Source organism: Panthera leo, chromosome D3 (genome assembly GCF_018350215.1).
Source record: "Panthera leo isolate Ple1 chromosome D3, P.leo_Ple1_pat1.1, whole genome shotgun sequence".
Lineage (NCBI taxonomy): Eukaryota > Metazoa > Chordata > Mammalia > Carnivora > Felidae > Panthera > Panthera leo.
The window spans coordinates 49,350,689-49,422,777 of NC_056690.1; the positions used below are offsets into that span (position 1 = coordinate 49,350,689).

General features: G+C 40.6%; 1 protein-coding gene across 1 annotated transcript; it reads right to left on the reverse strand.

The window, feature by feature from the left end:
* Nucleotides 1–23,503: 23,503 nt before the first annotated feature.
* On the reverse strand, nt 23,504–56,645 carry CHST9 (carbohydrate sulfotransferase 9). Its single transcript, XM_042909682.1, has 3 exons — nt 56,465–56,645; nt 52,536–52,573; nt 23,504–26,220 (listed from the first exon to the last, which is right to left on the reverse strand). The coding sequence occupies exons 1-3, from the start codon at nt 56,643–56,645 to the stop codon at nt 25,129–25,131; spliced, it is 1,311 nt and encodes a 436-aa protein (XP_042765616.1). The 3' UTR covers nt 23,504–25,128.
* Between the last annotated feature and the right edge of the window lie 15,444 nt (nt 56,646–72,089).

Sequence of the window (72,089 nt, forward strand, 5' to 3'; positions counted from 1 at the left end):
AGAATCCAGCTGCCTTTCATTAAGCCAAACATTAAATAGATTTGAAAAAATATAAACAATGCCATTCCTCTTGCTCATTCTTTTGGGATTCAAAAATAGATTTTTCATAAAAATATGTAATCTATGGTAATGTGGTAGATTTATTACTATCTTAGGGGCATTAATAAATAAATAAATTTCTTAGCTTTAATTTCTAATTAGTCTTAGTTTGGGCTGCAATAACAGTTATCATAGGCTGAATGGCTTAAACAACAGACATTTATTTCTCACAGTTCTGGAGCAGATCCAAGATCAAAGTGGCTGTAGATTCTGGTGATTCTGGGGAGGACTCTCTTCCTGGCTCGTAGACGGCCATCTTCCTGTGGTATCCTTACATGGCAGGGAGAAAGTTCTCATGTCTTGTTTCATTTTTACAAGAGCATTAAGCCCATCATGAAAGCCCCACCCTCACGACCTAATCTAACCCTCATTACCTCCCCAAAGCCCCACTTTCTAATACCGTCACGTTGGGGATTAGGACTTTAGCATATGGATTTTGCAGGGCCACAAACAGTTCTACAGCATATGGTAACTATCAATGTATACAATCCACATAAACAAATGTCTATCAGTAGTTAAAACAGTAGAAATCATAAGGGTCCAAAATATTTGTAAAGAGTTGTGAAGGGGTTCTGAGATCAAAAGTTAGAGAACCACCACTCTCTCTTATATCCTGAGTTTTTGTTCACATTGAAGCAACTCTATGATCTGGTTACCAGTCTGGTTTCTCCTTTGTTAAGGGCTTGGATGGGAGCTAAAAGAACTTGGGAAAGTTAGTTCTTCTTGGTAAAGAGCGGCTTTCAACACTGTTTCAAAAATTCATTTCAGTAATCAAAAGCTGAATATTATCTTTGTATTCCTCTTTGTCTTTGTATTTCTTCTTTCTGCTAGATTTGTCTAATTCTACATGCCCAACCCCAGCCCCAACCAGGTAGCTGAAGTCTCAAACTGACCGCAGGCAGGTCACTGCACGGAAATGCAAAAAAAAAAAAAAAAAAAAAAAAAAAAAAAAAAAAAAAAAAAAAAAATCCTACTGTGTTTCAAAGCCATTATTCCAGTAATAAACATATTACAAAGTGTATAGTATTTAAAAATTGAAATCCTACTGAATATACTCATTTATAATTTGATTTGTCCCACTCAGTTGTCATGAGCATAATCTCATGTCAGGAAATATTCCTCTAAAGTGTGATTTGTGGAGGTTGTATTTATTGTGTCTCCTGCTATCAGTCAAGGGGATGATGTTTATGTTCTCTAAGAAGGTAACTCAAAGGACAATACTGATGGACCCAAGGGGAGTTGTTAGAAATCTATTGCAGGAGTCCCCGGGAAGTAGATGCAGTGGCTCCAGATAAAGCAGTGACTTTGGGATTGTGTTAGGGAGAGAGTGGTTGTACAAGAGGGTGAACCACTGAATGAGAGGGAAAAGAGAGAGAGAGAGACAGAGAGACAGAGAGAGGACTTCTCATGGGCTTTTCTAGCATAGAGATAGAAAAGCCTTTATTAAACCTATGTGGCAATGTGCAGTAGGTAATGGTGAATTTTCATTCTTTTTTATTTTGAAATGGTCAGCATTTTAATAGCTGTTTACCATAAAATAGGCCTACATTTAAATGCTTTCATTTGTATTTACAAAGGATTTGAGGGTAACTATAGTCACAAGCATTATAAAAATACTCCTACGACTGTTACCACTACCACTAATACAGTAGGTAACCAGATTTGGCAACTCAGTTTATCCTGAACTTTAAAATCTTGTAGCCATCATCCAGGAAAATTAAAAGCCACCTCACAAAACATTAAATTTTCTTTTGTCATTTTCTGTAAAGATGATTACAGTTATTTCAGGTTCATGGTGCCAAAAATTTACAGTCTTAATGTATTTTTATAAAAATTGTATAAAATTTGTACCCCCTTTGTACCGGTTAAAAATGCCAGGAATAGATAGCTCAGGACAAGCATTTCTTCTTCAGGTTATTTATAATAAAACATTTTCAGGGGCTCTTGGGTAGCTCAGGCAGTTAAGCATCTGACTTGGGCTCAAGTCAGATCCCACAGTTCGTGAGCACAACCCCCGCATCGGGTGAGCCCTGCCTCTCTCTCTCTCTCTCTCTTCCTCTCTCTGCCCCTCATGAAATTCTCTCTCCTTCTCTCTCTCCACCCTCACTCATTTGTGCCCCCCTCAAAAAAGCCCCCCAAAAAACCAAAAAGAAATTTTCAAAATTTTTCTCAATGATAGTATTTCAGTGATCTAAAACTAAGTTCAACTTAAAAATTTATTGCCAGAAAAATGACCTCGGATTTTAAAATATTTAAAAATGTGTTTGTAGCTTTTAGGAGTATAATTATTTTATATGTAAGATGATCTAAAGATCATTGATAGCAATCTTTAGTTTTACTATAAAAAGTCATAGTCAAAAAAATCAACTTAGGCTGCTTATGATTTCATTCATTTGTTCATTCATTCATTCACTCTTCAAATGTTCAATGATTCCTATGTTGTTATATTTCAAACTCTGGGATAAATATTTATTATACAAAAATTATAATATTTTTCTTTAAGGACCTTGAAAGGAACATGGATATCAAACAAAATGAAACAACTAGTAAGGAATACTATAAATACGAAAACACAAGTGTTTTGTTTTTCTTGGTATTTAGGATTGTCCCAATCAAACTGGGATTTGAAAGATGTAGAAATTATAGCTCTCACTTTAAAGGGGATTATTTTGGAGGTAGACTGAATTGCTGTATACTAGTATCTGGTACCCTCTTTGTGGAAGGCTTATGCCTCCCCACCTTGCTGAACTCAGACTTGTAGTGATTTCTTATTGTGGTTTTCTTATTCTCTGATAAGTAGTGATATTGAGCACCTTTTGGCCATTTTTAATTGGTTAGCTTGTCTTTGTATTATTAATAAAGATAGTGAGAGTTCTTTATCTTTCCTGAATACCAATCATTTGTCAGATAGATGTTCTGTAAATATTTTCTTCCAATTCCTGGTTTAAAGTTTTTTCTTACCAGTGTCTTTGGATGAGAAGAATTTTAAAAATCATGAAATCTACTTTATTTATTTATTTTTTTTGTGGCTATTTGCTTTCTATGAAATCTGAGAAACTTTTGCCTCAAGTCAAAAGGATATTCTCCTATACGTGTATTAAGTGTTTTATGGTTTTAGCTTTTATGTCTAAGTTTATGATCCATCTCAAATTAATTTCTGTACATACTTTGAGGTAGAGGCCAAGGTTAATTTCTTTCCATGTGGATATCTAGTTGCTTTAGCAGCATTTGTTGAAAAGAATTTTCCCACTGGATTGTTTTGCTGAATTGTTTGTAATCAAAAGTTCATATAGGAGTGCGTCTATTTCCTTGTGTTTTATTGATATATTTATCAAATCTTACGCCACAACTTCATTGTCTTGATTACTGTAGCTTTGTTGTAAGTCTTCAAATCAGAGAGTATATTTCCTTTAACTTCATTCTTTTGGATAGTTTAGGTCCTTTGCATTTTCACGTAAATTTAAGAAACAGCTTTTTTATTTTTACAGAAAACCCATTGGGATTTTGAGTGGAATTGGGTTGAATCTATAGATCAACCCAGGAAGAATTAACCTATTAATGATATTGAACCCTCCAATTTATAAGCCTATATTTAAGTCTTTATTTCTTTTTTCAGCTAAATATTATAGTTCTCAGTATAAAAATTTTGCACATTTTTGTTAAATTTATTCTTTAGAGTTTCAGGGTTTGATACAGTTGTAAATGGAATTTTAAAAATTTCATTTTTCTAGTTGTTTGCTGCTAATATTAAAACATGCAATTGATTTTTATATATTAACTTTGTAACTTGCAATATTAAATTTACATACTAATTCTAGTAGTTGTTTTGCAAATACCTTGGGATTTTCTACATATATTATCATGTCATCTGCAAAGAGAGACAATTTTTATTTTCTTTGTAATAGTTAAGCCTTTTATTTCTTTTTCTTGTTTTATCACAATAGCTAGGAACTCCAATGCAATGTTAAATAGAAGTGATGAGAATGAGCATCTGTACCTGTTCTCCATCTTTGGAGAAAAGCATTTGATATCAGTCTGTGATAGTTAGCTTCAATTTCTAGTTTTCTGAGAATTTAAAAAAAAATCATACAAGTGTTGAATTTTATCAAATATTTTTTCTGCATTGATTAAAATGATCATAAGGTTTACCTCTTTTATTTTATTAATATTTTGAATTACATTAATTGAGTTTTGAATGTTAAACCAACATTACATTCCTTGGTTAAACCTTACTTGTTCACATGTAGTATCCATTTTATATAATATTAGATTCAGAATTGCTAGTCTCATTAAACAAGATGAAATGTGTTCCTCCTCCTCTATTTTCTGAAAGATTTTATGTAAGAGTAGAAATTATTTTTTCCTAAAATGCTAATTGAATCTACCAGTAAAACCACTTACGCCTTGAATTTCCTTGGTGGAGAATTTTTTTTTAAATTATAAATTCTATTTCCTTCAATAAATATATGATTAGATTTTCTGTTTCATCTTATATCTGTTTTGGTAAGTTGTACTTAAAAAATTTTTTTTAATGTTTATTTATTTTTGAGAGAGACTGAGACAGAGTGTAAGCAGAGGTTGGGCAGAAAGGGAGACACATAATCCAAAACAGGTTCCGGGCTTTGAGCTGTCACCACAGAGCCTGATGTGAAGCTTGAATCCATGAATTGCAAGATCATGACCTGAGCCAAAGTCAGCCACTTAACCTACTGAGCCGCCCAGGTGCCCCTACTTTTAAAGTAATATATCTGTTTTATCTAAGCTGTCACATTTTTTGGCATAAAGTTGTTCATAATATTCTCCTATCATCCCTTACGTATACTGATAGGATCTTTTATTCTTAATGGTGGTAATTTGTGCTTTCTCTGTTTTTATTGTTCAGTCTAACAAAAGATTTATCAATTTGTTGTTGATCTTTTCAAAGGACAAAGTTTTGATTGTTTTCTCTATTGTTTGTCTTTCACTTTATTGATTTCTGCTCTTGTCTTTCTGATTTCTTTCCTTCAACTTCTTTTGGATTAACTTTGCTCTTTTTCTAGCTCTTTAAGTGGAATTTTGTGTCATCAACTTTGGACATTTTATATATTCTGATAAAATCATTTAAGGAGGAATCTAAGCATTACCTCTTAATTTCTAAACATATGGACTTCCTTAGATATCTTATTGTTACTGATTTCCAATTTGTTTTCTTTGTGGTCAGGGAACATGCTCTTGTTTTAATCTCTTAAAATTTATTGAAACTCATTTTATAGTTTTGAATATCATCAATTTTTGTGAGGACTCTTATTACATCTATGTTTACGAGAAATATTCGCCTGCAGTTTTTCTTTCTTTTGATGTTTTTAGCTGCTTTTGGTAATACCACCTCATAGAATGAGTTTGGAAGCTTTCCTTCTGCTTTCTGGAAGAGATCATCGAGAATTGTGTCATTTCTTCCTTAAATCTTTGATAGAATTCATCAGCAAAATCATCTGGGCCTGATGCTTTCTTCTTGAAAGACTATTGATTACTGATTCAATTGCTTTAATAGATATGGGGCTATTCAGGATATCTATTTCTCCGTGTGTAAGTTTTGGTAGTTTGTGTCCTTTTAAAAAACTGGTCTATTTCATCTAAGTTATCAAGTTTTGAGGCACCAAGGTGTTTGTTGTATTTTTTGTTATCCTTTAAGCATCTGTGGGATCAGTAGTGTTGATCTTTCCTTCATTTGCGATAGTAATAATTTAAAGTTAGCAATCTAAATATAGGTCATCTCTTCTTCACTACCAATTCTCTGGATTCAACATTTCTCCTTTTTTTTTTTTTGATCTATAAAAGATTTATATGCCAATCAAAGCTCACTTTCCCAATTTGTCCTTTGGATCTTAATCTTCTGCCTCTTCATAAACCTTCCTCCATTAATCCTTCATTTTTCTCCTATGTCTTCAACCTCATCATTTTTGCTGGCTTAACTTCTTACATATATATATACATATATATATATATATATATACACACACACACACACTTGTCTCTCTCATCCTAAAATAATACAAAACCCTATAGGCCTACCATCCTACACTTTCCCTTCTGTAACCAAAATTCTTAAAAGAGTGGTCTATATTATCTAAGTTCTTCATCCTTCATTTCACCCTTTAGTGACCTTGGTCAGATTCTTACAGGCCACACACCCAGGTGTGTACAAGTCACACTTTATTTGGTTTTCTGTAACATAACTTAATGACTTATTCATGGATTGTGAGGAAACTCAGTCATTCTGGGTTTTCTCAGTTTCTCATAGGAAGTCTTTGTCAGTTTTAGGGTTCATGCTTTCCTACCTTTCTTTCCAAGTTGACCTTTAAGTTCTGGGCAGCAGAAACAGCATCACCGCCTCTAGAAGGAAGTGCCTGCTCCAGAGACTTCCTCTGGCTGGTGTGGCCGCCTCTGAGTTCTCTATAGCTCTACCATTTCTGGTTGCTGATACCTGTCATTCTGGCATCTTCTGAGATAAATGTTATTACATCATAGTGTCTCTCTTTGGGTCCACATGCCGGGATTTGTCCTCACCCCTGTGGATCCCTTTAGGTCAGCTGCCTGCTCACTGCTTTTCCTTGTTGCTCTGGCGGGCAGAGGGCACAGGGCACTGTGACAGCTTTTGCGCTGTTCCCTAGAGATTAGAGACCTGTCTCAGGTTCTCTTTCCCAGATGGGCTTGCTCACCTACCATTCTGGATCTTTTTATTTTTTAACTCCAGCAAGTTCTTAATAATTGTTTAAGAAAGTATATAGATAAAGGGGACATTCTTGCTATTAAAACTGCTTGCAAACTTTTTTATGGAGCTAGCATGAGATCAAATCATTTGGATTGTTCTTTGATAAAAGACATTCCCTATGATTATAGAATATCAGAAAGGAATGTTTTCTTTTAATCACATCTTTAATTTCTCTATAATAAAGTAAACCACCGGTGTAAAAGTCACTTATTTGAAGGTTTCATTTTTGCAAAGCCTCTTAACTTTTGGCCTTTTTTTTTTTTTTAAAAAACATTTTGGAGCTGCAAGGAAATTTAGAGATAACTAAATTCCCCTTCTGATTTTCCATAGAAGAAAACTGAGGCTCACTGGAGGAAATGACTTGCCTTAAATTAGACAGAGGTTAGGTTTGGCCAGGTCCCCCAATTCCCAGTCTGGGGTTCTTTCTAATTCATTGCGGTCCTCCCTCTCTACATACAACTGCCAAAATAATCTTCCTGGAACATTGCTTTGAACTTGTCATTCTCTTATTCAGAAACTCCCAGTGCCTATGGACCGCTAAATAAAGCACCAACTCCTAAACCCAGCAATAGTTCTCTCAACCTACCTTCCCTCTCCCTTGGATCCCACTCACACAGCAGCTCAACTGGACTACTGTCTGTGATCAGAGACCACCCTGTACTTTCTTTCTTTTTTTTTTTTTTAATGTTTTTATTTATTTTTGAGAGAGAGAGAGAGACAGAACACAAGCAGGGGAGAGGCAGAGAGAGAGAGGGAGACACAGAATCTGAAGCAGGCTCGAGGCTCTGAGCTGTCAGCACAGAGCCCGATGAGGGGCTCGACCTCATGAGCTGTGAGATCATGACCTGAGCCAAAGTCGGACGCTTAACCCGCTGAGCCACCCAGGTGCCCCTTCCCTGTGCTTTCTTTTAAACACATCATGCCCATATCGTTTGCTCTTTTCCTTGAAAGATTTTCTTTTCCTATTCCCCCACTCTAGTAGGAACCCAGTTCAAGCTTTAATATTCAGCTTGAATGCCACTCCTTTAATATTTTATTCCTGAGTTTCTCCACTTGTGGATGTGATTTCTCATTCCTTCAAATTATCATAAAAAGTTCTTTAATGTTATTGTGTTAAATTTATCATATTCTGAGTTTTAAAAATTTGCATTTTCTCTTCTAAATTATATGATCTTTGGTACAGAATCTTATTCATATGCCTATCTTCTACAGAGTTTGCATGTACAAAGGGGGGAGATAAATAAATATTTTAAAATCAAACATAATGGGAAAATATAAAAAATAAATTGGCACAAACAGAGCTAGAATAATATAAATTACACTTAAGAAAATTTAGCTTTATTTTCTCTGAGTTTGTGCCATTAATTATTCAGAAAAAAATGGATGGTTCACTTATTGAAAGAGCATCTTAAATTAAATTTTAGCTTGCAATTTTAGGGAATATGAAAAGGCTTTCAAATATTCCTATGAAAAACGAAAGATAGACTGTTGTTACCTTTCATAGAATTATTTTAGTTTGGTTTGAATCATAGGTAAGAAAACAGACTAGACATCTACGATTGCCTCTTTCAGCTTCTCTAATTCCTGAGCCAACTTGCATCAGCAAAATTGAAGGCTTGAATCCCTACAATAAATCTCTTATTGTGTTGTATATCACTCCTTATGGTCTTCTTGTTGATCATACTCTGACAGATACTAAATTTGGTACTGAGAAACGAAAACAGAACCTTAAAGATGGGTTTTCTAAATTGATTCTGGCTGACCTGAAATTGGTCTTCTTAATCAATTAGATTTAAAAGCATTAATGACACTGTTTACCGTGATAAGAAGAACATTGGTAGTTCATCACATTAAGTGGTAAGCATTTAATTCAGTTTTCATCTGCAATAAAATGGTCATAGAAGGTATGGCTTTAGGTGATCAAGTATTTGCTACCATATTAGTGGGATTTTTTCCCCACCAATATGGAATATAATAGTATTGGTTTGTTGCTTCTAAGCATGCCAGAGAGCTTGAGAAAAGAAAGTTATGAATGCAGCACTTTAAATTTTCAATACAAGATCTATATAAGGGACCTGAAAGTCTCTATGAATGCCCACCATCCTCCAAATCCTTATATTCTGTACATGCAGGGCTGAGATTTCTGAAATCAAACCCAAATTCTAATCTTGTAGGTAGCTGTGTTATAAAATAAAATGAATTTTCAATTTCACTGGATCTCTTAGGTTACATAAAGTATTGATAGGAAAACAGAGGCATTCTAAAATTTGGAATGAAAAAATATGGGCATATTCTCATAAAGTTGGGATCTTGAATCCTTAAGTTCTGCTGACACTGCTCTGTCAGTACATGCAGCCCTTATCTGAGAAAATATTTTTCAATTTGTAACTCTAGACATTTTGGGGAACATGGGTGGGAATGGATCATAGGGTGTTGGATCAGGGTGAGAGGAATATAAAGTTAGCCACAGCTGAGAAAGTTAAATGGCAGATGACTGACTGGAAGTAGTAATGAGATCACTGCTCCTTCTATAATGGGAGTGATCCTATGTAATCGATCTGTCATTAGGTGGCTGGCTGATGCTGCTGGGGACTGATATGGTGTCATATTAGCATCAAGAGTCAGTTGGGAGTGGAGTAGGATAGTGTTTTCTACTGTTCACAGTGTTTTCTACTGTTTGGTACCTGGTGGGTATAGCTAGATCTGTGATGAAGGGATGTACATGTTTCTGAGACGATATATGACATATAACCTCCGTTTCTGCCACCATGGCCACTTTTTTCATAAGCCCATTAAGCCCTTTGTTTATAAGTCAGGCTAGCATCTCCTGCTGCCTCCATCAGATTTTCACCTTCCACGTATCTGATTTGTGACTCCTATAGACCATCTGCATCAAGGAAGTTGGAGACTTCCAGGTGGCAAGAGACTGCCACAGGTACACGTTGTCCTGGGTTACAGCTCACCCCAGTATGTTCCAGATGGTCCTATTTTCACCCACTTCATGTGCAGCTATCTTTCCCAAATGTTTGCCCTATCTAGCACCATACACATAAATAACAGACATCCATAAACTCTAACAGTTTCACACAGTTGTATAAAGTGAAATCCCTATTTTAAAAATCCCTCTTTCTATTCCACTCTCAGTGGTTCTTTTTTTGTGATCAAACTCTGACTGATAAAGTCCAGGGGATCTGTCCTAGGGAGCAAGAGTGAAAGATAAGAATAGTGAGGCAGAGAAGGAGAGAGAGCGAGCAGATTTAAGAATTCATCACCTAACTTACTCCCATTAAGGGTGATTAATAGCCTGGTACTGAGAGACTATCACAGCGTCTGAAAAAAACCCCAGCATCTCAAGAAAGAGAAGAATTTATCTGTCAGTTTCTGTTTTTCATTGGTCAGAAGTTCACCCAATGGGATGTTAAAGCTCCCATAAAGTGTTAACAGGGAAATCTTGGGGAAAGACACAAGAGACCGTAAGTGCATTCATAAAGTAAGGTCCTGTCTGCTTGAGCCTATGTGAAGTTAGTTGGAGCCCATGCAAGGCTGGTTGTTTCCATGGCAGCTGAAATAGAAGGCCGGTAAGGCTGAGAAAATCTAAAGTTGTGTCTGTAAGGTTTCTGATACGTCCACCCCTTGAGCCACACAGACCCACTTCTGCCAGCATTATATCCTCCCACACTGTAATATGAGCCTCCACTTTTGTGAAAATAAAGTTACCCTCACTTTCTTCCCAAGTGGAAAGTTATAAATCCAGTGGAGAACAGAGTTTCCTTCAAAACCAAAATTTCTAACAGACTAAAATAAGAATTTTCCCCTTTGCTGCAGCTTCTCTCAAGATTATAATAGATATTCACCACCTGCTACCTCCATCACCCATTCAAAATTTCCTTGCCCTCAGCTGGCACTTTTGCTCATTTGGATTGCTTGTCTGGTGTTACGACCTAGATCATCATTCTTCAGGGATCTGAAACATTTAGCTGCTTTATGCTCATTGGACTGTGGTTGCTGCAACTGTTAATTTGCTATTCTCACTTACAATGAAATCACCAAGAGACATTCAAGGACTCCATTGAGTTCTAGACTTCCTCCTCTCTGCCCTTATAGGATCTCTCTGCCCTTGTAGCACGTCTTGTTTCTTACGGAGATCAGAGTCAAAACCCCTTGCCAGTATAGTGACTTTTTCTTTGCCTTTTCCCCCAATGGCATGACGAGTTCAAAGTGTTCAGAAAGCTAATGGGAATTTATTGTTTTTCCTAGCTGAAAATTCCCACCCCCCCCGCCCCAGGAACCTGGAAATTGAAGCCAGCGGAGTCTAAATTTCCAGGGTTGAGAAGCACAAATTCTGCAGGTCATTCTCTGTGAGTAATGAAGACAGGGAAGGGTCCTTCTTCCACTATTGTATTCAAGAGCCTCGTGTTCCTGTTATTGGGACACAGTACTGTCATTCAGTGTAGATGGTATATCCTGAAGGTCAGTGCCTCAACCCTCAAGCTGGTGCTTTAGCTGAGTCTCTAACAGGCCTTTCCATCTTTTGTTGATGATTTCTGGGCAAAACGATACACAGTCAATCTAGTGGATTCCATGGTTGTGTACACATTGCCATATCTCACTTGCCATAAAATGAGTCCCTTGATTGGAAGCAATGTTTAGTGAGACACATGTTGCTAGATCAGTCTTTTTGAGTGTCCTGGATGGTGGTGTTGATGACGGTGCTAAAGGCAAACCAACATTTGGAACAGATGTAGATTACAGTAGGACAAACTGCTGTTCCCTCCGTAGTGGAAGAGGCCTGGCACAATTATCTGATGCCAAGTAGCTGTCTAGTCTCTGCTGCAAGCATACGAGGCATTCAGTAGTAGAAGTAGCTAGATCTGTTTTGGAAACGGGGAGTCATGCTGTCAGACTCATGCATTGCCTTCCTCCCTGCTATCATCAACCCTCTGCTAGTGGGCCCACTGTATCAGCACCGAGGAAGGAGGGCCAAGAGGCAAACTGACAGCCATCCTGCTCATGTGACTGTTGAGAACCTCCCCTGGGGTGGATAATCCTGAGACACAAAGATCTGCTTGCACTGTTTGTGCCTGTTCCCATAAGTCCCTCCATCCACATACCTCCTCCACAGATCTCATTTTCCTCAGTCTTTCAATCTCATTTGTTTATAGGCTTTTCCTTGAACAAAGCCAAGCCATTGGGTTCTACCCAGGGACCCTTGCATATCTACCTCTCAGGCTACTCCTTCATGTAAAGTGAATGGACAAGTGTATTTTCTTGCAGCTTTGTCATCTGTGAGAAATTCCCTTTACCACTGTCCTTTAGAACCACCCCTGAGGGGCTGGAATGGAGCCGTAGTATATTTTTGTCTAAAACCACATATCACACCAACCCATCTGTGATTCAGGCCTAGGTTATTTTCTCCTTCCTCAGTTGATCAGAGAGAACACACTTTCAGACCATAGGCGTGTGAGCTGATGAAGAGACATCCATGCAATAGAGGCAGGTGACATGGGAATATGGGTCACTTATTCATCACCTATTTCTGTGATTTACTCATAACTTCAAGAACTGCCAGCCCTGATTCTAAATATAACACTTCTCTTGTATAATGGATTGCTACTGTTCACATCTGCCCTTATAAGTGTGTGGATCTGATAATACTCCATTCTTAACAGGAAGCTCCAGTTACAGAGACACTTGGTGTCCCACGGACAAGTTGAGTTTCTGCTAGGTGCCAATAACTATTTTGCAAGTAGAGACTACTCATACTGCTGAAGGCATGTCTTTGCTTCAGAACCCAAAAGGTATGTGTTGTAGCTCTCCTGTTGGGACTTGTCAGTAATTCCACACAGCATCTTTATCTACCATAAAGACATTTGGTATCATCAGACATGCTCGGTCATATGGCCAAGGGGCAGATAAGCTGGTACCCCAGCCTGGGCTTGCTTCAGAGTCCTCTCTTGATCTGAGCCCCAGCTGAACTGCCAATCTTCTGGGTGGCTCCCAACATGAGTGAGACAAGTATTCCCAACCACAGTATTGGCTACCTCCAAAATCCTAAGAGGGCCCCCAAGAATGAAGACTCTGTCATCTTCCATAATGTAGGGAATGCCCCACCTCTTCCAGACTTCCATACCCTTAAAATCTTCACTGATACAGCAGAATCCTAAATTTTCATGGGGTTTAACTCCCACTCTGTTGCACACCTGTATCTTCCTAGAACATCAGGGAACTTGTCATTCCCAGTTTTATAGGGCAAATTAACCTGATGTTATCACTTTAGTGAGTGAATGTAATAATTTGAGGGATGTCAAGATGGTCAAGGTCCCTATGGACCATATTGTAACAAAAGGCAACAGAATTAACATAGCCGTGGAGCAAGACAGTGAATATTCTATCTCTTCTGTATAAAGGTGATCTCTGTTTGTTCTTTTCTTTTGACTAAGAAGAATGCTTTCACTAGATCAAAATCCACAAGCTAGATGTCCGAAACTGTGTTATTTTGTTGCAACGAAGATACCAAGTATGGCCAGCCATCGCTTGGTTCAGATTACAGTAGCCCTTGAATAGAGATGTGATGAACAGTATCACCCCTGCATCCTTTAAGTCTTTGAAGACTAATCGAAAACTACCATCAGGATGTGGTATTGCTTCTGATTTAGCCTCTTGGCCAGGGCTAGAAGCAGTTTTAGGGGATTCTGCTTGTCTTTTTCTGTCATCATGGCTCTTATTCCACAGCTAAGTGGACCAATGTGAGAATTATGCCATTTCTAAATATATCTATCCTGATTACAAACTCAGAGACAGAGGAAATAAACACAGCATCGGTTTGTGAATCCACTGGACTCACTAAAAAACAGACATATATTGGAATTTTATTTACCATCAGGACCACATATGCTTCCACTCTAACTGGAGGATCACAATGGTGCTTTGCATCCAAAGGTGTCAATGTCAGTTCAGGCTCTGTATCTTACAGACCTAGAAAAGGTTGGGTATTGCCTCAATGCACAGTTACTCTAATGTATGATGGCAAGTCCTTTTCGAAAGATTGATGAATATCTACCATATATTCTTGCAGTAGTTTTGCAAGGTCCTTCCTCAAGGAAATATGATCTTCTTTTCAACCAAAGGGCTCTGTCTATAAACCAACATAGGTCTAGAAAATATGTGAGCGTCTATGATTTTCCATGGAGGCTATATTCACCATGTGTTCTTTTGCTCTCAAGTTTTTTGATTATGGGGCATCTAGGTGGCTCAGCCAGTTAAATGTGTCTGACTCTTCATTTTGGCTCAGGTTATGATGTCTCAGTTCATGAGATTGAGCCCCACATGGGACTCTGTGCTGATAGCAGATAGTCTGCTTGGCATTCTCTCTCTCCCTCTCTCTTTCCCTCCCTCTGACCCTCCTCCACTCATTCTCTCTCTCTCTCGCTCTCTCTCTCTGTCAAAATAAGTAAATAGACTAAAAAAATAAAGTACACTTAAAACATTTGGGGGGAGGGCACTTGGGTGGTTCAATCAGTTGAGCGTCCAAATTCGGCTCAGGTCATGATCTCATGGTTCGTGGGTTCTGAGCCAACAGCTCAGAGCCTAGAACCTGCTTTAGATTCTGCGTCTGCCTCTCTCTCTCTGCCTCTCCCCCACTTGCTCTCTGTCTCTCTCTATCAAAAATTAATAAACATTAAAAAAATAATTTTTTTTGATTACACAAATTGAGCAACTTCAGGGTCAGCTGATCAGATATTTCATCTCTTGATACAAATGATCTATTAATCATTGCCACAGACACTGCAGATCAAGCCTCCTGACAACTACTGCAGCCTTCTTCCCCATCATGTAATCATATCTACCTAGTCTCAGAAAGCCAAGTACATACCTGGCTTCTATCATTCTGAAACCCCACTTTTGGTCAACACAGTGGTCACCTTTTAATTCTCCCCAGTCTTTTCTGTTATAGAACAGACTTCTGCCTTCTGGATGCAGTCTTTAAGAATTTAGTCATAAAGTAACTTCTGTGTAATCCTTTTCAGTCTAGCATTTGCCAATGTCTTATGATGGAGAAAGACCAAAACCCAGAGCTTTGTCCATTCAGTTGGTCAGCATGAGTTTGCTGAGTGTTGACTATATACTTGGTGATGAATAAAAAGTTAGAAATGTGACAGAGACTTACCTGGACACAAAGAATCTTCTCATTTTCCAGTGGGAACATGTACTTTGGAAAAGTAACTGCAAATCGCTGAACCTGGCTTGGGGGTCAGGAAAGTCTTTTCTGAAGACTGATGAGATATTAGATTGGTCCCTAGTGTGCAGGAACAGGGAGCTGCCTTCAGAGAGGCTTCAAGGCAGGGAAAAGAGTGCCCTATCTGAGAAGATCAAAGTTCAGCCTGGTCAGGGAGTAGAGCTAATGGAAAAAAAGGGGCTGACGATGAATGAAATAACAGCTTTTTAGTGTATTTATTTGTTTCTATATTGTAGTAATGGAGCCCACTGTTTTAAGCCGTTATCTTATTAAAAAGAATCCACATTTGAAAGCTTGAAATTCAATTAGATGTGCATTTATTGAGCAAGACCTGGTTTCACCCTCAGGTAACTTTGAATCTAACAGAAAAGTTACGACATATTTTCACATTGTTCTAAGTCAGAATGTGCCTTAAGGGAAAGGCATAGTGCTGTGTGAACATAGGGGTAGGTGTATGGGATTCATTCTTGCATTCATTTCTTCAAGAGATATTTATCAAGTACCTTGTCTGGGGTTACAAAGATGAACAAGGTGAATTCCGTTTATTGGAGAAGCCAGACACATACATAAATCATCAGAATCCTATGTGTGCAAAGATAGAGATATGCACAGGCTCTAGTGAGATAATGAAAATAATTCATGGGATACTTTTGAAAACTTTACACATTTCCCCATTTATTTCTCTCAGTAACTTTATGAGGTAGGTATTGCTGTCCTCATTTCTGAGATGAGAAAACCAGCACTCAGAGAAGTTAAATAAACTGGAGAGTTCCCAAAGTTTGAAAGTTGAAGATATGGAATTCAAATCCATACAAGGATTTTCCAGGCTCTTAGCCACCATAACATACTGCTTCCTAGTAACACATAGGTTCACAGAGGTGAAGATGCCTTCTTGAGCTGAGTGTAGCAATTAAGAGATATGGGTGGGGTGATGGGGGTAGGTGGGTGCTCAAAAGATGGGGCAAAGTGAATAAAGGCCCAGGAGGCAGGAAATTACCCAATGTCAGGGGACCATGGCCATTCTAGGTTGTTGCAGTCGTATGGGGCATGGTGTAGAAGGGAACAAAATGGGAGGACAGTTAAAAATTGTTGCAGTGTTTCAGAGAGAGGGTGAGGAGGGTTTGAACTAGGATAGTAGCAGAATGGACGGAGGGAGAGGAGAAGCTTGAGTAAAATGTAGGTGGTGAAGTTAGTGGGCTTTCCTCTGGCTGTGGGGAGTCAGCACTGGGGGAAGTCTGATTTGGCTCCTTGGTTCCTGATGTGGGAGACAGAGTAGATGGATGGTGATGCCATTAAATAAACAGAAATCAGGCTTTGGGTTAGACAATGAGTTCAACTTTAGTCATGTTGAGTTGGAAGTGCCAATGGATTATCCAGGCGAAGAACTCCATCAGGAAGTTGCAAATATGGGGCAAAGTCCACAATAGACATACAAGCTGGAGAAAGAGATTTGGTACCATCAGCCTATGGATAAAGTTAAGGCAAGAAGAGTGGAAGCGTGTCCCAGGCAGAGTGGGTGAAGCAAGCTGAGTGAGGGATGGTCATGGGAAGGGAGGAGAGGAGTGGGGTGGGCGAGGAGTAGGTTGGAGGGGTCATGTGAGGAGATGGTTAGAGGGTAGAGGAGAAGGTGCCTGGGTGGCTCCTTGAGCCACCCAGTTGAGCGTCTGACTCTTGATTTCAGCTCAGGTCATGATCCCAGGGTTGTGGGATCTAGTCCTGCATGGGGATCCATGCTGAGTGTGGAGTCTGCTTGGGATTTTCTCCCTCTCTCTCTCCCTCTCTCTCTCTCTCCCTCTCTGCCCTTCCATTGCTCATGCTTTCTCTTTCTCTAAAAAAAATAATACAAAATAAAGAGGGAGAAGAGAAATAGGCACTTCAGGCAGTGTGAAATACAATAAAATAGGGAGAAATAAGTATGTTTTTAGTGAATGTAATAAAGTTTGGGGGAGGGGCTGGATAATAATGGGTTTTATGTAGTTAATTGATGATATTGGGTAAGGGTTATATTATTGTGACCATTGAATCCAGGAAATGAGAAGCTGGGAGCAGAATGATGCTGTAGGAAGTTTATTTTCAAAGAGCGTAGAGTGGATCAAAGGGAGGAATTATATGTATAATGGAATACTATTCAGCCTTAGAACGGAAGAAAATTCTGACACTGCAACACAAATGAGCTCTGAGGACACAATGCTAAATGAAATAAGCCAGTCACAGAAGGATAAATGCTATATGATTCCACTTATATGAGGTGCCTAGCATTGTCAGATTCATAGAGACAGAAAGAATAGCGTTTTGCAGGGGCTGGAGGAGTTACTATGTAATGGGTATGGAGTTTCAGTTTTGCAGGATGAAAAGAGTCCTGGATACGGATGGTGGTGATGGCCGTGTAACTACATGAATATCCTTAATGCCACCTAAAAATGGTTAAGAAGGTACATTTTTATGTTATGTGTCTTTTACCACAATTGCAAACTTAAAAAGGAAAAAAAAAGAAGAAAAAGGGGGAGAGTGATGAGGAGCAGGGCTTCTTTTTGGAGGCTATTTCTTAGCCCAGATGAGTGCTAATGCGGCTAGAATTGGGTAGGTATCGGTGGAGATGTCAGTGCAACTGTATGAAAGGGCTGTGTTCGTTCGTACATCAGAGATGGTCAAATGTTGGCAATGTCATATGGTTCAAACCAACAGAAAGGCAAAGGGAGACACGTTCCTTAATGAAGTCCAAGAAAATGTACATTCTTACCATTTAAGTTAAATTGCAAAATATTTCCTGGGGCACTTGCTTTCAAACTAATAACCCAAATAGCAAATATTTTCCGCTTTCAATCATCTTAGGTCAATTGGAAAATAGCTTTTTTATTTTTTATTGGAAAACTCATACTGTCTTCACTTCATTCAGTGTGAAGTTGAGTTGCCAAAATTGCCTTCAGTCCACATTTGTCTTTTGTGTTTCAAAGAGGAAAGTTTCCATTTCTCCATTTCATCCTGAAAGCTTTCACAAAGTTTGGGCAGTGACTAGTGCTGTTCCCATAACTCACTTCATCATTTCAGCTCTACTTCTTGTTGTTGGCAGACCTCAGATGCCAAGTTTCTGTTTCAGTGCGGCTCAAAATCCCACAGAGGACTTCAGTACCAATACCCGCTGACCTTCTCTGAGCCAAGAGCCATTAACTTTTTAACAAAGTAACAGAACGAAGGGCGCAGGCTTTATTAGTACCTATAATCCACCAGGATTAAAAAAAAAATCACACACACACACATAAGCAGTGCTGAAACCATGTTGTATATAAGACTCATCCCAGGGAGATTGTTAAAAGAGAAAATTCTCAAGTGGCTTTCGCAGAGATTCTAATTCAGCGCATATTGGGTGGCGTACAGGAATCTGTTTTTTACAAAAATGTAGATAACTCTGATAAGTGGTGGTGGCCTATGCACTATTTTTTGAGCACTTGATAGACTAAATCAGGGTTTATTTTTGCCTAATGATAATTACAGTCAAACTAATATTGTCATCTTGAAGTTGGTGATTATACTAGCGTTTGGAGTACATTTCAGTTCATAATATTTTTGAAGAACATTTTTCTAAACTTCAGGATTGGTTAAGGAAATGAATGGATAAAATGAAGTACTACATAGTTTGCCACAGGTTTTCTGCTCTTTAGGGACAAGAGTCATGGTTATCTCTTTCCATGGCTGGGCTTCTGTTTTCTCTAGCTCTCCAAGTGTTGAAGCAGAAGAAGGAGGAGGTTAGAGCCCTAAGAAGCAAAGACAGTTGAATGTCACTGGGATGGCAAAAGTCACCCAGGATAATAGCAGGAATGGGGTGGAGAGGCATGTTATGAGCCTGATGGGGAAATCCTCAGGGAAAGCTGGGAAATAGGTAATTTTCAGAGGAAGGGTGGGTACACCTTTAAAAGAGAAGGAGTTTTTGAAGAAAAGTTATGGAATAGCAGTCTGGATGCATTGGTGGGAACCAGTTTTTGTCCTAGACCCTGAGGTTCCAAGGGCATGGGAGAATGATTCATCTCCGCTGAAGGGGATGGGAAGGAATGTTGTTGCCAGGGGGACCCAGTGACTAAGAAAAAAAGATGCCAAAGGAAGGTACTGGATTTCTCCCAACATCTTTTTTTGTTGGTCAAAAGAGATTTTCTCATACAATGAAATATTGTTTGGCGATCCCGCTGGGTATACGACCAAAGGCCAAGCAGCATTTTGAATGAGGATAAGGGAACCTGGATTGCATGACACAAATATGGTCAAAGAAAATGTTCAGGAATTGCTTTTCCTTTGGAAGCGTGCTAGACTCAAGAACACACACTTCAAAGCAGGGATGAAAAGGTGGGGCACCTTAGGGGCCAGCCAGGTAGGGTAAGTGGGTGATGATGCCTAGATGGAGAGCATGAACAACAAGAGCTCTCTGGCTTCTCTAAGGGGGCTGGCCTTGACAATGCCCAACTGTCTTCAGGTGAGCACAAACGGTGCTGCGTAACAGAAATTCCTTATTACTGATGAAAGCTTTCCAATTTTAAAATGCTAATTCAGATATTAAGTAAAATGTGTCATAGGCCAAACCAAACATATCTGTGGCCAGATCTGGCCCATAGGCTGTCGTGTGTGGTCTCCGCTTTGGAGCGAGAGAGACCTTGGCAGGAAGCTGGCTCGGCTTCTAGCCATTAAACCTCTCTGACCCTCGGTTTTCTCCCTCACAAAGCAATGGGTGGAATAATACCTAACTTTTACGTTTTTGGGGGGAAGGATTAGACATATTCTTCACGTCATTAAATGAATATCAGGTAGGTTTCCAGTGTCTGCTCCCTGCTCTGTAAATGGCTTTCCTATTGATCAGAATCATGCGTTCTTTCAACATTTCCTCCCCCAGTCTAATAAACAAATATGTCATCTTGGAAGTGTAAAATGTTTCTGTGTCTACAGCTATACTTTAGGTTAAGGTGTGATAGTCAGTATAGAGAAGCCATGTGCCTTTAGATAACTTCCCCAATTGCCTTGCTTTAGGACCTTCTGTTTAGACCCACTGATCATATAGATGTCTGAAAGTCAAAGGCAATAATAAAACATATTATACAAGAGGAGAAGATATAGAGGAACCGTTAAACTATATATCAAAAATATATCAATAACTCTTTCTTTCCATGCTTTGCTAGAAACAGTGCAAAGTGAATTAAACAGACACAATTCCTTTCCTCTTGGAAGACCTAGAACATATTCCAATGACAGCAGAGATTTTTTATTCATATGAAGAGGGCTATAGCAAATGAATAAATGAAGCAAAAAAAAAAAAAAAAAAGAGGAAGGAAGAAGTATCAGATGCATGTCACATCAGGGGAAAATCATTTTGCCTTTTTCTGTTGATCAGAGAGCTCATGAAGAGATGAGATTGTCAAACTGAATAATCTAAAGAGATTCCTTGGTGACTTAACATGAAGCGAATGTCTAGATATGAGAGAGGTGAGTATTTCAAAATAGAGTGAAGAGTTGAACAGAGGAGAAGGAAGAAATGATTGTCCTAAATGGACTTGAATATGCCTGGAAGGATAGGATTGTGGTAGACAAGATGTGTGGGACTAGGCAGTTCTGAGAAGTAAAATGGTGTGAGGCAATGCCCTTTTGCTGAACTCTCTAGAGTTGGCCTTCCTCATGGAGGGTATCCCAAAGGTCTAGGAAAAGTCTTCCCTCTGGTATCTGAGCACTTGTTTATCTTGAATTTTTCATGGTGTTTTCAGTTAGTTTGAGTCAACCTGCTCCTCTGTTCTTTTCTATAATCTTCCTGAGTCTGTTTAGGGTTATCTGACAACTAAACTAGCCCTGGGGACAGGAGCTCAGTAAAAAAGAGACCATATACAATTGCTTACTTTCTAGCAGTATTTAAGGAGCTTTCTCTTGGGCTGACCTGGTGAACCACTGCCATCTTCAAGTGCCTATTTGGGGTAAGTTGGCCAGACTCTCTCCCAGTTTGGACCATATTCTCTGTGACCTTGCCCACTCCTGTAGCGGTCTGGACTTTCTTGTCAAAATGATATTTTGTTTTTGTTATGCTAAACTTGGTCCAGGGACTTTTTTGCTCTTACATTGTGCTCCATGATCAACTGGGAGTTTTAAAAAAGGGGTTAGGAAGAAAGCTTAACTTCTTACAAAGTCTTTGAATCTGTCAACTCAGCAGGAAGAAAGGGATAAGCTGATCTGAAATGGGATAACCAGCTAAACACATACACGTATATATATCTATATTTGTATCAAAAAAGTTTCAAGATGCCAATATATTTCTTGCCTTTAGTTGTCTTTAAACTAAGAAGAGAGTTTGGTAGTGGTATTTGCTATTTGGATTCATCCTGGCTCCTGACCTAATTTCCAGCTGTGACTTTTCAGGCAAATTACTCAACCACTCTTCTCTCTCTATATATATATTTAGTGTGTGTTTGTATGGGGTGGGCTTACATAGCATCTTACATTGACTATGGAGATTAAATAAATGCATGTAAAGCACTTAAGTAGTAAAGGAATAAGTGTTTGATTATGACTATGATCATGAATATTATTATAATGCTTATGATTGAGTTAGCCTTGGTCTGAGGTCCTCAGGTATTGAGCTATGGGCTTATGGGCAACTATCCTTCAAATTTCAGAGCATGCTGGGGATGTTAGTCATGGGCAGAGTTTCTGCTTTGCCATATTCCATGAAAGCCTAGAGGCTAAGGAGGTCCCAAGAGTCCAAGTGATGACTGATAGTACAGAGATGTTTATGGTAGTCTTAGCCTACGAATTCCAAGTTCTAATTCCACAGGTGATCTTTTCAAAGAGAACTCATATTGAAAATTTCCTGCATCTGCTCATATAGTCTTTTCAGCGAAACACTGTATGTTTTAGGAGATAATACTTTTTTGAAGAATAATTATTCATAAGTAAAGCAGATAAGTTTTTTTCCTCTTCCTGATTACAAATGGTATCCAAGTGGCTTTTGAATTGCTAGATAATATTTTATAGACTGCAAAGTTAGAGAATTTAGCAAGTAGCCACACATTTCCATTGGGTATTTCCAAACACATGTGAGAAAATCGGAAAGTTGGGTGCCCTGTATATGGATTTCCATTGAAATTTATGGCAGTTCCAGGGCATAATCACATCAACACATATCCATAGATAGTTTACCATGTTAACTAACTGTGGTTTTGGATTTAATTGCCAACTTTTACTCTAATAGTAATTCCAGACAGGAATAACAGAGTGAAGGGACCTGCCCAGGTTGTTACCACTGCCTATAAAACAAGTAAGATCCTTAGGGTTTAATTAGAGGACTCATAATTATACCCGAAGCATGCTAGTGTTAAAATATGAACACTGGACATCTGGAAGATGAGTCTGGATTTGGTCACTTGCCTTTAGGAATCTAAATCCATGAAACTGTGAGCGTCCAAAGAAGCAGTGATGCTCACACCTGGGGCTTGTGCACAGGCAGAAACGACAAAGGTGACTGTGAGTTGGTCTGCAAAGCAGAATAATTCAGAAAAGATAAATAAAAAATTATTCAAAATCACAAGGAATCCAAAATGATGACTGGCTTCTTCAGCCCTACCATGAACAGAAGTGATTTAAAAGGAAGAGGAGGCACCTGAAAAATATGTTCTTCCTTCATAAAACCTTATGAACACATGGCCTCTGGGACTCATGTCACACAGGATTCCTACTGGTATCAGTCTTTTAGGAAAAGAATGACTGAAAGACCAACCTCTGGTTACACAGGCTCAGTGGAAAGGGTCTGAGAAGGAGGATATATGGCGAAAGGCATAGAATAGCTTTGATAGAGAGTATCGTGTATCATTTTCTCAGCTCTCTTCTCTCCCACCAGTGCCAGAGTTATGTGTCTGCTTGTACATATATATATATATATATATATATATATATATATATGCATGCACATCAAACACATGTTTATGTGTGCATATATGTGCATATATATGTATATATATACATATAGATTCCATTCTCTCAAGTGCGTTAGAAATGTTAAAAAGAGAGAGTTAAGGCACTTTTTTCCATTTTTTTCTTCCAAAGTTATGAAAAGAAGGGTTTTTTGTTTGTTCCCGATAAGATTTTAGGAATAACGTTGAGAAAACTGCTCCTATACTTTATAGCAGATTCCATCTAAAATTAGTTTTTGTGTGTGTGTGGTTTAGGAATAAAATTTCAGGCTTCTTGGCATAGTTTCCATTCTGTCTCTTTCTCCATAAAAAGATAATTTCATTGTCTCCAAGTTACAAGGAATCCACTCTACATGGTACAGCAAAATTTAAATTATACAATTGGGATTACTCTAGAGTAAAACTCCTTAAAAACAGAGAGCACAGCTTAAGTGTATGGTCTAGAGGTAAGAGTAAATGGAGTGGAAAGTAGTAAAAGGTTGGGTTAGAAGGCTTAATACTTAGGATCTGGCAGGCCGTTGCAGGTACCTACTCCTTGGGAGACACCGATGGGACAAGGCAGGCGTGTGTCGAGTGAAGCAATTCATGAATACTCAGCCATGAAATGGAAAATCCAAATGAAATAAGGACCACGGTAACTATCTTGGTCTATTAATATTTAAATATTAATACCTACTTTTCTTTGCGAGACGTTACTGAATATTTATCGACGAGGAAAAAAATGAGAGTTTGGGAAGAAGAACATGTTCGAGAACTGCATTTAAACAGAGTTTCAATGACATGTGGTCTTCTTAACTCAAATAGTCAACCAATTAAAATAAGTTCCCATCCAAACGTGTCTTCAAATTTAGGGTCCGCTGGAAAAAATTTCCAAAATGCATTACAACTTTCGATAGGGGTGACACATGGTCCTGTTTTCCCAAAACTTGGATTTAATATTTGAATGCAATGGTATTTGACTGTGTTAGGATAGAATATTTGAACTTAAAAAGAAAACTCCTGAATTTGTTTATGCATAAGCCTATTAAAAATATTTCTAGGGGCTCTCGTTTTGTTTATTCTCTAGAATATAACCTATCTTTGAAGTGGTATAGGCATTTTAAAAAAGTCATTCCTAAGCTAAGTAATTAGACTGGAAACAAAAGTTATTCTTAGAGTACATTCCACATATAAAGCTATGCACACGATGCTTTGATTCAAATAATACTCTTATAAAACTTTGTTATTGTTTGAGGCCCATATTCAGAGTGGCAACTTTTGTTTTTGATGATTATTCCATCCTGAAACAATTTCCCCCCTGCCCAATTAAACCAGAAATTAGGAGCACATTTATATCTGATGAGACTTAAACTTCTCAACTGCCTGCTTCAGAAGCGAGGACCTTTAGTGGTTATGTTCATTTTGTCTCTGCACAGAGGGCTCAGAAGAAAACAGAATCAATTCCCCTAACTTTTTCTGGAAGAGGAAGGTTGTTTTTGTTGCTTTGATCTTAGCATGTTGTGTATTTTTTATTGGCTGTTGAATATAAAAAGCCATAGCCTCATCTGGTTTTTCTGCTATATTCTCATATTGTAAATCACATAATGCCTTCCAATCTAAACTTAAATGCCTAGGTCCAAAATATTATTTCAAAATGGATTTATCATTGCAGTTGATAGAAAGATTTCCAGGGTGTAAGAAAACTCTCCAAGGTTCGAGTAATATGTCACAGACTGCTAAAAATATATCCATGCACTTTAGACAACAAATTCCAGGATGTAGACATATACTCATGCTATTTTAGATCCCTTTTTCTATCATTGCAAGAGGCTGTTGAAGCTAATGTAGCAGCTGGCTAGGTTATTGCTTCTATAATATAATCCATAATGCAAAAGCAGCTATTTTCCAAACATTCTAGAGCAACTCAACTTGTTTACATGTCTCTGTAAGGTAATTTTCCTATAACTTTGTGCGAATTGGTGTCATACTATTTGGTAAAAATCTTCATTAAATCAAGACAACTACACTTGGTTAAATTCTCTCTCATACAGAGAACTGCAGGAAAATTACAGTTAGCTGATTTGAGGCCATCATCATGAAGTAAATACAGGGTTTTAGACGATTAATGCAAACTACAAAAATGGAGTTGTATAATTAAACATCAAATAGTCCAAGTCATAAAAGTCATAGATTAATTGTCTCTCAGTTCGAGTCAGATCCTTTAAATATTGTCTCACGACCTGAGCATTGGTTCTTTCATCAGAAGAATGCCTATCCTTAAAGTTTGGAAATTTCAGCTCTTTTGGAGCACCAATCAGCTGCAAAAAGTAATTGGCATCTTCTTCCAAAGTTTCGAATTTCCCTACAAAATCATAGTTGATTAAACATGGATAGCAGAGTTTGCTGACCTTTTCCCAGTGAATGTCCATTCCTACTGGACGGTGGGAATCCAGCAAATAGTGGACGAACTCTTTGAATTTGACCCCAGATCCATTATTTAATGCTTCTTCACAGGCATTTGGCCGATATTTCTTTATAATTGCCTTCCCAAATACTGGATGGTAATAGCTATTGGGGTGTTCAAATTTGTCCCTAAATGCTGACACTAATCTTTCCATGGGATCACGAACAAAAACAGCTTTGGTGTAGGTATTCAAACGAGTATATATCCCTTTTAAGTCAAAGCTATCTAGTTTTTTCAAATGCTTCCCGTAGTGAACAGCATCATGGGAGATGTTGTACGCAGAGGAAGCCAACCCACTTAGCACCATCAGAATTCTCTTCCAGTTGGAGCAGCCAGCCTTGGGTACTTCACAATATAAGATTTTGTGTTTATCTTCCACATAGATCCTGGACACCATATGAAAAAGATGTGATTGAGGACGACTCACCCCGCCATATTTTTTGCAAGACTCCTGAAGGAAAGACCTGCGTTTCTCTTGGGCCACATCCGTTTCCTTCCATTTGTTGTCTTTGATTAAACTTTTATTTAAAGGGTGTATGTCCAATGGCCACTTCATTTCACTGAACTTCTTGAAAACAGTCCTAGTTCCTTGATGTTTTGCAATCAGCTTAATTGTTGGTGGCCCTGTGGTCTTCCCCAAAACTCGATCCTCTCCTTGTGAGTGGCTGGTCTTTGTTAAGACCCTCATTGGCCTCTCAGAGTTGAGCAGAAGATTTTCCTTTTTTCCCTTGGGATCCTCAGTGATGTGGAACTTGAGGTTCTGTTAAAATAGAGAAGGAGAAATGTTGAAAGCGCATTCACAAACGTGAGTATACAAGGATCTGAACATATTTGTTTCACAATACTATTGAGGAGAGCACATTTCATATAAGCTGCCAGAACAATTTAGCAAAGCATGCTGAATACACATTTTGTAGTAAGTTTCTTCAGAGAAAATATAACAATGAAAAATGGTATCCAAGCATCATTTTGAGCCAAAGTTTCACATTTTATATTATACATATTTGGTTACTTACATGTTATCATTTATTTAGTGTTAATGTGCTGCATTATATTAATAGATTTTCTCAAGCTAAATTATCTTGAGTATTATTTGGCTAAACCTACTAGTATTGATTTGAGTATGATCATAGTAAGTTGGTTATTGTTTTCTGTGCTATCTTTGTTAACTATGGTTATCAATTACACAACCTTACAAGGTACACACACACACACACACACACACACACACACACACACTGGCCACAAGATGGAAAGGAGGGTGTCCTGAATTTTCATTTTAGCTTTGTCTGTAACACATTAGAATGTACTTCATCATCCTGTAGGTCAATGATTCTTGAGCTATTCAGGAATGTGTTACCTTCAAGCATTAATTAATTAGTGCATCTGAATGTAGATACAAAATGTAGCTGCTTTTGGGGTATTCTGTGATGCACGGAAGAGTTTAAAGTCACAAATTACAACTTAAAATTGCAGCAAGGCAAATTATAAAATCCTCATGACCATTTCAGTTTTTCAAGCACTTGCAAAAGGAGATATTTTTTCCCTCGGACAATGTTTTATTTCAGAATATTCATTTATCATAATAATTTAGTAATTATAACCATACAATTTCATTCGTGTATGAAAACTTTGTCTTTTTCAAAAGTCTAATTGATGTCCTGCTACATAAAATTGTATGGAAAGTAGAATAAGAATTTAGTTCTCATGTCAGTGGGATGAATCAGCCTACCAACCATCTACTGTTCATCCGACTACATCTTCCTACAGCTCTTGCAATGACTGCAGAAGGGAATACATGGAAGACAGGACTTACAAGATGGAATCCTCTCCTAGAGATAAAATTGTAAGGACTTTGGCTTTTACTGTGGGTAAACTAGGGAAGTAGCAGGGAAGTAACATGATCTCACTTACACTTGAAAAGGATGGTTGAGGAGAAGACTGGCCTGGAAATATACATACAGAATTGTCAGCATGTTATTGGAAAAACCAATCAACAAATGGTGTGCTGTGGGAATAATAAATGGGGCCACCAGCCTAGTGCTGGAAGAAGTGGTGGGAGAAGTTCCCTAGAGGAGGATATCTATCTATCTATCTATCTATCTATCTGACATCCATCCATCCATCCATCCACTGTATCCCCAGTGTCTAGAATGGCCTGGAGCCTATAGTAATTGCTCTCACATATTTATTGAGTGAACAAATGAATAAATGGAATGAAATCTTCCAAGTTGATTAGTAATATTCTAGCAAATTGAGCAAAAGAGCAGAGAAACAGTTTGCACTGTGGATGGAAGCCACCTCAAAGCATCATGGTCCTTCTACTAGCTAGGCTTTAAGTGGGGTGGGGGTGGGAATTGCTTCTTTCTAGTGCAAGAAGATTGTGTGAGTAACCCCTGATCACCATACACCAACTTGGGTAGCCCCATAAAACAGCTGCCCAAATCTTCCATAGCATTGAGCCAACTGTTTGGTGTTTCAAGTCTAAAACCATTTGTCTTCTGTCATACTGGAGACTGCCAGGATGACTTCAAAGCCCTGAATCCATCTTTACTCTGATCAATTACCTGTAGTCCATTAAATTTTCACAGATGATCTGAAATTTGACTTGAGCTTTGGAAGATCATGGGGTTATTGGTTGACTGCATGGGAAGTACTTAGTACAGGCCTGAAATAAAATTGCCAATATATTTTTGCAGCTACTTCTTCTACTATTACAACTGTAAATAATAATTGCTATTATTAATATTTTATAGTGTAGTAATAATGTTTTATCCCATTGACTTAGTGAATTTCAAGGTTCCCCAGTTGTCCATTATTATCCAGACTATAATTTGTGTGTCTCTAGATGTACCTTAATTAGTTCCCTCCCTGCCCCATTGACAAGAACAAAAACAAAATCAGCTTTCCACTGTGCCCTCTGGACCTTCTGTTTGTGGTCATCAAATTCCCCTTTAAACTCTGGAGACTTCTGGAATGTTTGTTTCCCAGGACTTTCTCTACATGGAACCTGGCTGGCCCCCAAGATTCTGCTGCCCTTGCACTTTCTCAAGTAGACAAAAGTTTATTTCCTTGAACCACTTGTCCCTCCAGCCAGAAGTCAGGGCACTATTTCCCTGCAATTCACTGCTGCTTCCAGGACATGTCCCTTGGCAAAAGCTTCTGCTTCTGTCAAGCACACGTGTCCTACTGAGCCTCCCTTCTCCCTCCTCATGCTGTCGTCTGCCTGCACCCTTGTCCTTTCTGCTTCATGCACTGAAGACTTTAGCTTCTAGCTCAGACTTTGCTTCTCATACCCCTTCTTGTCATTGTGTGTGGTGACTCTGACACCCAATAAACTCTCAGTTCCTTGACCACCTCGCCTTTAATAGAGGTGTTATTCATTTCTCATAGACCGTGTCATCACCAGTGCCTGTGCCACCTCCATCATCTCTCTGACCACCATCCTTTAACCTTCCAGCTCATTGCAACTTCCATTTTTTCAGTTCTTTGACCACTTCTCACCATGTTATTCAAGCTCTTAGTAGCCAGAATGCCTGGTTCTTCTATTTGCTCTTAGAAAGTCACTTCTGCAGGGAGGTTTTCCCTGTCCACCTTGTCTAAATTATGTTCTCTTCTGAGATTCTCTCCCGTGTAAGGTTCCCAAATAAGAACTCTGCTTACTTTCCTCATTGCATTTATTGCAATGCGAAAGGATTTTATTTACTTACTTCTGTGTTGTCTCCCCCCACCCCCCACCCCACTCCCACCTCTTGCACTAGAACATGACCACAGAGGTCTTATCTTTTTTGTTCTCTTTTGGATCTCTGGTACGTAACATGTTGCCTGGCACATAGAAAACAGTCAACCAATAATTGTTGATTAAGTGCAATTTTTAAAGACCACAGGTGGATTGTTTATTTCAAGATACAGCACAAAATGAATCTGTGTATCTATTAACAGGATTTACTTACACAATTGTACTACATTTCACCAGTCTTCGTGCCATATGTAATGAAATAAAAAAAATAAATTCACAAAACTGTCTAGCATGGTGTTCTTTCCCGTGTCACCTTATGGTTTTTTTTTAAGCTCCTCCTAAACATTCATAGTGGTTATACCTTGACTGTATCAAGATTATAATTTCTTCTTTTTTAAATAGAAGGGACTAGTGTCAGCTTGTTTGTCATTGCAAATAGGAAAAACAGTGTGTGTAAGAGGACTCCTTGCACATAACCAGGACATCCTTCTCACGCACACAAAATCAGAGTTTTACATGCACAAATAGTCACTTTAAAATACAATCATTTTTACTCGGAATATTTTAGATTTTCTTCAAATACCAAGTGGAAGGAGAAATTCAGCATCTTTTTCATGACCAGTACACATTTAAACATCAGCTAGTGCCTCAGACAATATGGTATTCAGAAATTTTATATTTTCATTTATATTGGAGAGCAATGACTGAGGAAAAAGCTTTTCATGGAAATAGAAGTTTCTTCTGCTTTATTTCTTGCAGTAAATGTGCTTTTAACTAAATGATGGGCTTCCAAATAATTGTTTTATAACCTTGTCAAAGAAAAAGTGTTAATCAAAAGGTCAAGGTTAATTCAGATAAATAATTTACCAATTCTTGTCAAGGTGCTGAAAATCTGTATTCAAACAAATCTTTGGCAGAAGAGAACACAAATAAAATAGGTACACGTAGAGCTGCTCATGCTAAAGTAGGCAAGGAGGGCTCGGAGCCTTACCTGCCTGCCAAATCAGATTGGTTCAAAGTCACTCAAGGCTGCCTGGGAACCTCTGGAGGCTTGCCAGCAATCTGCTTCCCAGGCCTCCCAGGCCTCACTGTGGACACTCGGGAGCAGAATCTCTGGGAGTGGGGCTCTTGACTCTACCTTAAACAAGCTCCCCAGGCACTCTGCAGGCAGTAATGGCATTTGGGGTACCACTCAAGAGAGTATTGCAAACGAAAGTAAAAAAATACAAGCTCATCTCATACCATCTAGGGGAGAAGGACATCAAATATGGCGGGTGTGAATATTTTAGTAAGTAGAGACAAATACTCTGCTATGGGTAGGGATGTCACATGAGCCCTCACAACACACCTGATGAGATACCCTACACGTTTATCCACTTCCCTTTGCTGGAAGTCCATGTTCTTCAACCTACTTTCTAATGACCAGTTCAGCTAGGGAGATAACTACATGAGGGAAAGTTTCATTGCTCATAAATGAGACTTCAATCTCCTGATAGTGTATTTAGTACTAGTCAGTTTCCTCAGCTATGATTAAATCAAGAGATGGGCTAAGGGTTCATTCTAAGTAGTGACACCCCAGGAGGCTTCTTGTTGGATGGTCACTAGACCTTCCTCTAGCATGTTTTAGTCCACCATCACTCACATTATGAAAACCATTATAGGGTGTGGTGGCCTCCCTCCCTCCCCACCCCATCCCCATTCCATTTTCTTCAATCACAGAAAAGACTTTCCATGATGGAAGGGTTTGGATTACTAAAATCAAGATGAACTGTATTATATTGTATTAAATTATTATTTTTAATTAAGTTTTCAATTGTAATTCCAATATAATTGACATACTGTATTATCTTAATTTCAGGTGTATAATATAGTGATTCAACAGTTCTATACGTTACTCAGTGTTCAACATGGTAAGTATACTCTTAATCCCCATCACTTGTTTCACTCATCTCCCCACCCCCCTCCCCTCTGGTAAACATCAGAGTGTTTTCTGTAGCTAAGCATCCATTTTTTGGTTTGTCTTTAATTTTTTTCCTTTGTTCATTTTTTTTTTTGTTTCTTAAATCCCACATGTGAATGAAATCATGTGGTATTTGTCTTTCTCTGACTTATTTCACCTAGTTTAATACTCTCTAGGTCCATCCACGTCTTTGCAAATGGCAAGATTTCATTCTTTTTGATTTTTGATGGCTCAGTAATATTCCACCACACACACACACACACACACACACACACACACACACACACACACATTTTCTTTATTCATTCATCAGTCGATGGGTACTTGGACCACTTCCATAATTTGGCTATGAGATTGATGGTATTTTAAATTTGCAGGTTATACTAATGAAATTCTACCACCATCATCATAATGCCGATGATAATATAAAAAGAGTAGACTTTTACATCTTCATTTTCCTTCAGGACACCTCATTCTGCTTGTCCTCAAAGTGAATGTCTATAAAGCCAAACGTCTCCTGTTCCTTCTCAAAGTGGCTCCTCCTGCGCTTTTTTCTATTTCTGAAATGGTTCTATTACATTCTGGCCACCCACTCACAAAATCTGAGAGATGCCTTAACAATCAGAAAGTAAATTGGTTAATTTACATCTCATAATGTCTTTAAAAATCTTTTTTATTTATTACCTCTTAACTGGATATTCTTTAGTATCCTACTAATTGGTTTCTCTGAAGATTATTGCCAAAATAGTCTTCCTAAAACATTTTAACTTTTCATCCCTTTAAAATCTGGAACTGGCTCAACTATATATAAACCAAAGACCGGATTCCTTAGCTGGCATCGGTACTGTGTCACCACTGGGCTTGTCACTTTGTGCTCTGCTCCCATCTCGACACATGCTGTCTTCTACTTGCTTCCATCGGGCTCTCAACACCCTTCACTCATGTTCTTCCCCTTGCTAGAACTTTCCAAATCTCTTAGATTTTATAGAAATCCTGTTGACAGAAAAATCCTGCTGTCTCCTTGAAAACCGCCCAGGACTCCAGCGAGGGATTCTGCTCTCTTCACAGCAGCATTAGCACTTAGTCTGTGCCACCTGTGAAAAGAGTGATTTATTCCAGCTCACATCATTATTTTATTTTCTCACTGGGGAAACTCTTTTAGGCATAGCCAAATTGTAAACTATGGCAGAGAGCTATAGTTTTCCATAAATACCTTTGAAGAATGGACATGCTTGCCAAGTTAGTTAAAAGATATTATCACTACAGATGAGAACAATGAGTGTTCAAAGAAACCTAATGGGAAAAAATACGGACTTTTCATGAACCGTGCAGTAAATTTGAGGGCCCTGTTGTTAGTTTTTAAGGCCTCTGTGTCCATATACATCCTTTGTGAAGTCTTCTTTGCTCCTCAACATTGACATTAATTGCCCTTCCTCTCTCCCCCTGAAGTCATTGAGGGTCTACTACATATTAGGTAGCGGGGTAGATGCCAGGGATGGAGGGGTGGATAAGATGAGTGTGATCCTTGCCCACATGGAGCTAATATTCTTACAGGGAAAAATACATTAAGCACATAATTACATAATGAATTACATAATGAATCGGTTACCATAGCGGCAAAGGCTCAGCAGCATGCTAATGGAGGCCTGGGGAGCAGAAGTGCGACAGCAGGGGGTAACGACAAGTCTGACCTGGTTTGGTGTTAAGCCTTTTGTTTAGCACCTTTCATTTTACCCTGGTTAGTTGTTAGAGTCGGTTGTTTAGGTGACTATCTCTCTCATACATTTTATTTATTTATTTTTTTATTATTTTTAATTTTTCTTTTTAACGTTTATTTTTGAGACAGAGAGAGACAGAGCATGAACGGGGGAGGGTCACAGAGAGAGGGAGACACGGAATCTGAAACAGGCTCCAGGCTCTGAGCTGTCAGCACAGAGCCCAACGCGGGGCTCGAACTCACGGACCGCGAGATCGTGACCTGAGCCGAAGTCGGACGCTTAACCGACCAAGCCACCCAGGCGCCCCTCTCCCATACATTTTAAACTTATTAAAGGTCAGTGTGCAGTGTTGTAAGTCTATGGAACTTCCACTAGTATCTAGAATAGTCTCTCGAATAAACATATGTTTTGAATTTAATTGAAGAACAATGATCATTCCTGTAGTTCCCTGTACTCAGGCAATTGACACACACTGGCTTTATGCAGTTGACAAGTGTACTTCGGTACGACTTCATCTGCTATTGTGCTATCATGTCACTCAAGGACTTTGATCATTCATTCATAATGCATGTATTGAGCTACCGCTCTATGCTGTGTTTGGCATTGTATAAACAAAGGCAAAATAGATAAATTGTATGGCCTCTTGAGGAAGTCGAAGTTTAAATGTATTGATAAAAATAAGCACATTATGGGGACGCCTGGGTAGGGCTTAGTCAGTTAAGGGTCTGACTCTTGATTTTGGCTCAGGTGATGATCTCGTGGTTTGTGAGATTGAGCCCCATGCTGGCCTCTGAGCTGACAGTACAAAGCCTACTTGGGATTCTCTCTCTCTCCCTCTGTCTCTGAACCCCCCAAATAAATAAACATTACAAAAATAAGCAGTTTATGAAAAAATGTGGTAATTGCCATAGTGAAAGGATACATAAGGTATCAGGGAACAGAGACAAGAATACTTAGGTTTTCTGAGGAAATATTTTGGGGCAAATTTCAAAGAGAAGTGATGTCTGAGATGAATCTAGGAGGATACTGGGGAGTTGACAGGTCAACAAGTCATGGATAGGAAAGACAGTACAGGCTGACACGGAGAAGACACTTGGGGGACAGATGGAGATTAGAGGGAGAGGCAGGTGGGGTGAATCCTTGTGCCCATATAAAGAGTCTAGATGACATGTACATGACATATAAAGAGTCTAGACTTTACCATGTAGATGGCAGGGATTTTCGACAAGGCAGGGGTTTGGAACGAACATTCTAGCAGCAGTGGGCAGGTGGAGCTGCGGGTAGGGGGTCATCGAGAAGACAACTGTGACTGTCCCTTAGGAGAAGAGCCAAGACAATGAGGTAAGAATGCAGGAAAAGGGAATTATCTGGGGCAAATTCAGGAAATTAATCAGACTGGAAGAGTGGACAAGTGGGGGCAAAAAAAGCATAAGGAATGCTGCCCCCCATTTCCCAGACCGGGGAAATAGGAGTAGCAGATATCATGGAAGGCTATGGGGTGGTTTAAGTATTCACTACCTTCAATTTCAGACCCTTTGAGTTCGAGGTGCCCTTGAGAGATAGGGGTCTCAGTAGCAGGACTCCGACGCGGAGTATACAGATTTGGAAGTTGTTGGCTGGTAGAGGTGCCACCCGAGTTTATGGGCCTTAGAAGGCGTTAGTTAGAGCAGTCATGGTGATCACACATCTGCCAGTTTTGAGTGCCTGCTACGTGTCAGACCCGTAACACACCATCACCTACTGCTAGGATAATCTTCCACTTCCATTTCCCAGATGAAGGCACGGAGCCTCAAAAACATTAAGCAAGTTATTTAAGGCACACAGCTTGGGAAGAAGGACAACTCATGAGCCCAGTTTTTTTTTCTGGGCTCAAAAAGTATCCATGGTGCCTGTGTCCATTGTGGGGGGACCTTGATGGGCAATTAACAGATAAAGTTGATGATGATAATATTGGTAATTAGATGTGTCCCTTCCTGTCATTGGTTTTGATAGTTTTCTAGTTTAATTGCACAGTATTACTTTTAAGAACACATCTTTTGTGATTTATTTTCAATCTAGATATGATTGCAGTTAGATGTCTTCATACCGTCGTGAAGATCTAGTTATTTCTAGTGGTTAATAAGGGCAAGGAGAGCAGTGGGTGGGATGCCTGAAAGCTGGTGCTTTCTGAGGATGCAAACCAGCGTGTCTCTGCCTGGCCCCTCTGTCCCAGAGCTGTTTCTCTCAAGTCGTAGGCCAAGGGCTTTGGAAACTGATGGCTCAGTTACATGAGGGGTGAAGACTGACTGCGTTTCTACGAGGACACCGGGACAGTTGGGAACAGTGTGATCATGCAATCCTAGTGTCCAGCACCATCCTCCCTGTCTCCTTCTTATCCTCATCTCCTACTCTTCAGCTTCAGTTATTCACTGATCAAATGTCTCCTGAGCACTAACTGTGTACCAGGCTCTGGGCTGCATTTTGGAGGAATAGCCAGCTAAGTCTCAGCTGGTCCCTGCTAGTATGGAGCGGCCTCAGGGGCAGGGGCAGGGGAGGGGAAGGGAGGGAGATACAGAAAAGACAGTCAAGAATTACCACACTTATAGCAGGTGGCAAGACAGGAAGAAGGTGATGCCAGGAGAGCATTAAAAAGGGGCATTCAATCCAGTTTGGAGGGCAGGGAGGGTTTCTTGGAGAAAGTGTGGACTGTGCAAAATCATTTGTTGCCTGTCTCTGTGACTTATTTTCTCTCTCCGGAATATTCTCCTTCACTTTTTTTGCCCAGTATAAAAGCCAGGGGGAATGGAGCAAGCTCATTTAACTGCTGCATCAACCCAAAGACAAGACATGGATATGTTTATTCTACAGATGAAGGACTCGAAGCTCAGAGAGATGACGTAACAGGCCCAACTTGACAAAGCTATTGCTAATGCTGTGCTTCCGACCTCAGTCTTACTCATTTGTGGCTTTTTTCAGCTGCACAATATATCAAGTAATTTACTCCTTGTTTAATTCCCATTAAATGAATTGATGTAAGTAAAGCACCAAGCATATGTCTGTCACAAGAGAGCATGGCAGTTGAGAACCAGAATTTCTGAATCATGAGGACCTGGTTTCGTGCCCCTTTTCTCTCATTTTCTATCACAGCAACCTTGCCTAACCTATTTTAGTTCTTCTAAGCTTCAGTTTCCTTGTCTCTAAAATGGAGAGAAAAACAGCATTCCCTTGCAGTGTAGAATTATAGGAAATATGTGTAGAGTGCTTAACACAAAGTATGTTCTCTATAAATGATAGATATTTTATTGATTTATTCCTTAAATGTTTATTTATGAGCATCTCTATGTGACAAGTATTTTCTAGGTGAATATCACTGGTTTTCCTCTGCTTTTGACATCCTTTTCTCCTCTTTTCTCTCACTTAAAACACAACAAAGTTAAGAGTCTATGATAAATGTTCAATGGGGATAAAGCTGAGTGGAAGAAAGAGGGCAGAGGACAATTGAGAGACAGAAATGGGAAGGAAAAAAAGATCAATGGAAGTGGTGGCAAAGCCAGCGAAAGAAAACAGAGGAAAAGAAATCACAACTACAGTCACAGGAAGAAATAATGAACACTTGGAGCTAGAGGGTAAAGAGAGAAACTAGCGAATTCTAGCTCTCTCTAAGCTGCAACCTTCAAATCATTTAAGCTGCTTGAACACAAAACAATAGTTTCAGCAGTGAGGCTATTTCAGCTGAGCCAACAAGCTAATTTCTATAGTCACCTTGCATGCAAGGACTAAAATTATAATTGCACTTGCCAGTTCTTTCAATTTTGGATTTAATTCCTCTCTCTCTCTCTCTCTTTCCTGTTAAAGCTAAGAAAAATTAAGATATGAGCACTGAGGATGTAGTGAAATGTCATCAGCGGGGAAGTTTCTCCCAAGAACAGGGCTGCTCACTCGTTTGGCAAGACCATCCGAAGCTGAAAACAGACATAACCTCAATGTATGTAAGTAGATAAGGCTTCTCTACAAGGAGACAATTGTGCTTTTATAGATTTATCATTTTATCTGTCTTCTAAGTTATCTTGAGAGAATGAGGCTATTGTTTTTAAATTTATGGATAAATAAAAATACTTGTGCAATAACTTGCCCAAAGTCACTCTGTGGAGTGAGTTTGGAGAAGTCAGGAACACATTCCAGTTCTTTATGTCCATCCCAGGAAGAAATGGCAAAACATTTTGCTTTTTAAAGAAACTCAAAACTTTAATGAGGAGCTGCAACATGATAATGTGCATTCAGAATGTTTGGTCCTCACAATTTTTCTTCTAGGTGCGCCTGCACATGTCAAGTGTGGATGAGAGTCACAAATAAAGTCAATTTGCAATAAAAGAGGTAGAATAATTGGATGTTTCATTGCAAGGATTTTGATATTTCACTGGAATTTTCGATATCTAATAGATTTGAAATATGGCTCCTTAATATCTCCAATATGTTAATGTTTAGTTTTCTAAAAATTAATAATTGTCAACCAGCTTCTCATCCCCTTGAGTTGAAGATAACAACAAAGATGTGTATGTATGAGAGAGTTCTGGAGGAGACATGGGGGGAGGCAACCTTGACTCCAATACCTTCTTCTAGAGAATGCAGTTGCTAGACAGTTCTTGCTCTGGTTTTGGGGAGTATGATGGGGAGAAGGAGCCCGCTGCCCTGGGTTGGAATGCTTTTGTGTTGTCTTTTCTTTTTCTCTCTCTTTTCTTCCCTTCCTTCCTTCCCTCTTTCATTCCTTCCATGGGAGCAGGTGGTGGTGTTACAGGTATGGGTTAGAAAGCAAAGGAAATGAGTCCATGAGGTGACACTAGAATTGGAAACTGACTTGGGGTGGACCAGGGAGGGTCAGAGACATGGGTGATCAGTGGAGGAGAGGGGTGGGGTGCTTCCATGGGATGGCGAGGGAAGTGCAAGAGAGAAGAAAGCTTTTGTGAAGCCAGGAACACGGTAGTTGGATAGATCACGAAAGCATAAAGTATAAAGTATATAAAGAATTTTGAGCCAGATGCACCAGGTTCCCCACCTTTTAGGGCAGTGTCTTTATTTGTGTTTCCCTAGAAGCAGACCTTGAGTCAAGGATGTGAGTGTAAGTTGCTAATTTAGAGTTCATTCTAACAAATACTTGTAGGACAGTAGGGAAGTAAGGTAGGGAAGAGAAGGCAGAGAGCATAGGGTGAATTTTTAAGCAAGTTATCACAGTAGGAACTGGATTTCTGTTCCACTGGGGGAACTTTCAAAGCTCCAGAGTTATCCCATCAAATCCCATCAGCCTTGGTTGATGGCTCCTAAAGGGAAGAGGTCTGGCAACTCTCGCCTGCTCTATGGGAGGCCAGGGTAGACAACTTCAGGCAGAGTCACAGGTGTTGGCAGTCTCTGGAAGTCTGGCCAAAATGCAAGGAGATATTAAGAGACGAGAGAATATACAAAGGCACAGCCAGTGTTGTGACAGGAAGTCAATTAACATTCTGGTTCTCTGTTTTCCCATTTTTAAAGTGAGAATCCTAATATTTGTTCTTGGACATGTTGAAATAGAAGTGATGGCATGGGCTGGGGTCCAGGATCCCAACGCCTTGTTCTTTGGAAGTGTCACTTGCCCTTTGGAAGTGTTCACAATGAGTTTGTGTATATACGCATAAAATAAGGCTGAGAAAAGGAGCACCTTATGACCAGATGGAACCTAGTCCTATGGAGCCGAACTAGGCTACGTAGAGTTCTGTAAGAGAACTCTGTAAGAGTTCTCTTGCCCGGGGCAGGCAGCCCCGTGACCTAGAACCAACTTTGAACAAAAGTTCTCTTTGGACCCATTTACCCAAGATGTATCCTAAAATCTCAGCCCTCTGATTCTGACACTCTGATGGCAAGAGGAAAGGAGTCTTTTTGAGAATGAGATAAATGCAGTTTTAAAGTACCTAGTACAGTTCCTGACCACATAGTTGGTTCCTCCAAAATGTTAATGCATCCTGTCTCTGTGTCTTTCTTGATTTTCCCGTGACATTGGACAGCTCATCCAGAATGCCGGCCTTCCCAACTTCAGAGTGAAATGACCACAGCAACAGGCCCTATTCCTCTAAGAAGTGGTGGGGATAAGCACCAATTAGGAGTGAGCACCTGCTTTTTAAGGACAGCTTATCCATAGGCTAGCTGGCCACCAGTGAAAAAGTGTGCAGCAACAGCCTCTGCTCAGGTGTGGACAGTGACTAGCTAAATCTATTTATCCATCTTCCCTCTGGCTCTAGACTGGAAAACATGGAGAGGTTTGGCTCGTTATTGGCAAAGAGAAAAAAAAAATAACATCAGCCTTAAAGAGAAGCAGAGTCCAAGAGAATGACTGAGTCAAGGTAATGGTGGAGTAGAGGGTGTCAGCATGGTGAGAACTCAGTCCCAGGAAGCCGTGTACACGCAAGGGCCCGTTTCTTCCCCACCCATTGCCTACCAGTCCAAAGCTACTTGAGTTCTGGGAACAGCCACACTGTGCAAGCAACAGTGACACTGGCAGGAACACATTCCATTTGTCTTATTTGGTTAAGCATCTGCCAGCCCCAGATCAGATTTGCCTGGGTCAGCACCTTCAAGTGACACACAGGCCCCTCTGGCTTACTTGCCTGCATATTTGACAACTCAGCTTTCCTCAAGACTGCCTCCCCAAAGCCTGGCCCAACCCTCTCAGTCTAGAGCAGGCACCTCACACGTTGGTGCTACCATGGGTTACCTGGGCCCTGTACTAGGAACAGAGAGTTGCCATGGGCACCAGATCATGCCATGGTGATCTTGAGGCCATGCCGACACGGATTTCTTTTTGGGATTTCAGTCTGAGGAGGAATGCAAAGGAAGAATGTAAGACATAAACTCATAGCAAAGCAGGAGAACAGAGAGGCGAGGGGCAGTAGAGTGAGTTACCATATGAGGGGGTCAGAATGAGCGGATCTCTGTCAAAACAAAGTGTTGATCAAAATGAATATGTGTAGGTCTTATCTCTTCGTGCACTAAGATAAATTTTATCAGTTTTATCTTAAGAATATTATTTCAATCTAAATTTTGAAGCCTTTTGGGGTTTCCAAAATGAGTTGTTTCTCCTGAAGATGACTGTACTTGATTCAAGATGTCACTGAAATGGATACTAAGAGGCATCAATGGTCATGGCCATGGGTTTTTCTTTTGGTCACCCTTTCTTCATGAGGCCGGTAGGAGCGGCACTGATCCTGATCCCTTGGCCTGAGGCTGGGAGTCTTCAGTATCAATACAACCTCATTCCCCAGAGCTGGTACAGATTGAGCTCCTACAGGACATGGGAGGATCACAGAGAGGCGCCTGCCATCTGCAGCCCAGCCTGGGTAAGTGCAACTGTGACACTGGCCAAGGGGGGTGGTGGTGCTGGGGGCCGTCCAACGCTTTCTGTTGCTGTTTTTAGGCAGAGTCCAAGTCCCTGGAAGCGGCATATACCTGGGGAAATGCTTCTTCCTCCACCCATTCCCTACTAGCCCAAAGCTACTTGAGCCCTAGGAACAGCGATGCCAAGGGGGGGAACAGGGCTGCTGTTGATATCCAACCACAAATCTCATCCAGACACTGATGAACAGGATTTTCTGTCTAACCTATTTATAGAGACACTGATATCATAAAGCAAGCAAGCATAATTCTCTGAAGGTCCTTCAGAGATGGCATCATCACCTCCCTTTCCTGAATACAATTCTGTAATCTTCTCCTTGAAAGGAACAAACACATCTTGGTGTACCTTGCTCAGAAATAATATCACAGCTTATTCATTCCACCTACTCTCCAAACAGGGGAAAAAATGTACCCAACAGGGGAAGTCTCAGGCTCCACACAGGGAATTTTCTGAAGGTCTCCCATAACTGAAGGCCACTAGTTACTAGCCTGTAGCCAGTATGATAACTGAAAGTGGATAGTTCCGAGCATCATTCATCTGTGAACACCAGAGACAAGACTTGTACTTCTAGACCAGTTCTCAGATCAATGGGAAGACTCTCTTGCCTCATCTGTGACTCAGGCTCCATCCATTGAGATTCCCCAGTTCAGAGCATGCTCCCTCCTGTGCGAGGAGAGATATATTTATACTAATTGGCACAGAAGGTCAGTTTGCCTGTCTTGACCCCTGCCAGGAATTCAGTCTGCTTTAGTGAAAGGAAACGTGGACCAAGGCCATAGGGAGAGGCTGACTAGTGAGAGTGGGTTTTGGATGAATATACACACACTGCTTTACTTGCAATTGTCAATGGCTATCAGACCAATACTTTTCTGCCAAATCAATGTCACTCACTGGAATAGGACATCTAACTGAGCAACTCGGTGGTAGCCGACTCAACCTCCCATCTGAGGCCTACCTAATAGAGTTGTGGAAATCAAATGGAACAAATACATCATGCTTTATAGGTGGTGTATACTCATGAAATGTGGCTTTTAACCACCACTTTTTTATTTCTGCCGAGAGTCTCACCCTTCTGCAGTAACCTTGGGGATCTTGTCTTAATTTGTTATTTCACTTCCCGTACTCAGGTACCAAATTCTATTCATTTTTTTCCATCTAAAGTGTTTATTCTCACTATCAATAGAACACTTATACACATTTTTTTCATGCCTAGACTACTGCCATTGCCTGCTAGTAGAATTAATTAAGCAAGGCATTCATTTGAAGTATTTATTGAGCATCTAATATGCGAACTCTTAAACGTGTTGGGGCAAACAACTCTGACAAGGGTCTTGCTCTCATGGTACTTATGTTCTTTGGGTGAAGGTAGATATGAACAATAAACAAATAAATAAACCAGAAAACAATTGCTGAAGCAGAGCCATGTGACATAGAGTGAGTTGTGGGAAGAATGGAGAGACTACATTAAATAGACGTCTAGAGAAGATCTATTTGTGGAGAAGCTGCTGGAGCAGAGGTCATTAAGACAAACATCTCAGGCAGGGGCAGCGAGTGCAAAGTCCTCGCCTGGGGATGCACCTGGCCAGGTGGAAGGATGCAGGGGGAACCCGTGTGGTTGTCGCAAAAAGGGCACAGTGACTTAAGATAAAATCAAAGGGGAGCGTGGGACCATATCTTGTAGGAAAATCAGATCGTGGAAATCACAGGAAGGACTTTGGGTCTCATCAGAGGTGTAATATTAGCCACCGGAGGTCTCGGACAGGGTGATAACATGATGTGAACTGATGTTTTATAAAACTCTCCCGACTAAGTGGAGCATGGACTGGGGGCCTGGTAGGAGTGGAAGCAGAATAGCCTGGAGACAGATTGGTGGCTGGTATCACTGGAGACAGAGCAAAAAGGAAAATACAGGATATGGTTTTAAGAAAATTCCACACTAATTTTCTTGAGGTCATTTCTCAATTCCAAAAGCTTCATTGCCAGCACATTCTATTTCCTGCTGAATCAAATCTAAATAACTTTGGTTTCAAGTCCTCCATGATCCTTCCCTGGCCACTTTTCATCGATTGTCGGCTTCTCCGCACTCCAACAGTATCTATACTGGTTCAGTTAATATGCAAGTAAGTAATAATACACTCTGTTATCCACACATAGCACTTGAGGGATGCTAGTCTTCTCTTTCAAGAGAGACAATCCCTTTAGAACAGGGTCTGTGCTGGCACTTACCTCCACATCCTCTGTCACACTCAGCTCAGCTCCAAACACAGGGCACGTGCTGAAATTGCTTAGTGATTGATTAAAAACATAGACCACTAGCATTCGTCTCTTCCGTATTTCTCTCATAGGAAGGGTGATTATGTGTCAATATTCATTGTACCATTGAACCAACATGCAATGCATTAATCATCTCTGAGATAACCAGATGAGGCTTTCTTGTAATCTTTCTATTTGGCGGAGATATTTCACTTGCTTTGGAGTTTATGAGGCCATAAGTGGCTCCCATCTGTTGATGAACATATTTCTAAGAGTCATTTAGTATCAAGTATGGAATACTTGAGGGGAAGTTAAATTGTAACTTTTATATTAAGTGTCATCTTAGTAACAGAACCAAAATTGGAAGCATGTGTTCAATTTTGGTCTTTCATTTTCAAAGCTTTAGGTCAGGCAAAGAATTAATTTCATTTGTTTACAAAGTAGATTATGCCTAATAAAATCTATTTTGTTTATGGTCACATTTTAGTCAATCCATTGCCTTAGAAAATGAGAGAAATCTGATTGGCTAATCATTCAACATAGTAAATTACATTATTCCACATCCACAGAACATTGGCCTAATTTAATTATTCAGTAATAGCATCATGAAAATACTCTCCTTTAATACATTTTGAGCAAGGCACATACTCGTGATGAAACAGTGAAGAATCTTGTTTATTCCTTCCTTGTTTGATGACTGACCATGGAATGAAACATAACAATTCTGTGGATAATAACTTTTTCCACATTGAGGATAATAAAGACAAGGTAGCTTTCACTACGATCCTTACCAGTACTCTGAATTTTCACTACTTGTCTGTTATATCTTTTCTTTCCCAGAAATTGGTTCTCTGGTAAGTGCTACTTTACAAATAAAGTTGAAACAAAATTGGTTTCAATTTATGCATAATAAAGGAAATAAGTGAGATAACTTTCTCTCTCTACTGAGAGGTAGAAAAACTCTCCAAGACACTTTCTTTCACTCCTGAGATTCTGACAAGGACCAAGGAGTATTTCCTCAGCAAAATACAGTTACACACAAAATTTTATACAAAATAAAAGTGAAACCTCTCTCTCTCTCTTTTTAAATTTATTTATTTATTTTGAGAGAGAGAAAGACAAAGCAAGCAGGGGAGGGGCAGAGAGAGGATCCCAAGCATGCTCTGCACGGTTAGTGCAGAGCCTGACACGGGGCTCGAACTCACGAACCATGAGATCATGACCTAAGCTGAAATCAAGAGCCAGATGCTTAACTGACTGAGCCACCCAGGCACTCCAGAAATCTCTTGATGGATACCCAGGTGATCTGCCCTGAGGGATCTAAACCATATATGTAACATAGATGCTGCAGAATTGGCCTAGTATTAATGACCGTTTCTTGTTATTTGTTTCTTTTTTGGGCTTTTAGAAATATGTATTATGGCCAAATATTGGAAATAGTGAAATTCAAACTGATAAAGATAGACATATTTAAATTTTATAAACATGTTTAAATTTATAAACATATTTCTGATCCCTGATCACTACTTAAAACACAACTTTTAACGTCAACCAGCAACTTTTTACTCAAAATGCTGACTACTTAAGGTCTACGGCTGTCTACCACAAGGTCTCAAGTTTTCATTTGATTCCTTAGTTCCTTATCATGAGGAGAAGGAATAATACGGATAAAATAGTTTAAAGGTAGACCAAAACCCCCCCCCGTGTTTTCAAGTATACATTAAAATACGATGACAAATTGGCTCTGTGGCCCATTTTGATCAAAGCTTTAACTCTAGAAGTGCAAAACAGACATTCCACCCGGAGGAGGTGTTTGAGTTGGGGAACTCTGCTAATTGTGCTCCCGGCCACTAGAACTTGGCCACTGACACCTGTTGCTATAATGATGCTAACCAATTTGCTCATACAATCTGCTTGGTTGAAAAACTTCAGTGACCCCAGTTAACTCATCTTTAGGTACAAGTGTTAGCAAGCAGGGAGGGTTAGGATTAGAAAAACTCCAAAGAGGGGAAGAAAAGGAAGGGGAACAGATTGACTAGAAAATCATCCGTGGAATATATTTCACTGGCATCTTAGGTAGTGGGACTCATTTAGACTATACGGTAAAGGGGCGCCTGGGTGGCTCAGTTGTTAGAAGATGTGACTCTTGATCTTGGGGTCCTGAGTTTGAGTCCCATGTTGGGCATAGAGCTTTAAAAAAATTTAAGGGGCACCTGGGTGGCTCACTTGGATAAAGGTCCATCCCGATATTTCAGCTCAGGTCATGATCCCAGTGTTGTGAGATCAAGCCCTATGTTGGGCTCTGTGCTAAGCGTGGAGCCTGCTTGAGATTCTCTCTCTCTCTCTCTCTCTCTCTCTGTCTGTCTCTCTCTCTCTGTCCCTCACCCCTGCTTATGTGCTCTCTCTCTTAAAACACAAAAATAAAATAAAAATAAAACCACTAGATGGTAAATTAGCTATTTTTGTGCAAGAGATGCTACATTTTCAGCACAGAGCTTCAATATCACACATTTTCTCCCACGAGCACATATACAATGATGCAGTTGTTACTAAGAATGAAGAACTTATAAACAAGTGTTTAGAAGTAAGGTACTTTTCTGGAAAATAAAGGAATAAAAGAACATTTTATAGTTGGTGAGAATAAAGGTTTCTACTTCCTTTCTTGTTTTATGTCCATGGTATTTGCTTGGGCTCTGCTGAGGAATATTGCCAGGGGCAGCAGACTATCCCGTGTATACTTTTCTTTTTTCAGTTTATAATCTCTTTTCAGGTGAAAGATAGTTTTTCTCTTAGACTAGATTCTCTTGATTTTTCACTTATGTAATTAAAAAAGTAATTTAGTGCTTAACAGGAACCCCAGAGTGAGTATATGCCTATCTTGATTGTTGAAATGCTTTGGGAAAACAAATTACATCATAAATATCTGTATTCTAGGGTCTTATAACCAGTTGCTTCAGCATTAGTGTCAAAATTGGGGTGCTGATTAGGGTGGTCATGAGTGGGATCATTTAGTTAATAGAAAACCTTCCAGGACAGGCATCGGTATAGAGCAACAGCAAAGAGGAAGGATTTCAGAATGATATATACCTGAATTTTTTGTTTAATGTTTATTTATTTATTTTTAATTTTTTAAAATTTTAATTTATTTTTGAGAGAGAGAGAGAGAGAGAGCATGAGTAGGAGAGCGGCAGAGAGAGAGGGAGACACAGAATCCGAAGCAGTCTCCAGGCTCTGAGCTATCAACACAGAGCCTAACATGGGGCTCAAACTCACGGACTGTAAGATCTTGACCTGAGCCGAAGTCAGACACTTAACTGACTAAGCCACCCAGGTGCCCCTATTTATTTTGAGAGAGAGAAAGAGAGAGAGAGAGAGAGAGAGAGAGCGGGGGAGGGGCAGAGGGAGAGAGGGAGATAGAGAAAATCCCAAGCAGGCAGAGCCCAATGTGGGGGTCGATGTCACAAACCATGAGATCATGACCTGAGCCAAAACCAAGAGTTGGACGATTAACCGACTGAGCCACCCAGGTGCCCCTCTACCTGGATTCTGATTCCAGCTCTGCCACTCACCAGCTGTGTGCCTGCTCGTGGCTGGTGCTTACAGGGTAGAGTCGTATTACTTCCATCCTGGTGTCGGGCAATCTCGGGCAAGCTACTTCCCTTAATGGACCATGAATCCCTGGGTTTGTAACTATCACACAAGATTACTGCTATGAGGTTTAAATGAGATAATTTTATGTAAAATTTAGCCCAGTGCCTACACACAGAAAGCTCGTTAAGCACCTAAGAACGATGCTAACCATTATTATTATTATTAATTTAGTGCTAAGCATAGCAGAACCTGAAAAATTACTAAATCTTTCAAGCTTGAGTTTCCACCTGTATAATAAGGAGATTAAAATATGTATCCTCATAGGTTTGCTGTGACAAATAAGAGACACGGAACACTAAGTGAGTAGCACAATTATTGGTCACAATTATTCAGAGGCATTTTGAGTGAATGGAGAACTATCTGCATATTTGATTGCTAATAAATCGTGCAGTGTTGCTAATAAGCCATTTTCTTGATCTCAATCATTATTTTCTTCTTAGTGTTCAGGCTTTTAAAGTACCCGAGGGCCATTTTCTCATTCTCCCTTTGTCTTTACGGTAGATTTCCACAGACCATTGTCTTGTCTATTTCCTCAGAAACCCTTACACAATATTTTGATTTTCTTGGTTTCCAATTAAAGAGGCGAGCCCCAGCTTTGTGACATTTATACCTGAGTATTTTCTAGATAGGAAGCCATCTGACCTTTGATAAAAACCATCTTTTAGAAATCCTTCTTTTTAGCCACTATTCATGCTACCACTTTTGGAGCATTTCAGTCCTGCTTTCAAGCATTCTTTAGAAAGACTCATAAATTGGATAGCTTTTATAAAGCACAACTTCTGGTTCTGGAAGGTACTCCTAAAAGGGAATTAGGGGCATGGGATCTTCACTAGTTCCATTAGTGCTGAACTTGCGGTGAGAAACTCTCTTTAGGTCAAAGTTGTCTCCTTGAGTGCATGGCCATTTTGATAAGAATAGTGCGAGGTAATGTAATCCCACTTTAAATTTAGAAGTTATAAAGTTCATGCTACACTGAAAAGGTGACAGTGAATGGCGCTGCCATTCTTCCATTCGAGAAAAAAGTCAGGTGCTCATGTCTTGACCCAAGCAAATCATTTAACATTCTACAGGCTGTTATGGAATGTGGACATAAAGATAAAATAGAGATGTAGGTCTCCCTGCCCTTCAATTCTGTCATTCCTCTGACAGTGTGACCATTATTCGTAGAGACCATGTGCATTCTTAGCTTGTCCCTTCTGTTTTTGGCTGAGATTCCTTGCTGGGGAGGTCAAAGGACAACACTTGGGTCCTGCCTTGTAAAAATCAATGACACAACAGTTTAGAGCAGTCCAATGTATGGGGAGTGGACCGCCCACATTTAGCAGTCCCTCTGACTACCAGGGTAACAATTTACTGACTTGGAAGGTTTAAACTGACCAACATTTGGTTGGGTGCCTATGATGTGCAAGGTCTAGCAGTGGATACTGAAATGAACCAAACATGATAGGGATAAATAGAGTAGAAAACGCAAGGATCTGTAGCAAAGGAGCTGGAAAATAATATGGGACCATAGACGAGGGAGAGATTATTCTTCACTACGTGATGAAGGAAAGCTTGGTGGAAGGCATTTGAGTTATGTCTTGGAATATGAGTAAATTTTGCATGTGCAGGAAGAGGGGTTAGTATGCTGGTAGAACAGTTTTATATAGCACACAACATTTTTGCATAAAGGAGCAGAATGGGAAATAAATCTAGGGAGGTGGGGAGCGTGATGTCCAAAGACTGTGGGGTCACAGGGTCTTGGATTTCATACTCAAAGGTTGGGGTTTTATCCCATAGACCACAGGGTTCAATCTTGGCTTTTTATGAGAATCACATACTGAGTTGTAAAGCCGCAGATATCTGAGCAGAATCATTCCCAACATTTGTGTTGCCCAGAGCAAGTGTAGGCATGGAGGCCCACATACTGTGCGTCTAAATATTTAGAAGTTTCAAGGTAAGCAGGACTCGATACGTGGCCCTTGTTTCCACCCAGGGTCTGCAGCCTCTCCAGAGGGACTGTTCTGGGCCTGGCGGTAACAGGAGCCCTCTCTTCTCCCTGAGAGCCAACCTGCCACCAGAGGCCTGAGTGGCTCGTGGACCTTCAGGAGGAAGGCAGGGCAGAAGTGCTACTCAGGCGGGAGACTGGACCTGTTGCCATGAAGGAGGCAGATGACTCAGGCTCTTCAGATTCCTTGGTGGGGTGTGGAAGGGATGGCGGGAATGGGTCGCGTACCTCACGCCCCACTTCTCGGACCTTGGGATTGCCAGGCAGTTCTAAGTACCACCCGAAACCGTACCCCCGACTCCACCTGTGTCCTAAGCAGAGGGAAGGGCAGAAGGACACTTACCTCAGGAGCACTGTCTGCCTCCACATCCCCCCCCCCCCGCCCCAAGAGGATGTGGGGTGGCTACTTTGAGGCTACTGCAGCCCCTCCTTCTCTGGTTTCAAAGGGCACAGGGTGCTTTTTATCCCCCAGCCCAACCCCACGGCATCTGACGACCCGGCCCGATTCAGCCGCTCTGTCGTACTCCCCTGTCGTGCTCCCATATTTTGTGTGTGCTCCATTGATTGTCAAACTTTAAAATATGACGCTGAGAAGGAAAGAAAAGTCTCTGTATTTCTGTGTTTGCGATGTTTGGGGTCTTCTAAAGCACATGACCCCTCTTGGTCTGGTCTAAGGGTTCTGCTGTGTCTGAACCCAACCAGGGATCCAGTGCTTCTTGGGCTGGCGTAGGAGTGCAGCCTCAGGGTTTGTGCTAACAAAGTTCCAAGGGTGAGTATGATGCACAGGCAGGGGTTGTAATCACCACTAAACGTGGGGAAAGTCTTTCTGTTTGATTTTTGTTTTGCAGCAGAGGAGGGATGCGGATGGTTGGGAGTTTAGGAAGCAAAGAGGAGCAGAATGGAGGACGAATGGAAAATGTGGACAGGAGCAGGAGAGCCTCGCCGAACAAGCGCCTCCATGAGGGTCTGGCCGAAGCAGGGGCTGTGGGCTGGGCACTGGAGGAGCTGGATGGAGGGGCGATGGGAGATCACATCGGAAGTGCTCAGTGGTCACAGGGAGAGATGGGGTTGAGGATCAGTCTGAGGTCCCCAGCTTTTTGTGGCTGACCCGTGTCCCCCCAGACAGGTACGTGGACGTCCTGACTCCTGGTGCCTGTCAGTGTGACCTTATTTAAAAAGAGGGCATTTGTAGATGTTATCAAGTTAAGATGAGGTCATTAGGGTGGGCCTCAACCCCATACAGCTGGTGTCCTTAGAAGAAAAGAAGAGACACGCAGGAAGGAAGCCACATGACAGAGGGGCAGAGAGTGATGGAGCTACTAGCCGAGCATCGCCAAGGACCACTGGCTGCCACCAGCAGCCGGAAGGAGGCAAGGAGGGATCCTCTCCTATAGGTTTCTCGTGGAATGTGGCCCTGCTGATCACTGGCTTTTGGACTCCTAGCCTCCAGAACTGTGAGACAATACATTTCCGTTGTTTGAAAGCACCCAGTGTGTGGTAGTTTGTTACAACAGCCCTGGGAGCTAACGCACAGCTTTGACGGCACACCTATGGGTGGTGGCTCTCTCTGAACCAGGCATTCAGCGAAGGTGAGCCTTTGTCCCAGCCAGCACCCGAGTGTGCATGTTCTTTCCAACATGCACGTCCTCTCCACAAGAAACGGAGCCCCTCTTTGTCACCTAGCTGTGTATTAATTCCCAATGGGTTTCAATGATCTCCTATACAAAAAGGCATACACACAAGGTATTAATTTACTGCGGTTTTCAACTGCCCACCATATAAGAAGGCCGTTTCCAATTCAGTTAAAAGGTTTCACGTACAGTATTCCCATTCGGTACCGGCCATATTCTGATCTGGCTTTTGAAGGTATTTGAGGTAGCATTTTAAAGCATTATCTTTAATCTCCCATAGTAAGAAATATTCAGAAAACCTACAGGAGATTTTCATCTCTAGAAGGAGCATTTTTCAGAGAGGAAATTGTTGCAGCACTGAACTGCCAAAAAGACAGCTGAAAAAATGGGTCATGCTTTCATCCCATTCTGGGACAGGAGCTGCCAAACGGATCACTGCTCATTTTTGTCCTCTTCTCGTAAACAAGCTGCGTTAACAAGTTACTTTAAAAAAGCATACTAATTTCCCCAGTGAATTACACAGGAAAGAATCCAGCGTTCCCTCCAGAGAACTCAAATAGTTGTTTGTTCTCAGAGCTCAGGTGTGGTAAAATAGCTGTGGGCTAAAAACGCACGCTGGCGATTGGCCAGTAGGCTGGAGCTCTCCATCCACTCCAGCCCTGATTTCTCACATTGGTGTGCAACTCAGAGCTTGCTTAATGGGGGAAAAAAAAAGGACTTGATTTTCAATTTCAATTTAATTACACAATCTATAGTGCCCACTGGGAAGGATTTAGGGGCAAAGATTAATGCTCAACAGTGCTCCATTTCACATTCTTTTCTGATGAAGAACACTGTATTGATTGTCCAAAATGAGTTTTCAAACTTGTTTTTTAAAAGCCAGATTCTGGGAGTAGCGGAGGGATTAAAGAAGGGGTGTGACTTCATTTCTTGGTTCTTTGCCAAAATTAGATAAATTAGAGGTGTGAGATGTCTCTTTGAGTTGTTTTGCCAGTGCGTTCTTGAGAGTGGAAAGCTCTTCTGTACTTGGGAGAAGAAAGAATAGAAATTCTATGGTAAAATTAGAAATACCAGCTGGCAGACACTGATTGAACAATACAACTATCTGTTTTAAGAATGACTGTATAACGAATATACTTAAGACTCTTCCTTATTATGGTCAGTCCAAAGAATTTCACTCTTACTGGGCCTGGAAATCATTGTGATTTCATCTGGCAACTAATCAGTGTTTCAGATTACAAGTAAATATTTGGTGTTCTATTTTGGTGTCTACATATTCTATCAGTTTAGCCACATGTAAAATGAAGGAAAATGTAGGAAATGTAAATCTGCCCATAAAAGGGGGCCTTAATATATTTCTTGATCAATTGCTCTAACTTGTTAACTTAATAAAATAAACAGGTCTCTTTATAAGAAAAAGTATTCCCTGTGTGACTTAAATAAATAAAAATGGTAGCAATAAACCTTACCAGTTAACTGCTGTCAGCCTTACCAAACCACTTGAGCACATACAAATAATTGAAAATACAATGATAAAGAAATGAAGCTCGAAAAGCAAATAAACTATTTGAAATAGCTAACTGGTCTTGCCATTGCACAATGACAGCATTTTCAAGTATTAAGATGGCTGTTACTGTGAATCAACATTTCCAATTACATGAAAAGCAAAATGGTACCTGCTCAGCATTAAATGTTGCCGGTTGAACTTGCACAATAGTACATTAGCCAAATGAGTTCACTATTTTTAGAGCTTGATGAGCTACTGGGCATCTGGCACAGATTAGGTAAAGCTAGAACTTAATTTGGGTGGAATGACAATGGGGACTAGAATTGGTACTTATTTGGGAGGGCACTAGAAGCCTTTGGAAAATGTACCCTTGACTGGTATAAAAGTAGACTTACCACTCTTCTCCTTGGCAAGGGTGAGTCATAATTTATGCCAGAGGAGAACTACGAAAACCAAACAAAACAAAAGACATGGAGATTTGGGTTTGTGAGTGGAGCCTGAGCAAACTGCTGTCTGCTTTCCTGGAGTCTGGTGGAACAGGAAGCCTTCAGAGATTGACAGCCCTCTTGGCCTATTTAAAGAGGAGGCGGGGTGGGGCAAGATAGGGTTTGGGAAGGCCTCCCTTGGTTTCAGGGGTGGCTTTATTCAACTCCCTAAAACAGTTAGAGGAGTGATTTCATTTACTCGTAAATGAAAAGTAACAAGATTGGATAAGAAAACAGGGACGTACCCAGGAAGACATTGGCTCATTGAGCTTAGAAATCAAAGACCATAATGGAAAGCAACTTGTATGTTTCTACTGCTAGGGGTTCTGTTCTGAACTGTTTGGGAGGGAGTGACTTTCAGCGGGGCAAATTAAAACTTGGGAAAATCACACAGGAGAGTCACTTCAGCTAAGGGAAAAGTAGATAAAAGTATCTATTTGCAGCCATGATATTATCAGTGCAGAGGTCATGTTATGTTCAGAGGGAAGCTTACGAATCAGAATTCGCAGAGTCTCATTTCTCTACTGTTTCCTCTGGTGGATGTGCAGAGGGAAGGAATGAGATGGGGGACAAAGAAAGTACATGGTCATCCATGTATGACCAATTTGTTTGTTTTCAGAACCAAGAGCGTGTGTATTGCTCATATCCAATAATTAGCAAAGCCTTTTTCCCCCATATTTACAAATGCTTGATTATTAACATCCAAAACATAATTCTCCATTATAATTTATGAGAAGTGAGGAAATACCTGGTTGGTGATATGTCCCCGGATTTGTTCTCTAGTCACTGAAAGAGAAAGCAAAAATAAATGTCCCATTAAAGTGTGAAAAGGAATTAGATGCAGTACTGATCCTGCTCTATTCTCCCTCAAAATTCCAAAGCAGTCACGGGCTCTCTGAGCAAACATTTGTATTACAATATGGACTTTTACAATCACTCCCATAATTGGAAAGAAAGAAAAAAAAAAAAAAGCCAAATCCTACATAAACCACATGAGGCAAAGGTAATAGAAAACAGAGTGGAAATCCGGTAAGGGTGATACCAGAAGAATGTATTAAACTTTGGCGGAGAAGTGAAGAGATGAAAAGGACCGAATAAAAATTTGAACAACAGCCAGTCCAAGGTTTTCAAACAATGACAACTTGTTCAAGTATAATACTAACACTGAGCTCATGGAACCTTGAAGACTAGACAAGGACATCTAATGTGGCAGGTGGCAGAGGTGCTACTTTTAAAAACTTTTCCCTCACCTGTGAATATAATAAAGACATTATTATACTTTGTTGTTACAGTACTGCAGAGAATAAAGTGAAAACCCACAGTTTATAAAAGTATCTTGGTCAGGACAAGAAAACAAAACACAGAGTAATGTATGAAAGGCAACAGGGAGTGTAAAGAATAAAGACGTTAAAATAATAAACCTCCAGGGTGCTTGGCTGGCTCAGTCAGGTAAGTGTCTGACTTTGGCTCAGGTCATAATCTTAGGGTTCGTGGGTTCAAGCCCTGCATTACGCTCGCTGCTGTCAGTGCAGAGCCTGCTTTGGATCCTCTATCCCCCTCTCTCTGCCCCTCCCCAGCTCATGCTCTCTCTCTCAAAATAAAGAAATAAACTTAAAAAAAATTAAAATAAACAAAATAATAAACCTCCATGCTGAAAACAGCCTGAACATGATCAGTGTTGTATATGTCTTAAATAAAAGGGAAGAAAAATCCTTAGTAATAATAAATAACAAACAACCATCAAGAAAGAGAGAAGAGGGGCACCTGGGTGGCTCAGTCAGTTAAGCATCTGACTTTGGCTTAGGTCATGATCTCGCGATTCATGAGTTCGAGTCCCGCGTGGGGCTCTGTGCTGACAGCTCAGAGCCTGGAGCCTGCTTCAGCTTCTGTGTCTCCCTCTCTCTCTGCCCCTCCCCCACTCACACTCTGTCTCTTTCTGTCTCTCAAAAATGAATAAATGTGAAGAAAACTTAAAAAAAAAATAAAGAGAAGAAATTTTATGGCACTATGGTATTCTGGGCTTGTGAACATCTTGGTAGGATACATACTTTATTAAACAGATTCTTTTAAAATTTTAATTAAGATAATTGTTCAGTCACTTGCATTTGCAGGAAATAAGGCAGACAGATCCTGTGTCCCTTTACCCAGTTTCCCCCAGTGGTGACATCTGGAAGAGCGATAGATAGCACAGTATCACAACCAAGATGCTGGCATTGAGGCAGTCAGGATAGAGCATTTCATTTTTTTTTTTTAACGCTTATTTATTTTTGAGACAGAGAGAGACAGAGCATGAACAGGGGAGGGGCAGAGAGAGAGGGAGACACAGAATGTGAAACAGGCTCCAGGCTCTGAGCTGTCTGCACAGAGCCCGACGCGGGGCTCGAATTCACGGACCGTGAGATCATGACCTGAGCCGAAGTCGGACGCTTAACCAACCGAGCCACCCAGGCGCCCCAGGATAGAGCATTTCAGACACCACAGAGATATTTCAAGGTGTCCTTTTATAGCCACACCTACTTCCTCCCACCTCCTCCCTCTTAGCCCCAGGCACTCACTAATCTGTTCTTCATTTCTATCGTTTTGCCATTTCAAGAATATGGCAAATATCAGCCTTATAACCTTTCAGATAGGTTTTTCTCTCTCAGCAGGGTTCTCCAGAGATCCACGTTGCTGTGTGTATTCCTGTACATTCATTCCTTTTCACTGAGGAGTAGTATTCCATAGTATGGATGTACAAACATATGTTATGGATGTATGCATTTATTTATTTAAAATTTATTTTTTTTTTAATTCAAATTAGTTAACATACAGTGTAATCTTGGTTTCGGGAGTAAAACCCAGTGATTCATCACTTACATATAACACGCTGTGCTCATCCCAACAAGTGCCCTCCTTAATGCCCATCACCCACTTAGCCCATCCCCCTACTCATCTCCCCTCCTACAACCCCCAGTTTGCTCTCTGTATTTAAGAGTCTCTTATGGTTTGCCTCCCTCTCTGTTTTTATCTTTTTTTCCCTTCCCTACCCCTATGTTCACCTGTTGTGTTTCTTAAATTCCACATTATGAGTGAAATCATGAGAACTGTCTTTCTCTGCCTGACTTGTTTCACTTAGCGTAATACACTCTAGCTCTATCCATGTTGTTGCTCATGGTAAGATTTCATTCTTTTTGATGGCCAAGTAAGATTCCAGTGTGTGTGTGTGTGTGTGTGTGTGTGTGTGTGTGTACCACATCTTCTTTATCCGTTCACCAGTGGAGGAACATCAAAGTGTGTTTAACCATTCACGCATTGAAGGATATCTGGGTAGTTTCTAGCCATTATGAATAAAACTTCTATTAACATTTGTGTACAGGTTTTTTGGTTAGTGCAAGTCCTTACTCCTCTGGGGTAAATGCCCAGGAGTGCAGTTGCTGGATTTTATGGTAGCTGCATGTTTAGTTGTTTAAGAAAACATGCCAGACCTTTTTTTTTAAAGACATGTAATGAATAATCGATATTTGCCCATCAATTAATCAACCAAAAATAAGTATATTTGAAAAGTTTACTAAGTGCTCTGTATCTGGCAAGGTGGTACATGAGATACAGTATAAGTATAAGGAGCATCCAAAATGGAATGACGGTGTTAAGAGTGGACTATTTAATCATGTCACTGTCACAAAATGCCAGGGGCCAATCTTGGAGTCCTTAGATAATAAGAACCAATTTCCTTCATTTTTTAATGGCATTGCCCAATAAGATATTGCTGATATGTGTTAATAGATTCTTTGTTGGATTATATGCTGAATGTTTAGAGAAGAGGCAACATGGTTTGTGAGAAAAGCTTGGCCTTTTGAATCAGATCATCAGTATTGCCAAGAAGAGGGAGGAGAACATCCATGCAGAAGGAACAGCATGTGCAAAGCCATGTGACAAGGGGGAGTCTAGGGGGTCCAAGGCCTGGAAAGGAAGCCAATAAGGCCAGAGTAGAGAAATAAGGGCCGGGGTGTGTGATGTCAGATGACGCTGGGCAGCTAGTGATGTAGATGCCTTGAGGAGATTTATGATCATTACAAGAGCAGTGGGAAGTCAGCCATTAAGGAAATTTGGGCCAGGTAGGGACATTGGAATCGCGGGGTCAAATCTGCATTTTTCAAAGACCACTCAACTCTTGTTGCTGACTGCAGAATAGGCTGGCGGGGAGCCTGGGGATGGCAGCCGCACTACAAAATCTTAGTTTTGTTTCCTTAGGAACGAAGGGAAATCTGAAGGAATTTCAGAGAAGAATGAGAGCTCAAACAATCAGATCATCTTTGTGTAATAATATAGCAGCCCACTGGACTCCAGCAAATGGAGAGACAACAACCTCCTATCTAATTAGAGCCCTCCCATTTGCTAGATGTTTGATTTGGGGCCCATTAACTGATGCCCTGCTTGTTTGGCCATCTGTAACAAAGAGTTCATAATACCTACCCCTTTCCAGATTTGTGAGGACTAAAATAAATTTTGCAGGCAAAGGATAAGTGAAGGGCATTCGAAGGGCATTCCCAGGACCGTGACAGGAAGAACAGTCTCAGAGGCAAGAAGAGGGTGTATCTGGATGACTCTCGAGGTGTTCTGAGTAGCTAATGGAGTGAAAGCATATAGCACAGCAGGTGGGAAGTATAGAGTGTGGGAGGAAGGTAAGAAAACAGCCACGGGATGTTGTTGGCACGACGTGAGGCTGAGAAGGGGTGTTCAGGCCGTGGGATGCCAGCAGCCGCTTTTCAGCAGGGGGTGATGAGACCAAAGCTGTGCTTGAGAAAGATGGTTTTGGTGGTGGTGTGGAGGATGGGGTGACGGTGAGGGGCAGACAGGTGGCAGAGAGAGCAACAGGCATGCCCAGAGTGCAGGCAGGAGTGACGAGGGTCTCAGCCCGGGAGGGAGAACAGAGATGGAGGGATGCCTGGAGCTGGTGGCCTTTCTGAGGTGGATTCTGGAGAATGGATGTGGGAAGTATGGGAGCAGGGAGCAAGAGCATCCCTAGGTTTTCAGCTAGGGGAGCTGGTGGATAATGGTATTACCAAACATACAGTGGGAAAAGGAACAGAATGTAAAGAGAAGTTATAAGAGGAGCCCTCTGGGCTTGTCCCCATGATTAAAGTGAAGATATCTGTATGTTATGAAAACTGACATGGCAATTATGGTAAACAGAATAACGCCCCCCCCCCCAAATGTCCACATCCTAATCTCTGAAACCTGTGAATATGGTACCTCCCATGGCAAAGGGTCTTTGCAGATATGATTAAGTTAAGGGTCTTGAGATGGGAAGATTATCTGGGATTATTGGGATGCACCCAATATAATCACAAGGGTCGTTCTAAGAGAGAGGACGGAGAATCAAAGGGAGAGGGAAGGGGAGGCAGGGGCTGGAGTGGTGCAGTGAGGAAACGGGCCACGAGCCAGGAATGTGGGCAGCCTCCAGACTGGGCAAAGGGAAGGAAGTGGATTCTCCCCTCGAGCCGCCTGAAGGTATGCAGTCTTGCCGTACTTTTATTCTGGTCTAGTGAGACCATTTTGGAGCGTCTGACTTCCAGAAGTTTAAGAGTAATACATCTGTGAAAGCCCCAGCTACAGCTACATGTAGGAACCCAAGACACAAACCTGGGCTGTGTCGTGGGATGACAAGACAGGCTGGGCACAAGTCTCCTTGGCAAAGGGTCAGACTGAGTCCAGGATTTGTGTCCTCTGTCCGAATGAGGAAGAGGCAGGGGACTGTTGGTGGGAGAAGTGGCTAGGCCGTGTCCAGTTCAGACAACAAGGCAGGTGCTATGCTGGGAGATTGAGGGGTAAGGCAAGGGCTGATTCAGATGATAACAGGGCAGGCTTCTAGTTACTGAGGTCATGTAGTCGGCTGAGGATCACAGGGGCTCAGAAGCCAGATATTTCTGTGAGTTACAGTTATTTAAATGTAAGAAAAATCATCTTTTCCCTTGAGCTATTAAAACTCTAATGAATTAAAATATATAATTATTTTGTGGCCCTGGTGATTATGATTGCGGCTAATGATAATTTTTTTTCTCTTGCTTACGGATAGTCTTAGGCTGGTGGAGATGTAAATGTTCTCTGGCCAAGGCAAGAAAAAAGGAGGGAATCCCACTTAAGGAAAACCTAAGTCATTCCCAAGTTTATTCAAATCATATCTGAAAAAGAGGAATGGAATTTAGGGGATAAATTGTAACTGCCTAAGCCTTTGCTAATAAAAGATTAAGAAGTCTGTGGTTTAGCATCTTTTAATTATTTTTTCTAGCATCTTGAATATACAATGTTTGAAATCTCTGGTTGGATCAACATTATTTTGCTCAGAGGTTTGTGGACTTTGCATACTGATTCTTTCCTGTTTCCAACTACATTTGCTTTTAGGCTATTTTTATTCACTTTAAAGGAATTTTAATAACTTTCTGTTGACAGCATGGACAGCTGGTCTTGAGAATTAAAGAAAATTCACTTGCTGACTGAGGAAGGAAGTGACATCAATGAGCTTCTAAAGTCAGCCCAGAGGGGGAAATTGGTTTGTGAGAGAGTGGCCTTTCATTGCACTGTATTTATCGAGCGATGCCTTGAGATGCAAATTGCTGTATCAATCAAACCTATGGTGCCTACCTCCAACCAACTTAGTGCAAACTGAAGGAACAATGCCCTGAAACACTGAGAGGAAAAAGGATGAGGGGTGCAGGAACCTAGGGGCTAAGTGAATTACAGGAGCTCATGATCCCCTCTCCCTGGGCCGATACTTCCTTCCCTGTCAAGCCTCAGTTTCTTTGTCTAGAAAATGAGTTTGATGTAATCTGTTGGTTGAAGTCAGTCTGCTTCTGTGACAAATGCCTACTAAGTCCATGTACCAATATATATAGCGTAGACATGTTATCTCCCCACTTTGTCCCAAAGAGTGCTATTAACCGCTTTTTTTTTTACCCCCCACTGAGAACAATCTGGAAAGACGGATCGTCAGGTAGTCATATTACAGCTACTACCTTGATCTCTTGACACTTGAAAAATCGGTACTCATTGTTTATAATTCTACTTCAGAAAAAGGCAGGCGGCACCCAATCAGGGCTTTCAATAACAATGACAATGGTGATAACAATTTAATTGTCATAATAATGAATGACTTAATTCTGCACCACCATCAGAGAATTTCCCTCTGGAGCTGCAGTAATCCATTTTTCAAAAATAACTGTGGTGCAAGTGGACTGTGTGTGTATGTGTGGGCTGTGTCAATGTGGGCACACATACGTGTATACACGCACACCTGTATGAGAGGCAGAAAAGTACCCAGATACCTTTTCTGGTATAAGCCGAAACATTAGATTGCTATTACTTACTTCTTAGTTCATTTTAGAAAGTGTCTGACATGGCTAGAGTGAGGGCTCCATAACAGTTAAATAATTTGAGTCTGAGTTGACAATCTAGTATCAAAGTGAATTTAATCCAGCCTAAGAGATGAATGCATTAATGTTGGTTTCCTTTCCTTGTCTCTAAATATATTTGGGGTACTCAATTACATTTTCAAATTTTATGAGTTAAAGATGTAATTTGAACTACTCAAAAAATGTTGGGTAAGTCAAGAATGGATGAGCCCTCAACAGCCACAGGCTTCAGGCCAAAGGATTTTCAGATTATCCCCAAGCCTGGAGATGCTTTGACTCTAGCAAAATTCATTCATTTGATCCTATAGCAATATTTTAATGAGCATCTACTCTGGACAATATGTTTGTGTGCTGGAGACCCAGAAGTAAAGTAGGGGAAACAAGATGACGAAACAAAAAGGCAACACCATGAAATCACGGAGCTGTAAGGGATTATTAGTAAAGTGTATAAGCACTCAGATCAGAAGGTATTTAAATCTTGATACCGTAGAAATGGGGATGGATTCGCTTTCAGACTTTTTAGGTCTTGGCTTTGTCTTTCTGGTCCAGCTGTACAGTATTTAGCACATAACTTCACTCCTCTGGTCTTTGCTTTGTCTTTGGTGCATAATGACAATGTTTTAAGTACAGATGGTTTCTAAGTTTGTTTCTAGTTACTTAAATTCTTTGGCCCTAGAAAGAATGAGGGAGATCGAACATTCCCATAGAAGTGGCACAAATAAAAAGAGAAGAGGTGGGGCTCCTGGGTGGCTCAGTCGGTTAAGCATCTGACTCTTGGTTTCGGCTCAGTTCATGATCTCATGTTTTCTGAGTTTAAGCCCTGCATCGGGCTCTGCGCTGACAGTGCAGAGCCTGCTTGGGATTCTCTCTCTCTCTCCCTCTCTCTCTCTGCCCCTCCCCTGCTCGTGCTCTCCCTCTCAAGATAAATAAATAAACTTTAAAAAAAAGAGAAGAGGTAATGTTTGGTGGGGAAAACTGGGAATGCCTCATAGGGCAATAGCATTTGATCCAGGTAGGTTAGTAGCAGAAGCAGATTGGGGGAAAAGTATTTCACACAGAAGGAAGAGCGTGAACAAAAACACAGAACTAGGAGGTGCATGGGGCATGTACAGAGAGTAGCCAACAGTTGCACTTGACTTCAGGGGAGTCTATATGTATATTAGTGAGTAATAAGAGGCAAGGCAAAACCTGTATGATAAACCAGTATCATGGAGGGCCCTAAATACTTAGGGAGAAATTTTGACATTTGTTTGCTAAGGGAGCTCAAGAAGATTTTTGAGCCAGAAATTGGTCAAACCTGTTTAAAGATTAATCTAACAGTGCTTTGGCTGGAGGAGGGGGACACAGACAAGAATAGAAGTAGAAGGTGACTTACTGGGTGAGTGGAGCAGCCTTAACAATTCAGATGGGGGCTCTGGGGCAGTGGGAGAGTGGAAAGAAAGGAATTAAAGACGGCCAAGATCTTTTTTCTATTCTTGTTTTGTGTGTATTTTTTTGTTTTCAATTTTTTTATTCAAGTATAACTAGCACATAGTGTTATGCTGGTTTCAGGTCTACACTGATAATGATTCAACAATTCTGTACACTAGTCAGTTTCCAGAGATGGCCAAGATCTTAAGTTTAGCTCCTTGGGAGAAGACGTGCTTCATGCAAAGGTGGAAATAAGGACATCGAGCCAGTTTAAAGCAGTAAATTTGGTGAGTAACGGTGGAGGTGGGATCATCAGCTCAGTTCCTCATCGGTTAAGTTTAAAATACCAGTAAGACATTCTAGAGGATGAAGAAAGTGAGCTCAGGAAAGAGGTCAGTATCAGGCAATCTTCTGTAGAGAGATGACAGGGCGAGCCCAGGATGCAAGACTCATTTTACAAGTAGAGAAAGGGAAACAAACACCAAATCAGAACTTTGGGAAACACTGTATTTTATTTATATTAAAAATTTTTTTTTAATATATTTATTTATTTTTGACAGACAGAGAGAGACAGAGCACAAGTAGGGGAGGGGCAGGGAGAGAAGGAGACACAGAATCGGAAGCAGGCTCCAGGGTCTGAGCTGTCAGCACAGAGCCCGACACGGGGCTCGAACACACAAACCGCAGGATCGTGACGTGAGCCGAAGTCGGACGCTCAACCGACTCAGCCACCCAGGAGCCCCTGTAACTTATTTATATTTGAATGATTTGTGCCTCCTCGGGTAATGGAATTCAAAGTTTACATCGTTCACAATGAACACGAAGAGACGCCATCTCTAAGCTAAACTAAGCTAAGCCAAAAGAAGGATTTACTATCAGGCACTAGCAAGTTAGAAGTCTGGTTTCAGAGCTTATATCCACTGGTCCTGGATGTGAGTCAAAGGCTACGAATTCTGACACTAGTCCAACGTGTGTTTTTTCTTTAACACACTAAACAATGAACTCAGTTCTCCATGGATGCTGCCTGGGTATCTCACAAATTTAACTCAGTCTGGACACTATCTACCTGGAAAGAGTGACAAATCCCACAGATTAAGGGCTCAGCCCTAAACGACTGCCCCCCAACCCCCACTTCAAATGCCAGTTGCTAGTCTAGGTAGTCTTCTGTGCTTCTGTCTGACCAGCTATAGACGCAAAGTGCCAACACCCCCGCCTCGGGTTTGATTACTTTGCTGGAGAGGTTCACAGAACTAAGAAATATTTTACTTACTGGATTACTGGATTACTGGCTTATTATAAAAGGATATAACCCAGGAAGAGTCCGATGGAAGATGCATAGGGCAAGGTATGTGGGAAGGGGCACAGAAGCTTCCAGGCTCTCTGGGCATATCACTCTCCCTGAATCTGCACATGTTCACCAACCTAGAATTTCTCTGAACTCTGTCCTTCCAGGTTTTTTATGGAGGTCGCATTACATAGCTATAACTGATGAAATCACCGACCGCTGGTGACTGCCCTTAAAGAAGTTTTCTTTCAAATTCAAAACAGAGCTTAAGTCAAACAAGATTTTTCAAAAAGAGCAACACTGAACGGCAACACTGAACCGAGCTGGTTATTCTTAGCTAACTTTTAGAGTCTTAGAGACTACGGACAGTATTTATGGATCTTTTTTTCAATTACCTCTTTTCCATACATCAACACTTACTCACTTAAGGCTAGAAGTAGCTGAAAGGATTGTTAATGTGCTGTAATTGTTAGTCAATCTCCCAGCTCTCTGTACATGATGTAAACATACCTCCAGAGAGTCTGTTTGGGTAGTGTAGGTTACAGTTCTGTGGAGAGAAAAAGTGAAGGCTGCGCTTTCTTCGGTGGTCCCTCTGTATGATCTGGGGTCACGCTGTGGCATGTGGTGGGTCTGTGGTTCAGCCACCAGAGACCAGGTGTAAACAGGCAGCTCTTACGTGGCTCCATGTGGCACCATTTTCCCAGTATCAACCGATGTGATATTATCCTGTACAATACCACTGGGGAGGAGAGGCTCATGATTTTTATACGTTTATTTCATTTCCCTTACTTTTTCTATATTTTTTGGCAGTTTGGGGAATTTTGCCATTTGTTAGTTTGTTGTACATTTCGTAGTTCCTAAGTATATCCAGTCACCCCTCCTAGCCCAGGAGTGGGGGTCAAGAGTGAGGGGGTTGGGAACGGGGAGAACAGTAGGATAGCATAGAGAGGGTGTCATGAATCAATTCTGTGGTGGGAATCCTTTTTTAATACCCAGGAAAGGGTAGGAATAACAAAACTGAACAAGATCTAGGGTTGTACCATAGCAAACTCTTCTTTAATCAGATACTTACATAATTAAATTAATTAGGGGCGCCTGGGTGGCTCAGTCGGTTAAGCGGCCGACTTCGGCTCAGGTCATGATCTCGCGGTCCGTGAGTTCGAGCCCCGCGTCGGGCTCTGTGCTGACCGCTCAGAGCCTGGAGCCTGTTTCCGATTCTGTGTCTCCCTCTCTCTGACCCTCTCCTGTTCATGCTCTGTCTCTCCCTGTCTCAAAAATAAATAAAATGTTAAAAAAAATATATTAAAAAAAAAAAATTAATTAGGGGGAAATCATTTAATATTCATTTGAATAAAAATTGATTCCTGGCTTCCTGTTTTTTGTAAGAAAAGATTTTTGGGTTTTAAAGCTCACCATTTTTTTTTTTTCACTTAGCAGGAAAACATTGATTATTTTGTTTCTCAATGGTGACAGAATAATTTTCTTTTGTTATTTTTCTTCCCTTTGGAAAATATGTATCTCTGGTTAGGTTTGGCTGTTACTATGAAAGTCATAATTTGAACAAGGCACTCACACTCACAAATCCCTAAACCATTTTGTACATGAATTTTTATATGATTTTTTCTTTTAAAATATCTCATTTTTTTTCTTGAAAGAACAGAGAACATAAATCTTTAGAGTTCTATGATGCAGGTAAATAAAATATTAATTCTGCTCGAGTACTATAGTGAGTGCTATCAATATAATTCTCCTCACAGGGGCACCTGGGTGCCCCCGTTGGTTAAGCATCCCACTCCTGGTTTTGGCTCAGGTCATATCTCACGGTTCGTGGGTTTGAGCCCCGCATCAGGCTCCATGCCGTCAGTGCAGAGTCTGCTTGGGATTCTTTCTCTGCCTCTCTCTCTCCCCTTCCCCACTTGTGCATGCTCTCAAAACTTAAAAAAATATTTATATGTATATATAATGCTCCTTACCTTTAAAACACCAAACAGCATAAATAAGAACTTAAGATGCTCATTTACTTCCTCTCACTGTCTTGTAATTCTGTCATTCTCTGTTAACCAAGTTAAGGTCAATAATATTTTGGTGGTTTGAATCACCAGTCACAATCTCATGTAACTAGAACACTTCTTCTTCTTGGCTTTGTTTACGTTCCCTACTTATAGAGATTTTTGTCTTTTAGAGGATATTTGCTAAATAAAAACTAGCATGATGCTGTTCTGAAATAACTGGATACATTATATTTCTTCTGTAATAACACTGACCCTGTGAAGGGTTCCTTTCAGAAAACAATCCGTGAGTTACTCATTTTAAATTGCTACCCAAGATTTCTTCCACACACGTTAGAGCATTTCTGAAATCTGGGTATGTTTTAAGAATTAGCTATTCAGCAATGATTATAGAAAGTTAATTCAATGCCCTTGACTGCAAACAAGGCAGAAATTTGAAATCTATAAAACTCTCATCATGGCCACCCTGTTGAGATGATTTTCAGAAGGACTGGGTAGAGGCAGAGGACAAGTGAGAACACCATATCAGGGCTCTTGGGGAGAGGCAAGGAGGTCCTGGGGGAGGACAAGTGGTGTTGAGATATAGAGGAGGGATGCGTTCCTGGAATGCGCAGGAGGTAAAAGCAACTGCTCGATGGATTAGTAAGAGGGAGAACTCAGGACAATTAGCAGGTTCCAAGTTTGGTGTCTATCTGGATGGTGGGGGCATCCAAGGAGCAGGTTCAGAAGGTAAGATAATACTTGTTCTGATTTGTACATCATTTCAGTAACTATGGGGCATCTAGGGATGAGATGTCTAGAATGAGAAGAAATGGGGCTACGTGTGATCAGAGGAAAAGGTGCTCAGAAAGATAAAGAGAGGGGCCAGGAAGGTATAAGAAATTTAACAAGGGTGTGGTATCAAGGACATGAACAAGTCAGGAAAGATCCACTCTTACGTTGCTGCCGGTCACTCTTACATTGCCGGCAGTCGGGGCACAGTGACAACCCCTCAGGAGGAGAACTGTCAACATCTAACAAAATGCTTAATAAGTTGCCTCTTGAATCAACCTTTTGACTCCTACTCCTAGATTCCCCCTTGAAGATACACCTCTGTAATATAAAGAATATGTGCACATGATTGCTCGTTACACCCTTATAAGTAATGAAAAAGACAACAAATAACCCATTAGAAACAACTGTATGTACATCCACACAATATAGAATTACTTAGTTATAAAAAGACAGTAGAGAAGATCTCTGTGACATAAGAACGTGTATATATCTGTATGGTTATGTTTGTAAAAGAAGGTAGAGGGAACAAACCAGAGACTAATGGAAATATTTCCTTATGGGGAAGGGTGTGAGTGGGCTGCGTGGAAGAGAATATGCTTGGGAATAAGACCTCTCTGAGAATACATTGTTTTAAATATTTATTTTTGAGAAAGAGAGACAGAGTGTGAGCAGGGGAGGGGCAGAGAGAGAGGGAGACACAGAACCTGAAGCAGGCTCCAGGAGGGGCTCGAACTCACGGATCACCAGATCATGACCTGAGCCGAAGTCGGACCCTTAACCGACTGAGCCACCCAGGCTCATTTAAATATAGTTGTGAGCTTTGAACCATGTAAATACTTTAAATATCCACAATATGGCACAACCAGTGTACCTCTCCACGCCCTGTGCTTTCTGCTGCCTCATGGTGCCTCTCTTCAAGTATCTGATAAACTCTCATTTTACGAATAAATTACTTAAAAGATCCACTCCTCTGCCACAGATCCACTCCTGGGACACCACAGACTCTGGCTCCATTTCTACATCTTGTCTTCCTCCAGACACACACTTTTAGTTAGGCCTGGAAGTATCTCCAAGCTTCTAGAAGTCTGCGCCTGGTAAGTCATCACTGGGACTGGTCATAAAAGCTAATGCTGGTGGCTTAGTACCAAGCCGTTGGGTCTATTTCTGAGAACTCAGAGAATGAAAAGATTAGCTGCCTTCAAGCTCCCCCAGCTGTTCAAATGGAATAACTTCATGGAGCCCTAGGGTGCCGGGCGGCACGGATTCAAGCTTGGATTTTTAAAGAGCATTAAAACAATAAGTGAAACAATTCTTTATGTGTCTCTTCAAATGTATGCACTTATTGCAACGTAAAGAATATTCTATGACGGTAGAAAGTAGTGATTACGGCACAGACCTGGGTATCAGACAAACATGGGCTCCAGTACCACAACTCTTCTATTTACCAGCTGTGTGATCTCGGACAATTTACTTAGCATCTTTAAACCTTGTTTCTCAACAATGGGGATTATCAGAATAATACCTACCTCTTGAGGCTTTCATGAGTTGACTTTCATGAATGACATAATGCATGTATCATAATTAGCACAATGTGCCTGGCACACAGTAGGTGCTCAATAAATGTAGCCACTTTTATTATGCACAGTATTGCTTATCACAATTGGAGGAAGGCCAGTGGAAATGACTGCACAACCTAAATATTTATAGCCAGGGCAGCCAAACCCTGGTTTTATAAGAAGAAAATTTTAGATAAATTTAAAGAGACATCATAAAGTTCACTTAGCATAAGAAAATTGAAGCGCAACTGAGATCTTAATGTAGCTAACACAAGTACGATGACATTCAATAAAGCTCTAAAGTTTTATAAACATTGGAGAAGAGAGAAAGACAAGTACTGTATGATCTTACTTAAATGTAAATCTAAAAAACAAAAAACAAAAAACAAAAATCATAGACAAAGAGATCAGATAGGTGGTTACCAGAGACAAAGAAGGGTGGTGGTGGTTGGGGCAGGAGGATTGGAGGAAGGTGGTTAAAAGGTACAAACTTCCAGTTATTAGATTAATAAGTACTATGATGTAACGTATAACACGATGTCTATAGGTAACATGCTGTCTGATATGCAGGAAAGCTGTTAAAAGACTAAATCCTAAGAGTTCTCATTACGGGAGAAGTATTTTTTTCTTCTTTCTTTTTTTATTGTATCCATATGAGAGGATGGATGTGAGCTGAACCTATTGCAATATAGGTTTCACAGATAAATTGCATATACCTTTTACAATATATGTAAATCAAACCATCATGCCGTACGACTTTAACCTAGACAGTGATATATGTCAATTATTTCTTAATATGAGGAAAAAATTGGAGAACAAATCTAAATCCATATCATGTACTTTATTCCATTGCTCACATTTAACTTAGCCACTAAGAAATTAGTGCAAAAATTTATAGGTTTACTTAGAGGCAGTTCGCGTCTTGTATGTTTCAGTTAACCGCCTTCCTAAGATATTGGTTCTATAAAATGTACATTTGTTCTCAACCACCCATCTGGTTCCTGGACCGGTGCCTAGAAAGGACTGGCTGCCTCTGCTTTGGTCTGTTTTGGTCTGTTTGCACCTGTCTCAGACAGGGGGCTGAGAGGGTTTTGTGGTTAGCACCTCAGCAAAGGACAATCACGTATTCATGCAAGTACAGACAGAGAAGGGAAGAAGGCACTCAAGTTTTTTTTTTTTTTTAACCTCCAGAAACAAATATGATCATTTCAAATTTCAAATTTCTTTTTCCCATTTAGTGCACATAACTTATATGTGTTTTCTTTTTCTCGATCTGTAAGTGAGAAAAATCAAAGCTAGGTCCACATCATAGTAATGGAAAATCTAGTGTTCCTTATGGCAGAGCTTCTCAGGAGGGCACAGTGAAGAGAAACAGCTGTGCTAAGTTACCAATCCCTGCGCTGCCCTCCCCCCCCCCCCCCCCACCAAATCCCAAGTCTCCAGGCCCTTCACCCTCCCACCTCCAGCAGCCTTGTCTGCTTACCGCACAAATGTACGTGCATTCCACACCAGTAACACCATTTTCTATGTGTGTGGTGATGTGAGAAATGATGGAAGCCCTGTCTTAAAGAAGGAGCGGCTTTGAGTGGTGCCCTTTTAGAACACAGCCAAAGGAAATGAGCCTGTATTTCACGGTATTGCACAAGGAGGGAGCACAAAGCAACCAGGATGAGAAAGAGGAGGTCCAACAAATGTGCAAGGAAAGTAATATGGGAGGTCTTTCTGTCTAGTGGTCAGAGGTAATGCTGAGTCAAGATGGCAGGAGGTTTTATCTGGGAAATAAGAGGCACACCTCCTTTTTCATGTTCTGAAGAGTTATCTGTTGCTTCCCTTCATTACTTGTCCAAAGTAAACGACTTCTTGAGAAGCTTATTAAAACAATGTAAAACTTAATATGAGGAACCACTCCCAACTAATAGCACTGGGCCAGGCATTATTTGGGTTTAAAATCTGAGCTGTGACTGGACGCTGAGCCTCAGGTGAGGAGGGTCACCTGGTTGGTGGGTCACGGCCGGAAGCTGCACTGTGCACCTCGCCCTGTGTTGCATAAAAATGAACCCGTACTGGTGTGAGGAAACGTGTACTGGTGCCCAGGTAGTGTTATTTCCACTTGCAAAAGCAGTCCGTTTGCTGGGAGTGCAACCAATTGATAACTACGTGAAGAGTTGTGTGTGGAAACCTGAGTGAACTGACAACATATTATTCATTTACTCCAGTGACATTCCATTCTTTTTATAGATCGGAACCCCTGGGCAGCAGGCCATCTGGATTGCCCTTTAATTTGACCCTGGCCTGTAGCATAGGCTTTGGCACGCACAGGCCTGAGTTCAAGTTTGAGCACCGCCACTCATTAGCTGGGCAGCCTTAGGCAAGTTATTTAACATCTCTAAGCCACAGATTGCAAATTGGAGAGATGTGGATAATAATGGGATTGACTTCAGGGTGTTGCTACTGAAGACAAAATGAATAATGTGTGCCAAGTGCCTAGAAGAGCTTACTACGCGTTCACTCTTCTCTTCCCCTCCTGCAACAACACTAAGCACCTAGAAAGTCAATGGCAAGAAGCTCTTACCATCAGATGCTGAATATGTGCAAAGGGATCAGAGAGGCTTGTGGCCGACTGGTAGACCAAGTGAGAGACTCAGGTAGGAAACATCTCCATAGTAGGACAAGGAAAGATCCTGAAGAAATGAACCTTGTGGGAAAAAAACCCTCTGCAATTCTGAATCTATCACGCAGTGAGATGAGATTGGCAATGAAAACACAACAACCGTATAGGATCTATCTCGGGCTGTTAGCAAAATATGTAATTTATTCATAATGCTGCTTTTATTCTTTTCAAATAATTGTTTTGTTCTTTCCGAAGTCTCCAGCATTCCCAGCTGATGGACCCAACTGATCATTTAACGTGGGAAGTGTAAGTTAGGAGAATTCAGTATTGTTAATCATTCCTAGTAAGGATTTTTTTGGCAAGCTTAAAAGATGAAATACTTTTTAAAAAAAATTTTTTTTACCGTTTATTTATTTTTGAGACAGAGAGAGACAGAGCATGAACGGGGGAGGGTCAGAGAGAGGGAGACACAGAATGTGAAACAGGCTCCAGGCTCTGAGCTGTCAGCACACAGCCTGACACGGGGCTCGAACTCACGGACCGTGAGATCATGACCTGAGCCGAAGTCGGCCGCTTAACCGACTGAGCCACCCAGGCGCCCCTGAAATACTTTATATAAGCTATGATTTCTATGGCCACTGCTGTAAAAAAAAGCAAAGATAAACTATAACCGATAGGACACTTTCAGTTTTCCTAAAGAAGTCTCCTTTAAACCCTTGGAAAAAATCAGGCCCAGCAAAAGTGAGTCAAAGCCTTGAAAAAGTATGTTCTTGTCTTACACTCTAAAATTGAAGTATAGATCCATTTTAAATTGAAAGAATAGTGACCTAGTACTTTGGTGATTCAAAGAATTTCATTTCTCTGCCTTAAATTCTTTTGAAACAACATGGCGGGAATAGAAATATTGTATTCAGTATTTCTTGATTTAAAATGCCGGTACTGGTTTAGAATCTGGCTCTGCCTCCCACACATACATCCACTTGCACGCACCTGCATGTGCACACACACATACACATATATAGTTGTTTATTAACTGTCCGGCCTCCCAAAGGAATTAAACATAGATCTTCCTGTTATGGCAGGATGTCTTCACAGCTGTCCCATCAATTTCCTGGTTCCCTTGGAGATGCTGGAAAGGATCCTGAGTTGGTATCAACTAAACAGGTGAAGGGCAGTTGGCTATTCGGAGGCCCATGAATTATTTTAGGACCTGAGATTCTCCCTGGTTAGTTTTTTGGTGATCACTGATGATAAGAAAACAAGACTGTAATTGTTCCTCTCTACGAAGGATTTATGGAAGTTCCTGCAGAAGTTTAAAAGATTCTGGAAGGCTACATAATCTAATGTTCTAGGTGGCAGATATCTTGGGCTAGCCTGAGGATTCACATAATTTTAATCTCAGGAATAATCAAGCAAATGCTATAGGTACACTCTTTTGGGGAACAGGTTGAAAGGATAGTGTAAACTAAATGTCGAGGGCTTTATTCTTTCTCATACGAAATTCTAAAAGTGGTCACATTCCCTGTGAAAAAATCTCCAATATTAAGAAAGTATGAAGTGAGAATTAAAAGCCTCACCTGACTCCCTAGTCCTACTCCCCACGGGAAGCCATAGTTAATGGTTTCTTGTACAGCATTCTGAACGTTTTTGTTGCACATGCAAGGACTTTTAGATTTGTCCTTTTGCTTTTTACCACCAATGTGCCCATGCTATATGTGGTGTTTAGCTACTTCCCTTTTTTTCTTTCATTTAACCAGTATTTTAAACCTCTCTTTGTCAGTCTATATAGCTACACCTTGTTGTTTTTAATAATTGCATTGTATTCTACTGAAAAGTATCCGTCACTTATTTTTTTTAGCAGTTAGCTATTGTATGCATTTAGAAATTTCTAAATTACAACCAATTTGTCAATGAACTTTCTTTTATCTTTATGTACTGCAAGTATAGTCTGTAGGTTAAATCCTTAGAACTTTAAAATTTTGGCTGTTAGGGGCGCCCGAGTGGCTCCGTCGGTTAAGCGTTCGACTTCAGCTTGGGTCATGATCTCGCGGTTTGTGGGTTCGAGCCCCACGTCGGGCTCTGTGCTGACAGCTCAGAGCCTGGAGCCTGCTTGGGATTCTGTGTCTCCCTCTCTCTCTGCCTCTCCCCCACTCGCACTCTGTCTCTGTCTGTCTCTCAAAAATGAACAAACGTTAAAAAAAATTAAGAAACAACTAAAATTTTGGTTGTTAAATGACCATACAAATGGTTACACAAATGTACATCCCCACTAACAAGGCACGAGCGTATGTTTTCCCTACATCCTCCGGCCTTTAGCATTCTCGAGCTTTGAAATCATTGCCGTTGCTAACTCATGGATTTAACTGGAATTCAAAAATGATGAGAGAGGAAAAAAGTGCCAAAAAATATTATGAGTGAGGTTGATGCTTTTACGTTTACCAGTCACTGGTGATTGCCTTTCTGACAGTTGTCCGTGTCTCCCACAGCTACTTTTTATTTGTAATAGCTCACTGCACATTAAAGGCACTAGGTATTTATGTGCAAATTCTGAAGAATTTTTAACTCTCTGCTGTCCTTTGACTTGGATGGTGGGAAATACATTTTGTATGGACATCTCTACTCTTTGGGAAGTAAACTGATTACATGTTCCATTATGCTGCGTGCATTTCCTGCCGTTCTTAGAAGATGTTTCTTAATCCATGGCTATTTAAAAAAGTTGATTTCCTTCCAGTACTTACACACGTTATTATTTTTGACTTCTTATTTTAAACTTTGATATGCTTGAAATTCATTTTGGCGCAGTGCTTGAGCAAAGGGGTCCGGGCTCCTCTCTGCTCTGTTCGCTATTCGTCTATTCTTGTTTGAATTTGTGCACCTTTGTGTGTTAATGCCTTACCATCTCATCTTCCTTCTTTACTCCTCTCCCCCTGCCTTCACTCCATTAATTCCTAAATAATGTAAGGGGTGGAAGCCTCTGTGCAGGCAGAAGAGGACCTCTGGTTGGTAGTATATATCTGGCAATCTTGCCTGCAGATGAAAATGATTTTATTCCACAAGATAGTTTTTGAAAGACTGCAGGCCATTGCTGTCCTCGACTCTGAGGATAGTGCCAGGAAGTGGAATGAAGAAAATAAGTTATGGTGGGGGCACTTGGTGAGAGGGAGGAGGGAGGTGTCTCAGATCAGCTATTTGGGGAAGGTTTCCGAGTGACATCTGAGTATAGCTCTAAGTTAGTTAAGCTTCATATCTGATTTCCTTTTCCATAGCTT

Coding starts and splice junctions, on each gene's coding strand:
- CHST9 (XM_042909682.1), bottom strand. CDS start 56,645: ATGCCTGTTGCTCTCTCTGCCACCTGTCTGCCCCTCACCGTCACCCCA. Junction 52,574..56,464: donor CGTCGTGCCAACAACATCCC/GTGGCTGTTTTC, acceptor TTTCTCTTTCAG/TGACTAGAGAACAAATCCGG. Junction 26,221..52,535: donor GGGGACATATCACCAACCAG/GTATTTCCTCAC, acceptor CTATTTTAACAG/AACCTCAAGTTCCACATCAC.